The 72,089-nt window shown below is 45.8% G+C and overlaps 3 protein-coding genes across 3 annotated transcripts; 1 reads left to right on the forward strand and 2 right to left on the reverse strand.

Moving 5' to 3' along the window:
* Positions 1-5,678: 5,678 nt before the first annotated feature.
* LOC306919710 (farnesyl pyrophosphate synthase-like) lies at positions 5,679-6,821 on the reverse strand (the record flags this gene model as incomplete). The annotated part of the gene is made up of 1 exon (XM_079496264.1): positions 5,679-6,821. One exon carries the CDS (start codon positions 6,819-6,821, stop codon positions 5,679-5,681), a length of 1,143 nt encoding a protein of 380 aa, XP_079352390.1.
* A 12,760-nt stretch (positions 6,822-19,581) lies between these two features.
* Positions 19,582-24,954, forward strand: LOC306919711 (tyrosine-protein phosphatase non-receptor type 23-like; the record flags this gene model as incomplete). Its single annotated transcript, XM_079496265.1, has 4 exons — positions 19,582-21,874; positions 22,106-22,309; positions 22,457-22,512; positions 23,026-24,954. 4 exons carry the CDS (start codon positions 19,582-19,584, stop codon positions 24,952-24,954), a joined length of 4,482 nt encoding a protein of 1,493 aa, XP_079352391.1.
* A 6,090-nt stretch (positions 24,955-31,044) lies between these two features.
* Positions 31,045-36,544, reverse strand: LOC306919712 (adenylyl cyclase-associated protein 1-like; the record flags this gene model as incomplete). Its single annotated transcript, XM_079496266.1, has 2 exons — positions 31,045-32,630; positions 35,824-36,544. The coding sequence occupies 2 exons, from the start codon at positions 36,542-36,544 to the stop codon at positions 31,045-31,047; spliced, it is 2,307 nt and encodes a 768-aa protein (XP_079352392.1).
* Positions 36,545-72,089: the final 35,545 nt, after the last annotated feature.

Genomic DNA, 72,089 nt, shown 5'->3' on the forward strand with positions numbered 1-72,089 from the left:
TATGCTTCCAGCATCAATCTTGATCCACAAGGCTTTTTTTCCCCCCACTCTTTGCCATCCCTGTTGTCTGTGAAGTGGACATTAGCAATAATTCAGCATCAACTGTGTGCGTGCGTGCGTGCGTGTGTGCGTGCGTGCGTGTGTGTATTTACGGCAAAGAGAATTTAGTGTAAAAGACTGAGATGGCCGAATATACAGACCCCTGGGAGACCCCTGGGAGTCCCCAGTCAACAAAGTATTGGATTTAAGTGCTTAACAATGTGAACTGAAGATAAAGGGCTCACACCACCACTGTATACACACATGCAGACTTGGACATTTGGAACCGTGCACAGCTCACCAAAGCTTTCCTCTACCGCCTCAAACAGCCTCTGGCGCTGCAGCTCAGCTATGGTTCCTTCCATGGCTCCGTCATCCTTTAATTTACCCCTCATCCTTTAATTCAGTCAAAAACTGGATATCATTATGCAACACTTATGTTTTGCATAAGGTTAGACAGATGTGCACTGTGCAGATACTTAGTGAACTTCTGACACAGATTTTTTTTGTCCTCGTATATCGGAGCTAAAAAAAAAGCATTTTGGAACTGCAACTTACTTTGTAGATTTTTATTATTATTACAATAATATTATAGGCCCACTTTGGCAATTTGAGCTTGTCGATCGGCTGAATGAATGAATGAATGAATGAATGAATGAATGAAATGGGGGTGTAGGTTCCGGGGGATCGCCGATCCTGGAGTCTTTGTGGAGTGAGGTCGTATTATGGCGGTCGTCTTGCGGCGCACATGGACAATCACCCCCAGCAGGAACCAGAGAAATGGGAGAGAGAGAGAGAGAGTATAGGAGAGAAAAGAGAGTTTTGTTTAAATCGGTTTTCTAGTGCCGGTATAAGGCTCCTTTGAGGGGAGCAGGGGAAGGAGCTAATATGGGGGTGAATGGGGTGGAGGTGGGATGCAAGAAGTCTGTCGGAAAGAGTTAGAGTGTCCGCCCTGAGACTGGGAGGTCGGGGTTCAATCCCCGGCTGGGTCATACCAAAGACTCTAAAAATGGGACCCAGTGCCTCCCTGCTTGACACTCAGCATCAAGAGTTGGATTGGGGGTAAGTCCCTGCGACATACTAGCGTCATGTCCAGGGGGTGTACTTGTACATCAAGCTGCCTCACGCTACAGAAACAGGAGATAGGCTCCTGATGACGGTGGCGGACACTCTAACCACAAGGTCACTGAGCTGGTAGTAAAGACCCCTGGGGGACATCAATTAGTGTTCCCATACGTTTTGATTCAGACCTTAAAATAAAATACCTTAAAAATATTATAAACTGCACTATGTAACTTTCCACTTCTACCCCTGCCCTATGGGCAAGGCTACTTAGGGGTCTTTACTTGGTCCCCTCAGATCCCGATTGCGGCAGTATTGAGTTCACAAGTTCCCTCCTCATCTGGGCTCTCTCAAGCAGAAACAATGAACCGGAAGCAGCGGGACAAAAATGATGATATAGAATCATTTTGAGTTGTAGTCCTGTTAGGTTACATTTGCACTGTGGCAGCGCTTCAATACGTCATCAATATCGCGTTGATCCCGCCTCTAGCGGCCGCATACGGCCGCGTCTGTGTCCGGTCAGAACACACACACACACACACACACACACACACACACACACACACACACACACACACACACACACACACACACATGACGACACACACACCCCCACATGCGGAACCAACATGGATGAAGTAAAGCCAAACATATAGTGAGCGATGACTATATGAACGGGTAACCGGGCGGACAACAGGTCCATTAGTGCCACTTTAGTATCTGCCAATGTTTTAGGTGGTTATAGCTGATGCAACCACAGATTAATAGTCAGTTCCTACTACCATAACATTACAGGCAAACTAATGAGTTGTATAACTTCATTATACCATAATATATCTTTCTCGGTCTTCAATATTTCATGTAAGACCATGAATAATGGCCACACAGTAAAATGAAGATATTAGGATTCCAGTGGAGAAGGCTGGAAGAAAAACATACTGGATGCTGTTAATTAAGAGTTACTTCCAGCTGATATTTTTAATTAGATGTCCATATAATTCTAAACTTGCACCCGGCTCTCGGCAGGAATCTTTCACATGTCAAATGAGGTGATGTAGGGGGTTGTGTGACTGTGTGTGTGTCTACATATGAGGGGTAGGGGGTAATTAGAAACATCATCCAGTCCCCAAAGTAAGATGCAGGTTGCATGGTGATGATTATATTAGATTTATGAACATTAATGTTCAGGGGAGGAAGAAAAAAAAGAAAGAAAATTTAAAAAAATGTTTGCCTATAACCTGGGAAGGCATCTGTTTCATTTTATAACGATCAGAACCATAAAATAGCATGTCTGAGTAAATTAGTCCCCACAGGAATCCGCAGAGAAAAAGTCTTGATTCAGCAGAGAACATTCCTAATTCAGCGGAGAACAATCCTTGATTCTGCGGCTGAGTTAATATTCCACGGACATTAACTTATTTAACCTAAAATGACCAGTTATCAAGCTATTTTTTTAATAATAATTAAAATCTTTCATAATAATCAATTATTCCAATAATCGTTTTTGGGCATTGATTATTATTATTCATGTTTCAGCGCATCACTTTGTTTTGCACTGCAAGCTTGTACATCTGCTTCATTTTTTACATTTTTAGAAGAATCGTGAATAAATCTTGAATATATATTATATATACTTATTACTAGGGGTGTAGTGATACGATACGTATCACGATACATGGTTGTAGTATTGATACAATCGATTAATTGCATAGCAAAACGATTCGATACCGATTATTTGCATTGCAAAACGATCTTCGCTGCCGAATTGGCATGGCAGCCAATACCTTTTTTGGGAAACACAACATTATATACATAATGCAACCTAGACTAGAGCACGCAACCCTATCCGGCTTTATCAGACTACAACTGCTTTCTACTAACGCATCGAGTAAAGGCTCATTCATAGTCTGGATTTTCGGTGGTGAGGTGACCACCGCTCCGGTGGTGAGGTGACCACCGGAGCTGAAATAACGTGGTGAGTAAAAACAGAGAGAAGGGCGGTGGTTTGCTCTTCACCGCGGCTCATGACGTCATGTTGTAGTTCGGTGGTCAGCTAACCACCGAAAATCCAGACTATGAATAACGCTTTACAAACAGGCTGACAGGCAGCCGCATGCAGAGGCATGCAGGCGCGCCACGTGATGGTTATATCTTATACATATATAGGCTACATGAACGCATGCTGCCGCCTACCACAAGGCTTTTTATTTACACCATGGTTTTACATTCACCATCGCTGATGAATCTATGCTCACAGTGTTGTTGAAGACTGCCCATAAGAACCATACGCCCACTCGCTAAGCATGGTCCCTTTGGGAAACCTATGTCTATGGCATCTCACACACATGCTATGTGTCACATGCTTAGAGTATATATTAATAGAGACGGCACCCGGAAGAAACCCTGAGGCGAAATGGACATAGTGGCTGAATGTGTCATTGCAGCTCGAGCCAGCGCTGGTCCGTTGACTATCATTGCGCACGTTCATGTTATTGGGCCCATGACACGTCGTGGACGCTGTTTCATACGTGAACGCGCGCAAATGGCGCAATGATGAAAACGGCACAGCGCGTTCATGTGTTTGAGTGAAATCGCCTCATGCGCTTTTGAGCAACTTAATGCAAGTGGATGGGAGGAGAAATCCAGTGCCGTCTCTATTAATATATACTCTAAGCCTAAGGTCACATGTCACATGTTGATGGAGGATCAAGACGCATTTGGTGCCGATCTACGATTAGTCTGCAACAACAACAAAATCAGCAGTTGAGAAAATGATGCATAAATTAACTGAATCTGAATGTGATGACATGAACAAAAGGAAGAATCTACACATTTCCTATCTCGCCGTTATGATAATTAGAACTGCTATAATGCAACAGCCTAACCAGCTCTGGTTCTGACTTTAAAAGGATGACTGTGACAATGCCCTAAGGCACTGTTCTATGCCAATTAAGGGCCTAGCCTGCCACCAAATTACCATCAGGCACTCAAAAACATGATTCTAAGATAAATGAAGACCTCTCCATGCATGCTAATGCCTTTACATGATTATATGGATCAAGGACATCATTGTTCTTTCTACTTTTATGGTAGTAGTAGAGAGCATATCCTTGTACTGATGCTCTCTAGCAGTGGTGGAAAAAGTACTCAATGGTTTTACTTAAGTAAAAGTACCAATACTGCAATTTAGAACTACCTTAATTGTTACAAGTAAAAGTACGGAATTGAAAATGTACTTGAGTAAAAGTACAAAAGTATCGGCATCAAATGTAAAAGTACTCATTGTGCAGAATGTGCCATTTCAAAAGTTCAAAATGTGTACAAAATCGATTGAAAATAGCAGATCTACAAGCTCACAATGCGTTGCGACTGGAAATTGGAAATACTCAAGTAAAGTACAAATACCTCAAAATTGTACTTAAGTACAGTAGCCTACTTAAGTAGAAGTACGTAAGTTACGTTCCACCACTGCTCTCTAGTGGCGGGAGTCTCAAAGTGAGAGCCTTGACGCAAAGACACAAGTCCACAGGTGCCTCAGAATACTTTTAATAATGTTCTAAACTTGACTTTGATGTGAAAAAGGAAATTCAGTTCCGTTTCTACAAGCTCACAACGTGACGCATTGTGAGCTTGTGGATTGTCTATTTTTGAATAGGAATGCTTCATGGGTTTTAACCCATTCGATGAGAACCCCTTTTGGTGTTTTAAGCATTATATTATACTTTAGCTATTGAAAAATAGCCATTGACAATGAAGGGAAAATGTACGTCATAATGTGTCATTTACATCATATTGTCTCTTTATTGTTAATGGCATTTAAGGTTTTTGTTAGTACCGTTTGTTTTACATCACCATTACGTCACCTAATCAACATGAGTTAGACTTTAATATATCAGCGCCCCTCACTTCACATGGGTGTGATTTTTTGAGGGGGTAAAGACTTACATATTTCGTACCGTTATATGACAAAGATGCTATAAAGTAACAATGTAATTCAGGGGTGCCTTGAATGAAAAGGTTATTTATAGGCGTGACCCGAGCCAAAAATGTTTGAGAACACGTATTGCTGCAGTCCATGGGTCTCAGGGGTCCGGGACCTCTACTATAGCGGGGCTGCCCCAAATGTTAGTATGATTAGTTTAGACTTGAGGCCGATTCTACAAAAATGTCTTTTTCAGTTTTCAGAAAGTTTCTATGTCAGTGGTGCTCATTGCTCAACCATTTTCATGTCAAGAACCCCCAGAAATATCTGTATTTGGCCGCGGCCCCCCCATCTGAAAATATGTTGTTCCAAGGACCCCCCAGAAACAAAGATTTGAGTTAAAAACGTTCGAAAGAATATATATTCAATGATTTGCGGCCACATTTTCACAAATTATTCAAAATCTACAAGCCACTTCTGCAATACCCTTCGGAACCGCATGCATGCGTGCATTAATGATGATAATGAACTCCCTCTCGTGTAATATTGCTTAAGTATTTCCTACAGCTCCAAGCTTTAAGTCCAAAAATCTGAGTATGGGTTCAGATGGAAGCTATTGTAAAATATATGGTACTGTATATCCACAATCTTCAAATCACTTGTTCCTCTTGTAGATTTTCTTGGCAAAGTCGAGGAAGACGTCATGAGGAAGATTATGGGCGTGTTGGGCGATAAGCTTCTGCAGCCGTCGGTAACTCTGCTCCTCGTGTTCGCGGTAGAGAGACGACATCTGCAACTCGCCGTACAGACGCTTCACCCTCGCCACGCTGGCGTCGTCGCGGCGGCCGTAGCACGCCTCCAGCTCCACTCTCTGCTCCGGGGTCGTCATCGCCCCCTGCAGGGCCGTGGCCACCAGCCAGCTGCATTTGTTATCCTGGATGTCCGTCCCGACCTTCCCGGTGACGGTCGGGTCTCCGTAGCAGTCCAGGTAGTCGTCCTGTATCTGGAAGAACTCACCCATCTCCAGCAGGATGCGCTTGGCGTCGCCGTGCTCCTCTTCGCTCTCGATTCCCGCCATGTGCATGGCTGCGGCCACCGGCAGGTAGAAGGAGTAGAAGGCGGTCTTGTATTTGGCGATGGCCTTGTACCTCTCCATGGTGAACCTGCCGAGGTCTGTCTGACCGGGAGGAGCCGCCGTCATCAGGTCCAACGATTGGCCCAACGCCGTCTTGAAGGAGGTCTCCGTGAACAGCTCCAGGAGGTGGACGTAGTAGCGCTGCTCCCGGCAGTGTCTCCTCAGCAGCCTGTAGATGGCGTGCTCCAGCAGGAACAGGTCGTTGATGGCGTCCAGACCGACGCCGTCCTTCTCGTGCCAGCAGGGCTGTCCCCGGCGGGTCACGGACCTGTCCATGATGTCGTCGGCCACCAGGAAGAACGCCTGCAGGAGCTCTATGCACCAGCCGACCAGCAGCGCTCGCCGCACGGCATCCTGGGTGAGCTGGGCGGGCGGGACGAGCTTCCTCAGCGAGCCGATCACGGACAGGCCTCGGTTCCTCTTGCCCCCGGGGGCGTTGTACACCAGCACATCTCTCAGTCGGCTCAGGGCGTCGGCCAGCGCGGGGTCGGTCATGTCTCTCTCCGTGAGCTCCGTGACCACCTCGTCGAACTGATCCTGGAACAGTTGGGGGTCCGACGGCAGAGCCTTTTCACCGAGGGTCCCGTCAGAGGCGCTGTCCCCCTGCAGCGAATAGGCACACGAGGAGGAGGCCTTAGTCCCGTTTGAGACGCTGTTTCCCATGAGCACTGGAGAAGAATGGAACAACACAGTGTTACCAGAGGTGTCGACGGATCGGCTCTCTGAATCAAAGTGAGAACAGGTTGATAAATGACGAGATCTGGCACATATGGCTGAGTAAAGTGAGGGGGCGCAGTGACCGGTGTGGAGTCATTCGTATATATAAATCAACTAATGCCCATATATGGAAATCCCTGATGTCATCATTATGGTATCAGGGATTTCCAACACTAGAATTGCATTGTATATAGTCATAGCACTTCATAGTACAGTACATATGTATAGCATAGTATAGTATATATGTATAGTTTATAACTTTATATGTATAGTTTCATTATATAGATATTCCACTGTTACGTTCTTAGCTTAGGCATGTTTCATGAACTACTTTTTATGTATGTAATGTATTGCCATGCTTTTTGTTCTTGCTTAATGTAAGTCGCTCTGGATTATGAGCGTCTGCTAAATGCCTAAATTGCATAACATATTTGTGAAATATCTCTGCACGCGTGTGTGTGTGTGTGTGTGTGTGTGTGTGTGTGTGTGTGTGTGTGTGTGTGTGTGTGTGTGTGTGTGTGTGTGTGTGTGTGTGTGTGTGTGTGTGTGTGTGTGTGTGTGTGTGTGTGTGTGTGTGTTTTGCACATCTCTCTGCTAACACACCAGATGTTGTTATGGTCAATGAACAGTTCAGTTTTCATTCTTGAAGTGGCCTGCACCTTTGATTCTAGCTTAGAGGAAGCCTTTATGACCAAAGTCATTAAATACCAGCCGCTCCTCCAGACCATCGTAGAGCTAGGCTATAGGTGCAATCTACTTGTGTTCATCTTCGGCAGCCTAGGACACGTACACAGTTTTGGTTGTAAGAGGCTTGGGATGCCAAAAAAGCAGCTAAACGGCTTGCGAAATTCTGTGCAATCTCTTCCACTATCGGTAGCCGCCAAATATGGCGAAGACGCTGTTACTTGTACCCCTGAAGGGTGTGTGGGTATTTGTCCGGGATTTGCTGATTGCACTCTGTACAGCACCTTGTAAATATTTGTGTCCTTGTATTGTATCTCTTATGGGGACATAAATAAATGATTAAAATGTGTGTGTGTGTGTGTGTGTGTGTGTGTGTGTGTGTGTGTGTGTGTGTGTGTGTGTGTGTGTGTGTGTGTGTGTGTGTGTGTGTGTGTGTGTGTGTGTGTGTGTGTGTGTGTGTGTTTGTCTGTCCACAACCAATCAAATTCCCCGAGGGACCCCAGTGTGAAGTCCACCATGCTCACCACCAGTGTTGAAATGAACACGAAAAATTGTTAACCCAAGAAATTACTTATTTCCTATCAATTACATGAAGCCTTGAATTCATAGCGATTGTTTTGTTTTTGTCATAAGTCAATAATTTGATGGCCGGCGGAGTCTATTTGGTACGGGACTCAAAGACACTCAAAGAGTCATCTACTGCCCGATCTGGCAGTCTTTAATGTGAACAATCAATCAATTAGCCCTTCGCTAAGTCCCTCCCCAACCCGTCCTTGTCCAATAGGCACATTAGCAGCGAGGAGACGCTGTCTTTCTCCCCCATAGAGCGTCGCAGTCCCGCCCCCTACCATGGCCCAGGAAATGATTCTCCGTTAATTTTCCTCATAGACATTTCAGAAAGTATTTATTTAAAGACGTTTACGCCACGGACAAAGCCAACTCTTGTCGTGACAAATCATGACAACAAACACAATTTTTCGGGCCAAACAAAGAATTAGAAAGTAGAAAAAAACACATTTTTTTTGTTTTTTTCTATGTAATTATTTGTTTGGTCCAAAATATTGTGTGTGTTGTCATGACTTGTCATGACTCGAGTTGGCTTCGTACGACGCTTAAAAGGTCTTTAAATAAATACTTTTTGAAATGTCTATGGGAAAAATGCATTGTGATTCATTTCCTGGGCCTGGCGTCGTCATGAAAGGGGGCGGTACTGCGACGCTCTATAGAGATGCATGTTAAAATTATGGGATTTCTCCATATAAATAATCCATAATTTCAGTAGCAAAGGCTTCAAAATGTCTTCTAAATCAAGTCAACCAGGCCTGAAGTAGGCTACACACTGGGCAAATGTGCATGACATTATTTCAATAAACTACAAATACGAGGAAATGACAGAGGGAGAAATCAACTTTTAACGACTACTGACATGAGTTTTCATGTTGCACGGAAAGACTACGGTCATTAGTATTATTGCCATCACCTGGGTGGGTCAGTCGTTAACTTTCTCGACGTTAAGCCACGTATATGTTCAACAACACATGAGCCATGCAAAATAACATTGACAGCTATGAGATGGCGAAAGCTTGACCTGCATATAGCAACAGTTGCTAAACTATTTGGATTGGCATTGGACAATCGCTTTTTGGGGTGGGATTTAGCAAAGGGCTAATATTGTCCTCAATACATGAGCTGATCAATCAAAATGCCTTAAATGTGAATCTGCCCTTTCACTCACTTATTATAGGCTCTGTGCATTCCTGTGGTTCCCTTTTCCATGAAGGTTTGCATGAACATGTCATAAACTACAGGTATGGACGGAGTTTGGCTGTCGCATAACCTTTTTTAATATTAATTTCAACAGGATCATGCAAACCTATCATTGGATTTCCTCACTGGTGAAGTGAATGTGCCAGTTAAAACAAACTTAAACTTAAATTTAAAAGTTTGGCAAAAATGCTGGTGCTTCAGCACAATCTCATCAAAATGTTGTCAGTTATCATTAATCGTCAAACCTCATCACAGGTATGTTCCACTTTGTTCCAGCGTCTCGACAAACTCAGAAAGAATGGCTTCGCCAGCGTTCTGTTTGGTGGCAACAGTGACAGCTCCATCTCTGGAACCTGGAAAAACAAGTGTGTGTGCTCTGTGTGTAGTTCATTGATGTGGCCTATAGTGGTATTTTTCAAGTGAGTAGAATCATAATAGCTACTTACAGCTAACCTACTTCTGTCTCCATTTTAACAGAGACGTACGTCGTTAACCCATTTGCTATCAGCGACTATACTCTAACCCACTTACGTCCTGTGTAGCGTAGAAACCATACCAGCTGTCCTTGCAGTGGAGAACACGTGGCACAACCCATTTCTGTCGTGCCTATTGATGTATGTTTAGTTCCTGAAGGACACACGCACACACACATGTGCATGCATGCACGCACGCACGCACGCACGCACGCACGCACGCACGCATGCACGCACAGAGAGAGAGGAAGAGAGAGACACAGACACACACGCTCTTACAAGCTACCAAATATCATAATGATTCTACCCACCATCTTCGCCCTGAATTTGACTTGTTACCATCAGACAGGAGGCTTAGAGTGAAATTAGCAAAAAAAGGGTTTAATTCAAAACTTTGTTTGTGCCAACTGCTGTGGACATTTTAAATAAGACAAAATAGTTCCACCACCTAATTAACCTGACTCGGCCAGATGGGGCAGCAGAGAGTACACTCCTCCTGCTCCCATCTGGGAACTCTCAGGCAGGCTTGATGCCCAGCCACAAAACGGCCTGGCCAATCAGCAGCAGCTAGAAGCTAGAAGCTGCTGCTAGAAGCTGCTAGAGTTCCCAGATGGGAGCAGGAGGAGTGTACTCTCTGCTGCCCCATCTGGCGGAGTCAGGTTACCACCTAATCCCCACAGCCCATGATCACTGTTGCTGCGTTATGGGAATGCATTTTATATAATATTTTAATGCATTGTGAATTTTATGTAATGTTTTTATTGTTGTAAACTGACTGCCGGTGTGCCATGCAAAGACACATTTCCATTTTATGTCAAATGTATTGGACAATAAAGTTTTCTTTATCTTTATCTTATATTTATATTTTAACCATATTAATAGTATGATGATGAATAATCATAAGACACTTTAATGGTTATATTAGTTAGCTAATACTATGTAGTAGCAGGGATTTCATTACACCAAATCAGTCCGAGACTAAGTGAAAGAAAAGGCTTATCACACAATGGCATAGAGCAGTGGTTTTCAACCCGTCTCATATCAAGGTCCATTATTCATTCAGCATTGGAGCCACGGACCACCATTTGATGAGATTTAACCTCACAGACCCAAAACGTACAATATTATATTTTCGTTGGATAAGATTTTGTCCACAATTCCATGCTGTATTCAATATTCATGTGATACCATTAGGGGAGACAACAGGCAAATGTTAATCAAAATAACAATTCTCTAATTGTGTAGACTTCTTGTAAATGAACAGATGCAGATGTTTAACAATAATGTAACTATTGACAGCATAAAATGAAAATGAATTGCGTGTTCCATCATGTACAGTATGTGGTACCAACCTGACACACGCCCTAGCCTCAAAGAAGAGTGCTAGGCCAGAACAGAATATCATTATCATGAGCCCATTCACCCCCCCAGTGGGCATGTGTATGAGACAGGCATGACCATTCACCCCCCAGTGGGCATGTGTATGAGACAGGCATGACCATTCACCCCCCCAGTGGGCATGTGTATGAGACAGGCATGACCATTCACCCCCCAGTGGGCATGTGTATGAGACAGGCATGACCGCGACACATGGGACCTGCTCGCCTTTCGTTAACAATGAATTACTAGGGGCCCGTTGAAAAAAAAACCTTAATGTCAGCTGTCAGCATCCAGCTAACCATGCCTAATGTATGGAAAACATGACTGTTCCTTATGTTGGTTGCAAAACTGCAGCTCTGCAGTCTGGAAGTTTTTATTTGTATCCTTTTTGAGGGGCACCAGCCCTAGCCTGGCTAATAAGCCAGACCGAATCAGCCGTTGGCAAAAAAAAAATTGCCTGCCGGCGGATTACGGTCTGGAGAGGCTCAATTGTACACCCATTTCCTACACCAGAGAACTGGTGTGGCCAATCGGGACACGGTATGCAATATGGGCGGGCTTTGGTACAGTGACGTTCAACGCTTGAGACCTTTGACTGACAGTAGCTCTGACCAATTGCGTCAAAGAGAAAATGTTTGAACCCGCCCCCCGGGAAACAAGATACACAGCATCTCCAGACTCAAATACCACACGACAGTGTGATTTGAGTCTGGCTTATTAGCCAGGCTACACCAGCCCCGGCCCTCCTATGTCCAGCTTTGAGGGTTTGTGTAAACACAAACATTGCGTAAACACAAACATTGAAGACAAAAGTGTGGATGCACTTTTGGTGTTTTAAGCATTATGTTATATAGCTGTGGCAGTTCACTGTGCCACTGACACTGAATTGAACTTTATATATATATTATTTGATGCTTGATTCAAGTTGATTGATAATTGGTTGACTCCATTGCAGGGAGCAACTATCAGCTGTGGGGTGTGGGGAACATACCAACAGTATGAGGGTTTGTTTAGCGTTTATCATTTTGTATATAATGTGTGGAATATTATGTAACACTTTAAATGTGTGTATATGAAATGTGATGTCTCTGGACATTGAGTAACTGGGGAAATTGTGGAATCAATTTAGGGTTGGTATGGTCCGTGGGAGGGGCTTAGCCTATATAAGTAGGGAGACTTCCCACTGCCAGTTAGTCAATGCAGGACTGCAGAGGTGTGAGGACCTAGGGCCAACCTGCCCAGTTGCTATGTACTGAACTGAACCTTTGTTCAGTTTTGATCTGTGAAAAGGTGAATAAAGAACTTTTGGCTGTTCTTCCTACATGTGCTTTATATTTTCGGCAAACACTACCCACACTATAGGGCAAAGTGTGACAATAGCTATTGAAAAATAGCAGATCTACAAGCTCATAGCGTGGCACCGAGTACCACGCTACGAAAAATCGTGAAAATGTGGCTCAAATCTTTGAATATATATTCTTTCAGAGCAGCATTCGTTTAACTCAAATCTTTGCTACTGGGGGGGGTCCATGGAACTATTGTCAGATGGGTGTCCACAGCCAAATACAGATAATTCCGGGGGTCCTTGACATGGAAAAGGTTGAGCACTACTGACATAGGAACATAGGTTTGCTGCTTAGAAGCCTTTTTTTTAAAAATCGGCCTCAGGTCTAAATGGGTTAAGATTTTACAGCCACAGTGCATGTCATGGCCACATTCTTTCCCAGCGTGGCTGTGGATGTTCGAGAGGTGTAGTGTACTAATAATGTTGGGGCGAACTCTGTTCTCACCTAGGATTTAGTTGAATTTTGCAAGATGTTTCTTTTCTTGATCCCACCCATAACATTCTGTCCAGCATTGACTTCTCTTCACTGTCTCGAGGGGGGTGGAAGCACACTATAACCCCCCCAAACTCACCAACTCCTCTGAATGTCAAATGTTGCCGAATTATCGATAGAATTGGCATTTTGCAATAGGATAGCACACGTGCACGCACGCACAAACACAAGCACAAACACAAACACACAAACACACACACGTGCGCAGACACATTCCCCATGAGAAATGTGGAGGTAGGCTATGAACAAATTGACATTAAAACATGAAATATTCCAATGCTCTTCCTCATTAAACACTAAACAGACTAGATGGTACATAAGAAAAACAGTCAAGTTGATTTTCTTAGGTCTGCACTTGTTTCTACAGGACAATGAAGAATGGCAGTGAGTGCATGCGGATGTCATTTATTAGAGTGGCCAAGAAAAAAAGGAAACACCAAACAATCCAGTCTGGCAGTTCAGGCCACAACAATATGTAGGACTCTAGATTAATAATGTCAAATAAAAGAGGAGCAATGAGAAAGTCAAGGACATCACTGTCCTTGTATTGTGTACAACATGGTGGGGTAGGAAACTGATGGAACTGATGACAACACAAGAGACGAGAAGCAAAGCTTACGGTACAATCTATCATTCTGTTCTTACTACCTGTACAGTTGTAGTAATTAAGCATGGAGATGATTAAGATACATTATTCCACATCTTTCTGTCTCCTTTAAAATAGTTAGATTTGTCATTCCACCCTCCCACCCAAAAAACAATAGTCTCTGCTCTGCAACACTGTTTGTGTGAGTTATAATTTCAGTCAGTTTTCTAAGCACACAATATACAGTATGGTGTCATTGAGTTATAGTTTTCCTGTAAAACCTAGTTTGTGCGTGTGCGTGCGTCGGTGTGCGCGAACGCGTATGTGGGCGTTATTGTTATTGCTGCCGTTATTGTGCCGATGAATGATCGTGTTCAGGTTGCGGGGGAGTAACTATAATGTTGTTTCCAATGTTTATTATTATTAGTGTGGTTGTCCAAAGGGAAACCACACTAATAAAGACATAAATTCCCTTGCAGGGGCAGAAGACCAAACTATTCAAGCGTTGAATTTTCAAATTACTTTTCAAGAGAGTCAAGGAGAATTGGACAGAGGTTGTAGCAAAGGGTCAAAAGACCAATAATTATTCAAGCGTTAAAGTGTGACAATAACTGCGGCAACCACACTTTGCAAAATAAAAATTGCGACTTTTCTAGTTACTATTTATTATTGATGATGTTCTCCCCAGACTCTCTTCCAGACCCTCCCCTCCGTATGACACCAGTGGGGAGATCTCACATGTCATCGGCAGATCCGTTCCGTCATCCTCCGGGCCGGGCACGACGGTCACACGGGTGCCGTTCTCGTCGATGAAGTGCCCCCCAGCGCCGAGAACCCAGCGGCGTGTCTGGCTGTCGTGGGCGTGTCCTCGCCATCCGGACCTCCGTCTGCATTCTTGAGGGGAGATAACTCATCTTCCCTCAGCACCTCGTACACCGCAAACGTCTCGGCGAACTGGAAGCTGTCGAAGACAAACTTCTCCATCTTGATCCCGTTTGGCTCGTCCGGCACGACCATCCGCCCCCCGCACATCCATTGAGGGGACCTTCTTGTGGGCGACGTGGTGCACGACGTGCTTCCGCACGACGTCCCTGAGGGAGGGCAGGGTAAAGACGTGGTTGGCCGTGTTGCCGGCGTTGAATGCGAGTCGCCCGTCGTGGGCGCGGCGCCTCTCTGCGGTCGCCGGGGCGATCTCGCCGTACTCCGTAAAGACAGACCGATTAATCGGACCGATTAATTAATCGGTCTGATTGATTAATCGAACCGATGCTGATTAATCTAAAAACAACTAGAATCGGGCCGATACCGATGTGTTTGCTGATTCATCTCCCATCACTAGTTACAATGTTAAGGATTATATTCATTCTGCATTGTTTTCTCTGCTCTGAACAAGTTATGTGTTTAGCTTGTCTCGAACGTCTGGAAGTACTGTATGTTACTGTCCTGTGAACTTGAAGACCAGCTTCATAAGAACATTTTGAACATTGCTGTTTGCCAGACTGTGGATGGCTGTGGATACTGGATAGTGCTCACGTCCACCTCTTACTAAGATGGAAAGCCCACAGTGACACCACTGTGGTTTTTTAAATCATGCACGTCTCTATGAAGGGGACATTCACCGCAGGAGACAAAGAGTCTATTGTGATTGATGCTTTTCTACTAAAACACATTTAGACAAACTGGCAGCAGAGTCTTAGTCATTAGTCTCTATTCCTGCCTCCGACTGCAGAGATCCACTTGATATTCAGAGTTAGAAGTGAAGCTCAGAGTAATGGATGCATGCATTAGAAGAGATATTTGATAACAGCATGGCTAGGGGGTGCTGGGCCCCGTAGGATAGACCTAGGGGTCTATCTAAATATATAAAGCTGCGTAAGTTGAGATTGAGTGTTGAGCAGGGCCCAAACAATGGTTAACGTTGTTGCTATCCCAGAGGCCGCAATGGCCACAGGCGAGGTATGTCTTCGCTCCTGGGAGTGAGTGAGTGAGTGAGTGAGTGAGTGAGTGAGTCAGTCAGTCAGTCAGTCAGTCAGTCAGTCAGTCAGTCAGTCAGTCAGTCAGTCAGTCAGTCAGTCAGTCAGTCAGTCAGTCAGTCAGTCAGTCAGTCAGTCAGTCAGTCAGTCAGTCAGTCAGTCAGTCAGTCAGTCAGTCAGTCAGTCAGTCAGTCAGTCAGTCAGTCAGTCAGTCTGTCTCTGTCTCTGTGTCTGTCTGTCTGTCTGTGAGCAGCTAATCTCAGGCACAGCTGGACCGATGGGCGTGAAAACCGAGGAAGAAGATCCACCACAATTATTTTCAAAGTGGCCTGTTATAGTGCAGCCATTAGACGGATTTTTGCAATATACATTTCATGCTAATATTCTTACAGGTTATTTGTCCAACCCACATCGCTATACGTCTTATTGCTGTAGTCATGTGATCATGTATCTGAGGCTCTAACCTCTCTCTCTCTCTCTCTCTCTCTCTCTCACTCTCTCTGTACAGCTTGAGAGATGGGGAGAGACAGACGTATAAGCGACAAAGAGAAACAGTGTGTATGTATGCTACATTTCAAGTTGTAAAATTGGATTATTGGCTGATCAATGATAACAACTGGCACAAGGCATGGATAATCAGACTGTGAAAATGACAGAGAGAGAGAGTTTGAATGACATAATTGTGTGCGATATAAGACCGGGTATCATGCATTCTGCACAGTGCACACATTACAAAGCATTTTTAACCATCCCCTGTCTTCTCTCTTCTCTCTGGCTCTGTACAGTTTGAGAGACGGGGAGAGAGAGACGGAGAGTAACAAAGAGAAACTGTGTGCGTGTGTGTCGCTTCCGCACGTTGTCGCCAAACAGGCCGACATAGAGCATAAACAGTGTCGTTGCTGTCCAGAGGAAACCTCATAACTCCATATTTGAGGTTTTTGATTTTATTCCATAAATCAGTGCTATTGAACACCCTTTACGTCTGTGTGTTGTTTCGAAAATATTGAACCAATGGAAAGTAATAAAAAAAACGCATTGGACAAAACCTCTTAACTCCATTGGACCCTCATACTGTCTGCTAAAACTCCATCACCTCTCTCCTTCTCATTATTGACAATATCTAAAGTCACAACACCAACTTTGATGAGGCAGTATTGCATCGTTTAATTTTTTTTTATTAATTTCCTTAAAAACGTATAATCATATTGAGATTCAGGTATAGTGGGTTGATTGTTTTCCCCGTTGGAACAGCGTGACTGTCCATGTCCTGACCAGCTCCATAGGCCGTAAGGCCGATGTCGATTTAGGGAACAACGGGCAGCGATGAATGCACATGTTGTTGCCTGGATCAAGGACAGGTCTGCATGGGGTGCAACAACACAAGCGTAACAAAAACTAAACTAAACAGAATTGCGGGCGTGTGCACGAAACAAGCACGCACGCAACAAATTCACACGCATCATCGCGTTTTGGCATTTCTAGCGATGAAAAACCTGCATGGTCTATGCTATAGTATGATACTATGATACTATAGTATGGTCCATACTATAGTATGGACCATACTATAGTATCATACTACAGTATACTATAGTATGATACTATAGTATGATACTATAGTATGGTCCATACTATGATACTATAGTATGGTCCATACTATAGTATGGTCCATACTATGGCATTTCTAGCGATGAAAAACGTGCACCATCGCGTTTTGGCATTTCTAGCGATGAAAAACGCGCACCATCGCGTTTTGGCATTTCTAGCGATGAAAAAAGCGCACCATCGCGTTTTGGCATTTCTAGCAATGAAAAACGCGCACCATCGCGTTTTGGCGCAATTTTTTTCTACTCGGTCTGTGTCTCATAGGAGGGCTGTGGGCAGTTCAAAAACCGTCTTCCAGTGACATCATCGATGGGGAATACAAGCTAATAAAAACTGCAGGCTTTCTAGTCCTGAAAAGTTGCAATGCGAAAATGGAAGCCATCGTTCTCACGATAATGAAAATCTAAACATTTTTGTAAAACAATCTTGTTTAAAAAATAATGTGCCTAATGATGATGTCACTGGAAGACGGTTTCTAAACTGCCCACAGCCCTCCTATGAGACACAGACTGAGTAGAAAAAAATCGTGCCATGTTATCATGATTATTAGTGAGGACCTATTAAATGAAGATAGGTTAAAAAGTGGTGAAGTGGTCCTTTAAGGCTGGGGCCGAAGGCTACTCTGTCTGTGTGTCCAGTGAAAAGGGGGAGGAGCTGTTGAAAACATGAGGAAAAACAGATCCTAAAGTAACAACCTGTCGAATAGCAAGGCGTTGTTAGCTTGGAGATATGTTTTGCTAAATGGTGATGTATATTTCATCAGACCACTTGCGGAGGTAGTCTGCCAAAGAGTTATTTGGCATGCGTATGCAGCATGCGTGTGCCGTGAGAGCCTATAGTGAACGCTGACTCTTATCTGGACTGATTGAATACTTTATTGTCAGAAATGTAGGTCCGTTTTTGTACGCTCTCAGAGTTACAGACCCATAAGGGCCCATTTTGGTTCCAAACTATCATTTAGCTGGGGACCCCCTGGAACCCCCTGAAGTACCACTGGGGGTCCCCGGACCCCACTTTGGGAACCACTGCCCTATAGCATTCCTATTCTGGGGCGAGCTTTCAACGAAAATAGCAAACCCACAAGCTCACCACAAGTCATGACACATCAGCTGGGGTGTTTCCAAAATCAGACCCATCTGAACTGAGTGGTGTGGTGTATTGTACTTGTAGGCTACTGTACTTGTAGGCTACTGTACTTGTACTGTACTGTACGTGTGTGCGTGTGTGTGTGTTTGTGTGTGACGGTACTTCCGTGCTTACATAGATACAGACACAGAGACAGACATACACACATTGCTGCATGTAGAAGAAGATGGATTTCTATGCAATGCCCTGTGTTTGACTCTTCTCCTCTCATGTCCTCCCCTCCCCTCCTCCCCTCGCCTATACACTCATTCCACTCCCCGCGAGCCCTGTAACCATCCCACTCTCCTCTCCTCTCCTCTTCTCTTAAAGAATGATACAACAATGGTTCCAGAGAGGGAAGACATTATAAAGATGGGCAGAGAGCTATAGGGTATTTCCAAGCATGGAGCCGTTGTACCTCACAGCAGATCCACTCAGAGCCATGGTATTCTGTTCTTTCCATCACATATTCCTGTTTATTTTATGGATTTTTTGGAGTGAGAGAGAGAATTTAGCTGAGCAAGGATTAAGGCACGGTGTTTCTTAAAGATGAGGTTTCAGTGAACATATTGTACTCTGTGTCCCGAAGGGCTTTAAGAACAAAACTCACCGGGAGGGTTTTCATTGTACTGCAAATCCATCCTCAGCAACGGGCTGACACCACATACAAAATAGGATAAAAGCATGCATGAACGCACGAATGCAGTCAACGCACGCACGCACACACACAGGAACTAAAAGGAACTAAAACGTAACAATAACTAAAATAGGCTAAAATGTCAAATTTATTTTCTATTCATTAAAGATCTGGAGAGAGAGAGAGAGAGAGAGAGAGAGAGAGAGAGAGAGAGAGAGAGAGAGATGTGGAGATCCCTGTTACTGAATAAACACTCTACATTGCTCATTAATTTCAGAAAATGTTATCTCTCTACTTTTTAATTTATTATTATTATTATTATTATTATTATTATTATTATTATTATTATTATTATTATTATTATTATTATTATTATTGTTATTATTATTTCTTTCTTTTTTTGCAAAAACATCCCTTACCTTTAACTTATATACTTTATAATGGAAGTGTATGGTAATCAGATCAGGCTGAATACCAAATATAGAGTCACAATTTATAGATATGTCATAAATGACTGATGTCTGTCGACGTATAAATTGGAACACACACACAATAGCTTGAAGATTTTTTGGGAAAAGCAACCAAGCCTATGCGGATGCCGGTCCGTTATCAATATTGACACACCGTGTAAATCAGCCGAAATGGAGACGGTTTCCCGCATGCCGATGTTCCATTTTAATCTGAAAGAGGCCGGGGAGTTCCAGTTTAGCCCGTCTGTCCATCAGTTTATCCTAAAGAACTACGGTGAGAATCCAGACAATTATACTGAGCAGCTGAATGAGCTGAAAGCACTACGACAGAGTGCAGTGAACGTGACCAGGGATTCTAAGGGATGCAACACACTGAGGAAGTACTTTGGTCAACTGCATTTCCTCCAAAGCCGCGTGCCTCTGGAACCGGGCCAGGAGGCTGCTGTGCCGGTTTCATGGAAAGAGACCTCTGGAAAGACAGTCACCCATGATGACATCCGCTATGAGCAAGCCTGTGTGCTGTACAACATAGGTGCCCTGCATTCCATGTTGGGAGCTATGGATAGTAGGGTGTCTGAGGAGGGGATGAAAGTTTCATGCACACACTTCCAATGCTCAGCTGGGGCTTTCACTTACCTAAGCGACCACTTTAGCCACAACTTCAGCGTGGACATGAGTGTCCATATCCTCAAGCTAAACATCAGTCTCATGCTGGGCCAGGCCCAGGAGTGTCTCCTGGAGAAGTCCATGTTGGGCAACACAAATAGCCTCCTGGTGGCACGCATCAGTGCGCAGGTGATGGATTTCTATAAGGAAGCCTGCAGGATCCTGGAAAACTCGGAGACTGCCTCCATGCTGGGCAAAAGCCAGAACGTCTGGAGGAAATTGCTCCACGTGAAGGTATATTACTTTGCTGCTATAGCACATCTCCACATGGGGAAACAAGCTGAGGAACAGCAGAACCATGGAGAGCGGTTGTCCTACCTGAAAAGCTCTTTAAACAAACTCCATGAAGCCATCAAGCTGGCTAAGGGTCAACCAGACATTGTTCATGAGGCATTGAGAGTTTCCATGGATGATATTGAGGGCAAGTTCAACTCTGCTAAGAAAGACAACGAATTCATCTATCATGAGACGGTTCCTTCTTTGGAGACACTGGGGTCAGTCAAACGTGCCTGCCTGGTGAAGGCCCTGCCAGTCAACCCTACTGATCCCAGTGTCACAGGACCCGACCTGTTCGCTAAGCTAGTGCCGATGGTAGTCCACGAGGCTTCGTCTCTTTACAGCGAGGAGAAGGCGAAGCTGCTACGTGACATCATAGCCAAGATAGAAAGCAATAATGACAGCTTAGAGCAATTTATGGACTCACTGGGGCTCGAGCCAGCATCAGAGGACAACCTGGACATGTACAACCAAATACCTACCGTTTTGATGGAAAAGTGCGCTGCTCTCAGTGTCAGGCCAGACATCAGCAAGAGCCTGGTCCAGTCCATGAAAGACCTCTCGAGTCTCTCCGTCAACGTGGAGGCCGTCCTGAAGGAGATCCAGGATGTGCTGGCGGAAGGTGAGGCTAATAGGCAAGCAGAATTGCACCCGCCAGCCAAGGCTCAAGCTCTGGCTGAGATCCACAGGGACCTGGAGAAGTACACAGAGGTTCACAACAAGGCCAGCCTCACCAATACAGAGCTCCACCGTGCCATGAACCTACACATCAGCAACCTGCGTCTGCTGCGAGGACCACTGGATGGCCTGAGTGATGCCCTCCCCAAGCCCCAGCTCACTGAAGCGGATGTAGCAGTGATCCAAGGCATGAAGCGGATCCTTGGGAAGGTGCAGGAGATGCGAGATCAGAGGTGTTCACTGGAGAAACAGCTCCGTGAACTAATCCAGCAGGATGACATCACTTCTACACTGGTCACGACTGAACGAGCGGACATGAAGCATGTGTTTGAGGAGCAGCTGAAAAAGTATGACCAAGTGAAGCTGTACATCGACCAAAATCTGGCAGCCCAGGTGAACATCCTGAAGGCCCTAACTGAGACAAATGTCCAATTTGCGTCAGTCCGCAAAGGCCTGTGTCAGACAAAGCAGCAGTGGAACACCACCGTCCAAACACTGGTGGCCTCTTATGAATCCTACGATGACCTGATAAAAATATCGCAGGAAGGTAAGGAGTTCTATGAAGACCTAGAGGCCAAGGCAGTGTGCCTGTTGCAGAAGGTCAAAACACCCTGTACAGCCAGAACAGAGAAACGGAAAGCCATCCTGGAAATGGATGCGCCGAAAAAGCCTTCACCAAGGCCCATCAGGCCCAAGCCCTCACTGCAGCCCAAAGTTTTCGTTTTCAGCCAGGACGACCCAGAGTCGGCACAGCTCAACACAGCCATCCAGACACTGGAGGAGGGACACCTTCCAGAGGAGCTTCACAGCCTCCCCCCTGAACCCCCCTCCCTTCCAACCACTGGTGCTCGTATAGCCAACCCACAGACCTTCCTATCCCCAGGTGTCGGCCACGTCTACACATCTCAACACATCACACATCCCTGGCCTAGTGCACCAGGGAATAGTGTCCATGGTCATTGTTTTCCTTCAGTGGCCCCTGCTCTTATCCGACCCTCCACCACTGCAGTTGATCCCATCCAGGCCTTTAATTCCAGTTACACTCAATCTTCTCTCCTCCCTGTGCCACCTACAGCCTCCTCCGGCTACACTGTACCACCACCATCAATGCCAGTATATCCCCCATTCATGCAGCAGGAAGAGGTGTTCATACAGTACCCCCAACGCGCAGAACGACAGCCACCCCAGGGATACCAAGCTGCCCCCTCTGTACCTCAAACCCCTGTCCAGGCCCAACAGGGCTCCACACTTCATCGCATGACTCCTCAACAAAGACCAGGTATGCTTCCCCAGTATCAGCAAGCATTCCCAAGCATTCAACCTCAGCCATATCCTCAACATGGTTACCAGCTACAGTCTCAAATACTCAGAGGCTATCAGTCACAACACCTCCCCCTGCAACATCCCCACATGTTGATGATGCCAGGCTCCATGCCAAGGCCACATCAGGGCAAGGTGCTATCACACATTGTCATCCCTCAGGTACCTCCCACTTCTCAGGTCATGCCACCTGTATCTCAACCATACATGCACTCTGCAAGCCAGAAGTTACCACACATGGTTCAAATGATTCCAGGAGAGCAAATGGCATCCGGTCCCATACAGCCAATGCCACCCACAGGTCAGGTGTTCCCCCCACTCTCACAGAATTCTTACATAACATCTAATAAGCCATTGCTGCCTAGATGGGGGAAAAGCCTTCCACAAAATACTCGTATTGGCCCTAGCAGTCAGGGGCACCTGCCATGGAGTTCCATGCTCCTGCCATCCAACTCACTGTCATCACATCACCCCCAACCTGGTCAATTGACCAGGTCTGTAGTCATACAACCCATGCCCCAACAGCCCATGCAAATGTTCAGTCAACCCCAGCTTCTACAGCCAGCAGCAATGAACTACCCACAGGGGCGTCTTTTGATTCCTCAGCAGCCACTAGCTCCTCGGGTTATGGCCCAACTGCATCATCAGGCTCCCCTACCCATGACATATTCACAGCAACCCCAAGCCTCCACTATGAACCATGCTGCTGCACCAGGTGCCCTGCAGCAACCTACCACCATGGGCACTTATGGTTCACAGGTCTCTCACACCACACAACACATCATCCGGTGCTCTCCTGGAGATCCCCCAGTGACCCAACTGCCCAACACCACACCACCCTCACCCTCCCATTCTCTGTCTCCTGCCCTCACCTCTCTGGGACTGACCTCTCGGCAGAGACTATGTCCAGCTCCCACCCCAGGAGGTGCAGCTTCACTTCCATTGACTTCTGCTTCTGCTTTCTCTCCTTCCGTCTCCCAATTCCTGCACCACAACTCCAGTAAAGATGACATCCTCTCTAGTCCTGAAAGCCAACCCAGAGGTGCCAGGGCCTCCACCAATGTCCTCCAACCCATCAAAGCCGACCCTCAGGATAGGGAGCAGCGCAAGAAGAGCGCTAAAGGCATCTTATCATCAATCCAGAGTGACCCCTACGAAGGCCCAAAGAGCGTTTCCCAACTCCATGATGAACTAGAATGTTACAGGGCCCAGGTAGAATCCCTTGAACACCCCTCGGAAAATGAGAGAGGTCTGTCCGTGCTGGACGCCCATTGGAAAGAGCTCCATGACCAGCAGGAGAAAGATGCCCAGCAGCTGTCCATCGCAATCGCCCGCTGCTACACCACAAAGAACCGTCACCAAGACATCATGCCCTATGACATCAACCGCGTGGTGCTGCGCTCGGGCAAAGATGACTACATCAACGCCAGCTATGTGGAGGAGCTGTCGCCGTACTGCCCGCGGCTCATCACCTCACAGGCTCCTCTCGCTAACACGGCAGCCGACTTCTGGCTGATGGTATACGAACAGAAGGTGTCACTGGTGGTCATGCTGGTGTCAGAACAGGAACTGAGCAACGGAAAAGTTCCGCACTACTTTCCGACAGAGTGCGGTCAGCAGCTCTCTCAGGGACCGATCACACTCACGCTGACAACACAGAAGACTGCACCCGCCCACGTGGAGCGCATGTTCAGCCTCCAGTGTGATGACCAGAGCCTGAGACGCACTGTCGTCCACCTCCAGTTCACCTCTTGGCCTGAACTGGGTCTACCGGACAGTTCAGGTAACCTGCTACGTTTCATTCAGAATGTTCATGGACACTACCTCCCCCAGACGCCCTCACACATGCCCATTGTGGTGCACTGCAGCTCGGGTGTGGGACGCACTGGGGCCTTCTGCCTACTCTATGCAGCCTTGCAGGAGCTGGAGGCTGGGCATGGAATGCCAGACCTGCCTTTTCTGGTGACAAAGATGAGACGGCAAAGGAAGAACATGCTGCAAGAAAAGCTCCACCTAAAGTTCTGCTATGAGGCCGTTCTGAAGCACGCAGAGCAGGTCCTCCAGCGGCACGGTGTCACTAACGTCCCCTGCGGCAAGACCGCCAACTCTGTAGCCACGAAGCCTTACTCCAGTCGGGAGTCACAGCAGGATATTGTCCTCGGAGGAGACATGCCTATCAGCAGCATCCCTGGTGCTACAGATCTTTCCATAGATGCTGGTGCCCCTTGTGCCTTGGAAGAACAGGTCTCCACCATGCTTCCTGTCCTGTCTCTGGTAAGGGGCATCCAGCCATCCCAGCTCCCCTCCTCCCCAACCAGTTCCCCAATGAAAGGGGAACTGGCCAGCCAGCAACCGATCCCAAAGCCATTGCCCAACTTCAATCCACCTCCTCTCTCTTCTGCCCCGGATCCTTCATCCCTGGAGCTGCTGGCCTCCATGACACCTGCAGCCTTCTCCATGGAGGAAAGGGGCAGGGAAAGACGGGTTAGTAAGCAGAGTTTCCTGCAACCGGCTGAAGGCCAAGGTCTACAGTGCCAGGATACAGGAGACGATCCACTCAGCAGTGGCATCCTGAACCCACTCTGGGGTCTCAACAAGAGCTGACAGTTTCCATTTCTCCCCTTATTGCCCAGCATCACTCTAGCCCTTAGCTATCAGCACTAGTAGGCCATTAGGCATGTGATGATACAAAGTAAGGATCTTAAACAAGACATTTGCACACCTCCAAAGCGAGGTGCGCAAGAGAAGACTAAAGTTCCGATCAATGTACACAACTTCTGCATATTGTCTTCAAATGCATTAATATAATTTGAATGGGTTTCCCATTATTTATTTTTTATTTAAATTTATTTTTGTTATTATTATTTTTGCATTTGAAGACTGTGTGCGAGTTTGAATTACTATAGTAAGTAATTTGAAAAGCATGAATCTAGGAAGTATGGAAAAGGAAGGAGGAATTTGAATGACAAAATGATTGCCCTAAGGTGATGGATACAGGATTCATTGCTACGGTAACACAGACCAGAACACAAATAAAAAATAAAAGGTTAACATGTCTGTCTGTTTTTTTGTTTTTTCTTCTTTCTATAAAACACTGTAAATATACCATACGCCTCATAAGTGTGTGCCCAGTTACGCAATTCTCATTATTCTTTAACATGGCAAACGTGGTGCTTTGCCATACTTACCCAGAAGCTCTGGTCACATTCTAAAATCTCCTAGAATAGCCAGGGCTTTTGGAATAAATGTTAGAATATTGATGCAACGGCCGCCATATCTGATGCATCAACCTGGGAGATTTCATGGATTCAGATTCAGTCCACATACAAGACTGATGTCATGTTTGATGAGGTCAGATTTCAGTCAGCTTGACTTAAAAGCTGATTACACAGAGTGTGAAGAGTATTAGTCAAAGAGAAGAGAGAGACAGACCATTAGATCACACATAGAAGATTAACCCTAAATTACATTAATATGCTGCTGTAATTACGTCAATTAATCATTATTTTATTGACAGACATCACTGGTTGAAGACACCCCATGACCACTAGTTAAGAAACCTATAAGAGACCAAACTTATCTATCAATAGTTTTGTTTCTGAAATGGTTCAGGTATCATGAGTGGAAAGAAGAATATGAAGCAACGGCAGAGGCTGAAATCCAGACGATGATCCATGAGAGACAAGTGAAGATTCAGGAGGTCAAACACTCAGTAGAAAAGATGCAGGAAAGATGCAGACACAGTGATGGCAGGCAGTGTGATCATCTGTCTTCAGAGAATCCAGACTGAGCTAATGAAAGCTCTATTGGCTTGTGTCTAATGTAAATCTCAAACTAGGATCATCAACTGTCATTTGACTCCAAGACATGTAGCGGGACAGAAATGTTGTTTGCAAATCGAGTCATTATAAAGCTATAGCGTGGTTATTGTTATTGTCTGTGGGATGTACACGACACGAAAATTACGGAAATATTGGGGTGGCAACGCCTAATGGAATAGGGGAATTATTACCACGAGTGACTGCAAACTGGCCATATATGGAGCGTGTCTTGAGTGTACAGGGTTTGATGAGGTCAGAACAACATAAGGAATGTCAGAACAGGTCAGCTCCATATATGGAGATCTAAGGCTGGCAGCCGGGGCAGTGTTGTGAGTGTACAGGGTTTGGTGAGGTCTGACCATATATTGAGCGTGTCTTGAGTGTACAGGGTTTGATGAGGGCCCTATAGGGCCCGTTGGGGCAGGCCCGTCTAGAGTTTGAATGGACAGGTGAGCTACACATGGCGTTTGAAGAAAGAAAGAAAGAAAGAAAGAAAGAAAGAAAGAAAGAAAGAAAGAAAGAAAGAAAGAAAGAGGTCAATCTGAAACACCCGACATTCACCGTCCTCGTATTAAGTTAACAAACACTCAGTGATGGAAGCAGTAATGAATAATGTTTGTGTTGTTCTGTATATTACAGTGCGTTTTAACAGTGGGAGAAACATCGGCGAGCGACACATGAATTTAATTGGCTATCGCCTAATCATCCACTATTGCTGGACGATGTCGTCCAAGAGATTAATTATTTTCATATTTTCGCGCAACGTTCCTCCACCCACCTTTCGACTATATCGCCTGTTCGCCTGCTATTGCCGCCGTTCGCCGGTAGTTGCCGGGTCCCATATAGACAAAATAATGCACTTCCGGAAAATTTGTCTGGCTTTTAAGACGCACTGTTAGTGTTGACTTGCCCAACACTGCTCCTGTTGTACTGAAGAGCCTGGCTGACCGGTGCAGCAGACATAAATCAGACGTGACTCTCACCGTCGTACATTGGTACAGCGTGTCTTGACCCCCCCACCAACACCGTCACCACCTCCTCCACTGACCATGAATCATATTAGGATAATATTGAGGATAATGAGGCATTTAATGGCCTATGTGTTGATTTATCAGACACGCTAGGCCAATTTAAAGAGATAACACCATAAGTCAGCCCACTGACCCAACTGCTTCTGGGCTGACTGCCCTGTGTGTGTGTGTGTGTGTGTGTGTGTGTGTGTGCGTGCGGGCGTGCGTGCGTGCGTGCATCGTTCTCTCCGCTGTTAAGCAGATTGTCGTTAGGGAATGACAGCTTCGTCATGGCAGCGGCCGGCTTCAAAATCTCTCCCAAAATAGTACGACAGAAGACGACGTGGGGGCAGGACAGATGGCCGTTTTAAGGTAGGCTATTCTATTTTCAGACTTCACTGCTGTGATGTTAAAACAGTTCAACTCTATGCACTTTCTTGGCCGGTGTGGTGTCGCCCATGCAGGCTTATATTCGTACTAGTTTGCTCCTTCTGTCCCTATGAGAAATCTCTCCACCAAAAATAGCTGATCTTCAAGCTCACAACACATCGTGTTACGATGTGGTAAGCTTTATAGTGCGTGCGTGCGTGCGTGCGTGGGTGTGTAATGATTTATTTTCCCTCTTCCTTTCCAATTGGCTGCATGCGACCCCAACTGCATGCGACCCCACAGTGGGTGAGGCGAGAGTAGCTAGGTGACAGCTAGAGTTAAAGGTCCTTGTATAGGCTGTAGCGTTTTTATGGAAAACCGGCGGGGAAAAAAAGCTGCTAAAAATCCGAAAAACGCAGCAGTGGGCAGGGACCTTTAATCTGCTCTTGGCCGGCCCACTGTCTCCTTCCAGCATTGTCACTATTCATGCTCACACACCGAGGTGACTGCAATTCAATCATGCCAGCCCTTTTCTTGAACAAAGTGAAAAGCAAACTCCAAACGCAAGTCGCCGGCTCAGGTAAGAAGTCAGTGCTGCTAAATGCACAGTGTGACACTACTGTGCTTTCCTATGACACGGCGAAGACCAGCGCATCTTCACTGAACAAACACTTTATCCAACCCTTTCTTTTTCTCTCCGCTGTGTCCGACAGTCGGAGACTATGAGGCGGGGATGACGCTCCTAGTATGAGCCTCAGTACAGTACACATACTTTTTTTACTCTGGTAGTGTGTGTGTCTACGATGTGTGGCCATCCGTTACTACATGATGTGAAGGGCACAATACTGGGTTTAAAAACAGCTGAAACATGAAGATGGAGGCTGTCAAATCCCACGATTTCCTTCTTCCAATTGCGCTGCAAACGTAACTAGGATGAGCCGACCAAAGGGCGGCGAAATTCCAGTGTTTATAAATTTGTGTCAATAAAGTAACTAACTAACTAACTAACTAAACAAACTGATTCACTAAGCTTGTCGTAAATAACGTGTAAATAAAGTTAAGGAGGGTGTGTATTATACTTTTACTTCTACTCCACTACATCTCAGAGGCAAATATTGTACTTTTACTCCACTACATTTATTTGAAAACTTTAGTTACTAGTCACTTTGTAGATTTGACCATTTGAAAATAGCCGATCTAAAAGCTCAGAATGCGTCGCATCACAACGCATTGTGAGCTTGTAGATTGGCTATTTTCAAAAGATTTTTGAGTGGTGCAACCCACTCCAACAACCAGCTTTGTCTGTATCTATGTTTGTGTACCTGTACCCAAAAAAAAGAGTATGGTTACTATGGTCACTGACATTACGTCAGACCACAGCTGATCAGGCTGTATAAGACCTTGCACCACTCAGTTCACACGGGTGTGATTTTTAATTATACATTTGGAAAACTTCAAATGGGACATTCTGCACAATGAATGCTTTTACTATTGGTACATTAATTACATTTGGACGCCAATACTTTTGTACTTTTACTCAAGTACATTTTGAATTCTGGACTTTTACTTGGAACGGAGTAGTTCTACGTTGTAGTATTGATACTTTTACTTTTGTTCTTGCTTAATTAAATCACTCAGGATTAAGAGCAAATGCCTAAATTGTAAATTGAAAAGAACTCGAATCCTCTTTTGAAGTCAGCCAGTCAGTCAACTGACGGTACCAGACACAGTGCCGACTGTTCTATAGATCTTTTATATCTTAAATCCTGTATTTATCTATACATCTATAAATCTAGCCTTGGTTCCAGCCTTGGTTCCAGCCTGAATCGCTGCGTCCCGTGAACCCCATGACAAATCAGATTAACGGAACACAGCGATTGAGGCTGGATGGAACCCAGGTCGGAGTTTTACTATCATTGGTATACAAACATCTACAGTATAGGTGGTGCCACTCACTGGGTGTGATTGAAATGATTCACAATGAACTGAACCTGCTTCCCAATGGCTCAAATATAATCCAATATACTTCAAATTATAATACATTCCAATCACTCCTGCAACAGATCTCCATATTTCCAATTTTCACTTCCGTTTCCTCAGTAAAAAATATTTCAATACGAGAGCAGGTGAAGGATTCATTGCCTATTTCAGTGTGTGTGTGTGTGTGTGTGTGTGTGTGTGTGTGTGTGTGTGTGTGTGTGTGTGTGTGTGTGTGTGTGTGTGTGTGTGTGTGTGTGTGTGTGTGTGTGTGTGTGTGTGTGTGCGTGCGTGCGTGCGTGCGTGAGTGCGTGCACCTCTGTGCACAGTCTGCACACGTGCATGCATCTCTGTGCATTGTTGATAAATATGAGGGATTACAACACTATAGCCATTCCAATCTATCACCTCCGACTGTAAGCCTGGAAGAGATGGAATAGAACAGGCTGCATTACTCAGCTCAGGTGTTCTAAGAGCATGGGTTAAGATCGTCCGAGAAGTGATTCTCATGGAGGGATTGTACTGGGTTTTACATGTATGCCTGTATAATGTCTGTAATGTAAGTGTATGCATCATGCATGGGATATCTTTATTGATCATGAATTAAACTTATGTCACAATAACGTACATCCGAACCACCATGGGTAACAAAAAAAGCATACAGCTTGTTTTTGTGTATTGGCATGATATTTTCCTAAATAGGCAAGTAATAAGTAAGTTATTATTCAGAGAAAATAATAAATGACAAAAAAGAAGAAAAAAAAACATGCTATCTACCTCCTTTGCTTTCTTTTCCTGTCTTTTTTCTTTCTTCATCTCTCTGGATTCCATATCTAACATTCAAAGGAATGTCCTATGTGTGGCTCTGAGGTCAGTCATGCATGGAATGAATAGTGGATTTAATTAATAATGGTTTATATTTATTTAGATACAGTGTTCTGTTGTCATGGAAAAGAAAATGAAGCCCTCCTCACAGGTTTCTCTGGATAGGTGAGGAAAACAAAACTTAATCCTGGGGAATGTTGAGACAAACAGAAACGGCAAGGCTCTGATGTCAGGGGAAAAAAGGAGGAGATATGTCTGTGCCCTACTGGCAGCGTGCATACAAAGTTTGGCGCCGCTCGGTTCAGCAGTTTGCAAGATTATAGCTCTGTACTGACGGACAGACAGATTATAGCTCTGTACTGACGGACAGACAGGCCGACACAAACACCCTGTCATAGATGGCTAGCCTTTTGTAAGAGCCATGCCTGTACACAGTGATCACTGAACATGCCAGTCATTTGGCAAAACTTCATAAAAGCTTTTGAAGATGACTCACTGGCTAATTCAAATGACAAACGGCTGCCTGTGATTGGCTGAAGGAATGCTCAAGACCAAGCAAGTAGTGATCTCATTGGTTGATTACATCTTATGGCCTCTAAACCATCAATTCTAATCACTTTAAATAAAACAATGCGCAACAGCAGAACTTTTACAAAAAGTGTCGACAGGGGCTATTTCACATGCTTTGTGTCTCAAATAATCTCTGCTGGTGTGGTGACAAGCTTTTTGCCATCCAATACCGTCTTGAACAGCTCAGGGACAGGGATCTCTGTAAATTCCCCATTATTGTCGGGTACCAAGATGTTCAACTCGGAGCTCTTGCCGCTGATGATCTCGCACTCCAGTGAGTCCTTGCTCAGGTACACCTGGCAGCCGTCCGTCTTGTTGATGTTGATGGTGGGGCTCTTGCCCAACACCTGGACCTTGACGTCCTTGCAGTTGATGACATCTACGACGCTCACCACATTGTCAAATACCAGGCCCATTTTCTTGCAGTTGTCCATGGTGATGGACGTGATTTTGCCCTTGACCTGCAGCGTGCTGTTGTTGCACTTGAAGGCATAGACCGCCTGCTTCAACTCCGTGTCGCTGATCACCAAACCCTCGGCTCCCACCTGGTTCTCCACTTTCCACCTCTGTCCTTCCAGCTCCAGAATTGGAGGGGGCACGGCGGCCTTGGAGCTCGGGGGAGCGTTAGGGGGTTTGAATCCGCCGCGGCCCGGCGCACCGTGGGCCCTCATGCTGCCCCTCCCTGGGTTATGTTTGGTCTTCTGGTCCTCCGTCACATGCTTCAAACCCTTGGTGAGGGAGCCGACGCCCTTGTTGATGGCGACGAACAGAGCATCGCGAGACTCGGAGCCGCCACCACTTCCGCCATCTGATAACGCGCTGTGGGTCGTAGGTGGAAGAGAGGTAGGCCCGTGCGGAGGGGGGAATCTGCCAGCAGTAGGAGCCATAGAAGCTGAAGCCACGGGACCACTCTTGCTCCAGGACAATCCGGTAGTGTGGTGCTCTTTGATGTAGTCCTGAAGTTGCGTCCAGGTGGAAAGATAGGCCCTCACCCACCTCACGTGTGTTTCGTTGTCCTTGTAGTCCTTCAGCACGCGGTTGGTGGAGAACATTGCGGCTTCCTGCATCTCTTTCACGTGCGGGCCCGGCATAGTAGGAGGAACTGTGACGACCCAGCCAAGCGCGGATGCGCTATCGCTGACAGCGCAGAGGTGGTTGTAGAATGTCGAGGCGCGGTTCTGGCGGAACTTCTCCACGTTGCAGACGAGCTCAAACATTGGCCGCAGGAGGGCGTTCAGCACATCGTCGGAAGGCTTCTGAAATCCGGACGCTGTGACGAGGACTTGTCGCTGACCGGAGAATGCCTGCTTCATGGCTTCCGCTTGTTTCAGGACATCGCCGCCGATCAGCTGGCTGAGCGACATGTACTGAGCAACGGGACCGTTGATGAAGTCGTCAAACGCCTGCACATATGCGCATACAGATGGACCCGATGCAGGAAACCCGGGAGACTGCGCTGGTGCAGACCCAGCTGGTGCAGACCCAGCTGGTACAGACGCTGCCGCGGGCACAGCCCCACAGGAAGACCGCACTGCAGAGCGCGATGCTACAGTCCCACCGGCAGAGCATGTTGATATAGACCCACCAGAGGAGCACACTGATACGGATCCCCCAGCAGTGCACACAGATATGGGTCCTCCGGCGGAGCACACAGACTTTCCACTATGGCCGGCCATGCCCATGGTCTCCAGACGACTCACGGCACCTTCTAAACGCAACAGAATATTGAATAACTCGGACATGCGTACGTGCAAAATGAGTTTTGTGTCCAATCACCCTGTTATCAGCAGGCACGCTGTGAATATCATGTCATATCGATGACGCCATGTGAACGTCTTGACCAAACATGGAAGGACAGACGGACAGAGGGGAAAAACACTTTGGGGACGCAAAACAGACAGACTAGACCCATAAACCTTTATTATGCGGGCAAAAATCCTTCATTTTGTGGGCAAAAATCCTTATTGTTTGCGATGGAAGTGGGGACTATTCTATTTCAAATCTATTCAACCACTTTAGCGGTGCCCGTTGGGCACTGGCCTACTTGGAACGATGCAAGTTGGAAATGAATTCCCCACCCAGTTATTACTTGCGCGAGTAGAGCGCAAACTGGCCCCTCGGCCAATTGGATTGGCTCCGTATGTTGGTGGCGTCGCTCATATGTATGTTTATGTATAAACGGTGGTTCCTGATTGGCCACCGACAGGAAACTTAGGGTGAGGGATAAGAGTTGTGCGCTCTGCTCGCGCACAAGTAGGCCATCCATGGCCAACTTGTTTGCAAAGCATTTCTAGTTATGTCCGTGTCCCTTTTATGCTCATATATGGAGTCCTTTGTCAGGCTTGCCCAAATATGGAGTATATGCAGATGTCAGAATGATGTCAGAACAGGCCAGCTCCATACAGTATGGAGATATAGGGGTGATCAGGTGCAGAGCCCGGGTAGAGGCCTTTTGTGGGGGTTCTGGACAACCATGGGTCCAACCGACTCGACACCGGGCACTGCACTCCCCGTGGGGGTGTGGAACGCGTGTGTCGTGGGGCGAACGGTTCTCGAGTTACGTGGATTACAGCCGTACAGACAGAGACATGGTGCATTTATAGATCTTAATTTCGTCTGCCTTTCATTATTTCCATGGCCAAAAAGAAAACCTCTGCCTTTCAATTACCTACCTCAATCGCAAAAAAAGGCTACCTCATGCCATTGCTTAGTGAAGTGCTATTGATTGATTGATTGAAAATTGTATTCATATATATTACAATTGTATAGACTTGTTTACATTAGAGTCCTCCATGTTCAATTCATCGTACAAATATACAGTAAAATATGAAAAACAGGAAATCATCATAAAGAAAGTAAAATAGGGAAGAGCAAGAGGGAAAAAATGGGTGGGGGGAACGCTTTGACTTTTTTTTTACAGGGGCCAGTTTCAAATTGCAGCCGTCCATAGGTGCTCTTTGAGAGCGGTTTTGAAGAAGTCTATAGGGATTTGCATGTCTTAATGACTGTTGGTAGGGTGTTCCACATTTTAGTGGCATATAGGAGCGGAATGAATTGAATCCCTTGTTTGAGGCGAATCTGGATCGCAGATGTGGTTGTACTCTCTCTAAAGGGATTTAAAATGTTATGTGTCCTATATCTGCTTCTGACTAGGAGCCTATACTACATTTATTTTTGTCTGAGGAGCTGGTTGGTTTGCTGGATACTTTATTGAACGTGGCAACGTTTCAAACTCAGTGGTCTCTCGCAATGTCAACTGACTGAACGTTTAAAAAGTATAGGCTACTCTCATAACGCAACTAGTTAATGTATTGATTTAAGTAAGGACCAGAGGTGCATTGATTAGGCCTAATGGGGGGGAAGACTGCCCTTTGGATCACTATATCTGAATCATGCCTGGGGAATTAATTTGTTCTGGACACGTAGCTATTTCATATGTAAAGAAGGGAAACGATATGCACATCACGGTTTTTAAATACGGTGCTGGACCCAAAAAGTGATCGAATGAAGAAAAAAGTAGAATGTCCGCTGCTCCCCGTCCTCTTTATTTCAACCTACAAAACAACTTGTTGTTTTATAGGTTGAAATAGTACGAGGAGCAGACATTCCACTTGTTTCTTCACGTAGCTATTTCAACCATCCTCGTCAGAGGTATTAAAGTTGGACTCATGAATGGTTGATAATTAATTTGATGATGTCGTCAATAATATTAAAATAATTTGCGGGACATTTGGCGTTAGTTGGCACTTGGCATAATGGCAGTTTGGTGCCTACAGCTACAGTTGCCTATTATAATTCATTAATAGCCTACCATACCACGAAACAATTCTGTGCATGCCCTGCAGCGGGGCAGCCGGCAGCGCAGCAACATTACAGCATGCATAACCTTACCTTTGGAGGAGAGCGCTGGAGAGGTGAGCTGGCTTAAAACCTTTACTGGCCGGCTTGCAAAGTGCAAACACGCTGATGCCATTCAATAATGTGGACTTCTATTTTTTATATAATTAGCTCTAGTGACTGTCAGTCTGCTGTCAGACCGTCATGTCAACCATAGATTGCATGCATATAGGCATACAAGTGCAAGCTGTGTGACACTATATCTATATCTTCTATATTAGAATATAGGCTATATAGGCTATAATTATTTTATGCGCTGACTGCTGACCAATGTTGTGGACATAGCCTACATGTTTTATTTGAGGTTTGGGGACTATTCATTGATTCAGCATGAAGACTAAAGCATTCTAAATAAGCATATGCATGCCTTGATCACTGGTACGGCACCCTCAGAGCTGGTGTGGTAATGAGCGGATTCTACGACCAACGTCCGCCAATGTCACGGCCAAGTTCAATTGATGAATTCCACACGTCGTAACGTGGGAATGCTCGGCCAAGTTCAGTTGATGAATTCCACATGTAACGTGGGAATGCTCGTAAATGTGAGAATGTGTTGACGTAAACGGCGTTGTGAATCTGGCCCATGGTCTGTAGAGGGACTGACCATGAGAGAGCTAAAAAAATGAACTTCTGAAGCGTGTTATTACTCCGTTGACCTTCGTTTGCATAGTTAAGTCTGTGTGAACTTTGTAATGGAAACTTGAGGTTCTATTTTCTCTTTTAAACGTGTTAGATATGATCCGACCCCAATCCAGATCGTTTGGAATGTGAGGGGTTTAAACGGTTATTTTGTTCTCATTTTGACTGTTCAAAAATAGCCGATCCACAAGCTCACGACATCACAATGCAGTGTGAGCTTGTAGACCATAATGTTGATCCAAATGTATCTTGACAAATGTGGCCAAAATCTTTTCAAATGGGGGTCCGCGGCCAAATTAATTCATATCAATTTAGGGGGTCATTGACATGACAATGTTGAACCACTGATTTATAGAACTCTTCACTGTCGCACTGCATGGGGGGTCTGGTAATGCGGGGGCCACCTCTTTGTCCCATGGGGCCTCTGGGTCTGGCAAAGCCCTCGTTGTGGGCGCCATGCTGCCCGGGACGGCCCTCATCGCTGCACAAATCGGGGGTCAGTTCTGTCTCGTTCCTGAAGCATTCAAGTGCATCCTCCGTGTCGCCACGCATCATGGGGAAGGGGACACGCTGTAGTAGTAGGGTCGGCTGCCTTTCCTTCACCTTCATCTGCCACAGTAGTTCTTCTGTGGCAGTAAGGGGCAACAGTGCAGCCCGAGAGGTCAGATGCTTCTTATACCCAACGAGAGACGCGTCATCCTTCGTGGTGGCAAAAATATCCTCCTTAATGTGACCAGAGCCAAACTCTCTCTTCAAAGCGGCTCTGGTAGCGGCGTATAGCGTTTTGTATCGTACAGAAGAAGGGTCCGGACACCAGGTCAGGAACACCCACTCATCGTAAGCCTGGTCATCGGTGGAGTCCAGCCGGTAGAGGATGTAGCACGGCACGTCGTCCTCCAGCAGAGGCAGCACAAGCAAATCGTACTCTTGGTCCCACACCTTTGATGTCGTTCGCCTGCTGTCGCCCAGCACCAACTGCTCGGCCTCGATCACTATCTTTAAGACTCGATACTGGTCTCCGCACTTGGCTCTGGCGAAGATGTCTTTCACATTTTCGCCCGCAAGAATGCCCGTTTGATGCGACATTGTACCTTTGATCCGACGAGGGACCGATGGAAGCCGATCGGTCAAACCACGAACTGCGAAGAAGCAGACTACAGTGGCTTGCCACACCCAATTGCCGGTGGTGTCGTGTCACCAACAAAGCAGTGGATACGCACAACGCTTGAGCTTCTCTGATACACTGGCCTACAATCGCATATTCGTGTCTTTGGGGACACAGCCATAGGTCAGTTTGTGTGATGTCACAGTGATCTCATCAGTTGCGATGAGACTCCTCCCCTTCCTATGCCCATGCAGCTGTCCAGGTTTGTGTAGACACAAACATTGGCTAACATTGGCAGCTATGGGGCTGATCACCCCATAGTGATGATTTGATTGGCTGAGCAAAGTACATATTGAAGATAAATGTGAGGGCAGAAAAGTGAAGACGGAAAATTGAGAGGACGCAAATTGTGATTGGCCAGAATGAGATCATGTATGATGATGTACGATGATAAGAGCGCCCCTCACTTCACACGGGTGTGATTCTTTTATATTTTGTACTGTGGTGATGGTGTTCTATGCCTCTGCATTTGATATCCTCTCTCCTCCAATGTTTTATTCCTGCTTCTGATCAGACTGAATTAAATACATGCATTTCCTTATTATTATTAGTTATTTGTACTTTACTTGAGTATTTCCAATACTACACAGTATCAGTGGCAGTTCACCCTGCCACTGAGACTGAGGTTCACAAACAGGGTTTGCATTATTTGTTGCAGAGAAATAGATTTATTTGACTAATATTGTGTGTTGATTTTATTGACTGCATTGTTGACCCCATTGTAGGGAACTACCAACTGGCTATGGTGGGGAACATGCCAACTTTGGATTTGTGTAACATGGGAAAGTGAATACTAATTATTATGTTTATTATATTATGTGGATATTTTTGATGAGTAATGCGTGACACTAAAATGTGTATTGAGAAATGTATTGTCTCTGGTCATGGTGAAATGAACTGGGGTGATTGTGGATTCAGTTAGGATTTGGTATGGTCCAGTGGGAGGGGCTTAGCCTAGGGAGACCTGCCCAAGCCCCCAGTGCAGCTCTCCAACGTTGAAGCACTGGGCCCTAGTAGTAAGAGGTAGGACTGCAGGCGGACCCTTGGAGTTATGACGAGGAAACCCCGTGCAGCTGGGGTATAACATTGAGTGCCCGTTTGCACTTCCACATTTTGGACACCAAATTTGGTGTCCAAATCGAAAAAAACGCGGCAGTAGACGGTTCTTCCGGGTGCCATCTTTTTCAATCATTTTCCAGTGTTTTTACTGTTTTCATCAGTGCTTAATTTCCGGCCTAACATACTACCCACACTAGGTAAAGTGTGACAGTATCCACTACATTTCAGAGGCCAAAAACGTACTTTTACTCCACTACATTTATTTGAAAACTAATGTGTCGAGCCTGTAGATTTTCAAAAGATTGTTACACATTTAAAAACTTGCAAAAGGACATTCTGCACAATGAGTAAAATGTATCTTTTGGCACTTTAAAGTACATTTTGATGCCAATACCTTTGTACTTTTACTCAAGTATACATTTTGAATTCCTGACTTTTACTTGTAATGGAGTACATCTATATTGCTGTATTGATACTTAAGCAATATTACACGAGAGGGGGTGGTTTAACGTCATTAATGCACGCCTGCGATGCGGCAGGAATGAGCCCGCAGGGCAAGTTCCGAAAGCAACGCAGAAGTATGACCACAAATGTCCCAAGAAACTAGCTAGCCTAGCCGCCGAGTTTGCTGCGCTCTGGGAGAACAGAGCAGCTGAATTCTTTGTTTTGATTAGGTGTGGAGTGGTGCTCGTTTGAACCACGGTTAGAAGGCTGTTTCAACCAATCAGATTGCTTCCTCGAAACGACCTGTTGTATAATAAAACTTAAGTAAAAAAATGTGAGTTCTTGCACATGTTGAAAAGGTGCCAAAGGTGCCAAAAAAGGGGACACGGTGGCACAGTTGGTAGTGTTGTCGCCTCACAGCTAAAAGATCCTGGGTTCGATTCCCGCTCGGGACGCTGTGGGTGCTGGCGGCGTATTTCCTCCTCCGCGTCATCAGTGCCCATACCCGAGGCGGGGTTGGCGAAAGGGCCTTTCTGTGTGGAGTTTGCAAGTTATCCCCGTGTCCCCTAGGGTAGGTACTAGGTACCCTCACAAAAAACATGCAGTAATCCTGGTCTCTAAACTGCCTCCCCCTGGCCAGCCGGGGCGCCTGATGGAGGGGAAAGGAACTGGTTGGAATAACGTGTTCCTTCCACGTGCTACGTCCAACCAGGGAAACTCCCCCCTGTCAGGTGTAAAAGGAGCAACTTGGACACTCAGGCATGAAGGAAGCATGAGTTCAAGTCCGTTGCTCTCCCCATGTCCCCCATATATGGGGACTAGGTTGGCGGAGGGTGTGTAGAGCCCAGGATCACATTGGATAATTGACACAGGGGTGAAAAATGGGTTACAAAATTGTGGGATAAAAATTATACAAAAAAAAGAAAGAAAAGGTGCCGAATAACGTTACCATGTGCTCTGGGAAATGGAAGCATTTGCATCGCTGTGGATATTTATGAGCATCCCCTTAATCTAATCAAAATGGAAAATGAATGGTTCCAAGCCTGGGTCATCCATTTTTATTACCAGGCTACTTTCAATAAATTACTTTCTCTGCATATGTTGTTTTATTCTTATTTCTCCTCCGTCAAACAAAATAAGAAAATAACGTGTCCGATTCTGGGTCTGAAATTAAATTCGATTCGGTGTATTTCAATTTCAAAACGAAAAAGTAATTTATTGATTGACTGCACTGAGAGAGCTTTGGGGAAGAACTGGTTTTTATTTTATTTTAAGTTTCATTCCTAAGTCATCCATTTGGGCTGCCAATGCCGACTTCTACATGCAGGGACATGCAGAGAGTAGTTAGAGGGGCAGGGGCTGAAGAGGGCACTTTTGGACAAAATAGCGAAAATAGCAGATCTACAAGCTCACAACTTGTCGCGCTGCGACGCATTGAGAGCTTGTAGATCAGCAATTTTCAGGGCGCAACCCAGCACTCTTTAGCTAGTGGATATGCGGTGTACGTCGACATTGGATTTCTATGCAAAATACTGTGCTCAAATTCAGGAGACTTCGGGAAAAAAAGCAATTCTCCTGAATGCTGCCTTCTGGTATGGCATGGAGTGGCATTTGTATTTATTTCACCATGTAGTAAACGCTGCATTCGTGGTCTGGAGAGGGCAGTTGTTTTACAGACGGGTAAAAGGGCAGGGGCTGAAGCCCCCTTTGATGTCTATGTGTGCACGTCCCTGTCTACAAGTATCCCCAGTGCAGAACAATGCTCTCTGCTTAATGCAAATGGAACGAGTAATTAATTTTAGCCGTGGGCTCAACTGACCCTTGTAAGTTTAAACACCTTTACAATTATAAACTGATTACCATAAACCACATCAGGGAATACAATCTCGCTGGGTTCTGTGTCTTTCATCAAGGTCACAGTCTGGAGACCAAGTTAGATTTTAAAAACGGTGTCTTGTAGCCAAAGACTTTAGGGCTCTATTTTCGTCCATGCTAAACCCCTTATCCCTAAACTATATTTTGTTTAATATTTCAACTAGCTGATCTACATCGACACGTAGAGCTTGTAGATTGGCTATTTTAAAATCAATTGTTTTAAAACAAAATTGTACTTTAATCACTTCTCTATAATTTAGATATGCAGGTCAAAACAACGTTAGACAATAAACCATGTATGTCTAGGATAAATAGTGAAGGAATATTTAGTCTTTTAGGGAGCTGCGGGTGAAATTCTAATGGTCAGATTTTGGTAGACTAGCTTTTGATAATGTCATTATAAGTACACCTGCTACTACAATAAACCATTGAGAGACCTGTTGTTGCAATTTGATTTAGGGTCAAGCCATGATCTGCAGCCGCCTATTTCTTATCGCAGCCATCGATCCGGGAATTATTCTCAGCTTTATGCAAATTACCATGAGTGACAGCTCTCTGATTAGAAAGGCTACATCCAGTATCACAGCCAATGGCTGCTTTTGACGCATGTGGTGAAGCTGCCGATGATGATGAGTCACTGTTGAGCCCTTTCTGACACAGTTGACCGTGGATCATGAATAAAGTAGCGGTATTTATAAGATGATTGAGATTGAGATCAGAGATGTCACACAGCATGCGGCTCGGTCCTAAATTTGAGATCATGTTGGAATTTGTTCAGGAAAACGTCGGAACATTTGCATGATGAGGGTCAAGACTGTCGATGTCTATAAGACAGTGGATTTCAACCTTTTTCATTTCAAGGCCCAATATTTGGCATTTGAGCCACAGACCACCATTTGATGAGATTTAGCCTCTCTTAGACCCGAGACTAAAGAATCTGTTGTTGTCGGTGAATAATTTTGTACACAATTCCATGCTGTATTGGAACATTGATCAAAATAAGAAAACACAGAGAAATGCCACATCATTTTTCATCGAACACATACAGTGAAGGCCTATAGTCACCATTCCAACAATAATATCGTTGCTGTTAAGGGGGAAACCAATTGTATGTCCAAAAGTGTTACTTTTCAGGTAATGTGCTGTTTTCGGTTTCATTGTCAGTTCTTTGTATGTTTAGGGAAGTTGTATTTATACAACGCAGTTTCGGGAGAAGAGGCCTCCTTCCGCTCGACCTTAACCACTCCCCCCTCCTTATCAAACTCACCTGCCTTCCATTATCACCTGGCCAATCCTGCCACAATCACCACAGTATAAATACACCTGTGCACCCGTTCTCACTGCCTACGTGGTCGAGAACAAACACAGTTTTTAAAACGAGTTTTCGTCTACCGATTTCATCAAGTCCTCAGCCATCCTCGCCGTGAGCGATCAGAACGTAAGCGTCACTCTTGACAGCCCGTCACTCAGACTCACTCTCATTTCCGACAGTTTACGTGTTTTGATAAAGCAATCGAGTAGCAGCCACAGCAGCAGCCACGCTCCGTCCTCCTCCTCTCGGTCCTCCCGCTCCTCCACCCCGGTCGCCGCCAGCCTCGGCTCGCTTCAGCTGTCCGTCGCAGACTGGACGGTGGCCGGCCTCCAGCGCCTCCTCACGGCCAGAGGCCAACGCACCGACCGAAAGGCGGCACTGTTTGCTGCCTGGCTGGCTGGCTACCTCCTCAGGCCGTTCTGGACGCGGTGCGGCCCCGCCCACCCGGGCCACGCCTCCCTCCAACTCCCCCCACCAGCCTCCTCCTGCTTCTCAGCAGCACCACCAGGCGCTGGTGGTGCTTCGTCTGCCGCAAACCCCCCTCCCTCCTCCTCCTCCCTCCCCCACCCCCCCCCCACAAGCACGCTGGCAGGTGTGGCAATGCGCCACGCTGGCGGTCGCGGCCACGCTCCACGCGGGTGGTCGCGGCGATGCACCTCGCCCACTTCCAACCTCCCACCCCCCCCCAGCATGCTGGCGGTCACGGCAACGCGTCCCGCCCACTTCCACCCCCCCCACCCCGCACTTAGACAGGCATCTTCCAAACACCCCCCTCCTCTCCCTACGAGCACGCTGGCAGGTGCGCCAACGCGCCACGCCGACGGTCGCGGCAACGTGCCACGTCGGCGGTCGCGGCAACGCACCTTGCCCTCTTCCAACCCCCCCCCCCCTCCCGTTCTTTTCCCACAGGTCAGCAAGTGCCTCCTTCCCCTCCCCCTCAATTCTGACGCCGCGCACCCCAGGACCACACTATCTCCCCTTACCCCCCGTCCCCGTCCCCCCGCCGTGGTCGATCTCGACAACTAGCCCGCAAACGCTCCCCTTCCTCCTCCCCATCTTCGTCCTCATCAGCGTCGCCAAGCGGGCGTTAGACCCCCACCTCCCCGTCTCCTCCCCCTGCCCGCCAGGCTCACAGAGACCGCCACACCCCCCTCCCCCCCTCACCCACCCAGGCTCGCCGCCGCCCGCCACATTCCCATCCGGAGCCCAGCCAGTGCCAGGCTCGTCGCCAGGCTCACCGCCACTCACCACCCTCTCCTCCCCCCACCGATCCGGAGCCCACCCGGCGTCAGGCTCGCCGCCGCTCACCACCCTCTCATCCCCCCGCCGATCCGGAGCCCACCCAGCGCCAGGCTCGGCGCCAGGCTCGACGCCGCTCGCCCCCCTCCTGCCCACCTGGAGCCCCCACAGCGCCAGGCTCGCTACCGCTCGCCCCTCCCCTCTCCGCCCGCCCACCCCGAGCGCACCCAGTGCCAGAGGGCTCGCGATTACTTTTTTTCCCACTCCACTCGCCGTTCAGCACGCCACCGTGCTCAGGGCGCCCCCCCGCCACCCCAGCATCCCCGGTCAGGCTCCGCCCCCTCCTGCATGGCCTGCTACGAGCAACACCCCAGCTCCTCAAGCCCTCCCCGCCACCACGGCGACTACCCAGGCCACGCCTCCTCCTGACCCAGCCCAAGTCTTCTCCATGCTTTCCTCCCTGCTCCTCGGAACCCCCCAGGCACCTCCCCCCACCCTCCCCCCGCCTTCCAGACGCCCACTGCCCTCAACTCCGTCCAGCCTCTGGCCCCCAACTTCACTCTCGCCTCAGCCACGCCGGCCGCCCTCCCGCAGTCTGCCGTCTCCAGGCCGTCCCCAGTTCCGACTCACCTCTGCACTGCACTAATCCTGAACGGTACGTACATAGATCTGGCCGAGCTCATCCAACCATCAATCACAGACCCCCTCCGTAACAGGGAACTCACCACCCCGCTTGGCTGCCTCGCGCAGCTCCGCCAACCCCTCCCCACACGGTCCCGGGACCTGACCCCCACAGAATTCGCCTTTGCGTTCTCCCTCTCTACCTCAACCTGGTCCTCGAGTTGGCAATTCGGTTCGGCGGCACGGGGTACTATACCTACCACGTCCTCTTCGCCACCCAGGCGGCCGCTTGCATCCAGCAGCTCAACCAAGCCTCATACTGGGGGATCCTGGACCACGAGCTCTACTGCAGGGTCTTCGCGTCCAGGGCCTCTCTCTCCTGCGAGGTCTGTGGAGCCCCCTCCCTCCCTGCCTCCACCTGCACCACGGCCGTCCAGAAGCCCCGCTCCAAACCTGCATCCGCCTCTGCCGCCCGCCCCCCAGCCCAACCCCCCCACTCCCGCTCCGCAGCCCCCCCCCCCCCCCCCCATAGTCCCCAAACAAGCCCCGGACAGCCTCATCTCTCCCTCCAGCGCCACAGACAAACAGGGCAGACCAATCTTCAGTCCGGCCGCATGATATGCAATAACTTCAATCATCTCGGCAGCGCCCAGTCTGCATGCAGGATGCTGCACGCCTGCTCATTTTGCGGAGGAGCGCACAGCCGCACCACCTGTCTACACAACCCCACATCCTGACTAGCCTGCCGCCACTTCAACACCCCCGTCAAAGTCCCAGCCCTCTCCCACGCCCTACGCAATCATCCTGACCGCCAGTTCGTCCATTTCCTCCTCAACGGCTTCACCAACGGATTTCAGCCCGGCTTGCTAGCCATCCCCACCACTTCCCACACCTCCCACAACCTCCTGTCAGCCACCCAAGAACCAGCAACGGTCGACACTCTCCTCGCCCGGTGTACCGCATCAGCCCGATCGGCATCGCCACCCGGAAATACTCAGGGAAGAAGCGCCTCGTCGTACACCTCTCCTCCCCCCACAACTCACACATCCCCAGCATCAACAGCCTCATCCCCAGTCACGACTTCTCCATGCAATACCACATCGTCAACCACGCCATCAACCTCATCCATCTCACAGGCCACGGATGCCTCCTTTCCAAGGCCGACATCACCAACGCATTCAAAGTCCTCCCCATCCACCCCCACTACTGGCACCTCTTCGGAGTCCAGTGGAAGGACTCCTTCTATTTCGCCATCCGCCTCACATTCGGATGCAAGAGCAGCCCAAAAATCTTCAATTCCCTTTCTGACGCCCTATGCTGGATCCTCATCAATAACCACCCCATAGCCCACCTCGTGCACCTCCTGGACGACTTCCTCATAGTGGAGCCCCCCCCCCTTTAATAAAGCCTCTCCATCCTCAGGTCGGTCTTCGCAGAGATCTGAGTCCCTCTCTCGGAGGAAAAGACCATCGGCCCCGCCACCTCCCTGGAATTACTCGGCATCACCCTGGACACCGTGGCATTCAAAGCCTCCCTCCCCCAGGAGAAACTCAACAGAATCACCCTCCTCCTGCAGAACTACCTGGTCACGCCCCGCAGCACCAGACGCCAACTCCTGTCCCTCCTCGGTCACCTCAATTTTGCCCTCCGCATCATCCCTCAAGGCCGCCCCTTCCAATCCCACGTCCTCACCACAGCATCCTCCGTACGCTCCCTGCACGACCTCATCACCATTTCCGATCCATGCCGCACCGACCTCCGCCTTTGGTACCACCTCCTCTCCAAATGGAACGGCATCACCCTCTTCTACGACACCCTCACCACCCACCCCGACGACATCCAGCTGTACACTGACGCAGCCCCCTCCACCGGCTTCGGTGGCTACTACCAAGGCCGTTGGTTCGCCTCGGCATGGCCACCCGAATTCACCACCCTATCTCACTCTGCCACCCACCCCTCCTCCGCCCTTCACGAACTCTACCCCGTCGTCATTGCCACGCTTCTTTGGGGCCACGAATGGTCCAGAAGGAGCATCCTCATCCACTCCGACAACACCGCCACCGTCGCCATAATTAACAAAGGTCGTTCCAACTCCCCCGGCATCTCGCCCCTTCTCCGCCGTCTCACCTGGACCTCCGTTTCACACCATTTCATCCTCCGTGCGGCACACGTCCCAGGTCACCACAACCTCATTGCTGACTCCCTCTCTCGTCTCTCCCTCCAGAGATTTCGGCAGCTCGCTCCGGAGGCGGACCCCCAACCCACGCCAGTTCCTCCCTTTTCTGCGACGATCTTCCTAAACCATCCAAGCCCAACATCACATCCTCAACGGATTCTCGCCGGCTACCCTCTCGACCTACCTCTCCACCTGGAACGCCTACAAGCGTTTCCACTCCATCTCACCTTCCCTTCCACCCACCTCTCAGTCATCGCAGCCTTCGTTACCTACGCCCACTCCCACCTCCGCCTTCGCACCTCCACCATGCAAGTCTACCTGAGCGGCCTCAATTTCTTCTTTAAACTCCTCCACGGGTCCCCTTGCCCGTCCGTCACTCACCCCCACATCATCCTGTTACTCCGTTACTTCCGCCGTGCCGAAGCCCCGGCCCCCTCTGGCCGTCAGCCTCTTGCCTCCGACTCACTCCTCAAGTGCCTGGCCACGCTCCGCTCTGGGTACCTTTCCCCACATTTCTACCTTTCTAGGGTTAGGTCGACCTAACCCTAGAAAGCATGTTCCTCCTCGCAGAGTTCACGTCTTCCTGCGCCCGTTGCGACCCTTCCCGTCATCCTAGCCTCTCCGACGTCACCTTCCACTCCTCCAACTCCCTCACTTTCACCCTCAAACACAGCAAGACAGACCAGCTTGGGCGTTCCTCAGCGATCCACCTCTTCCGAACCGATCCTCCTCTCATCCCCTACGAACCCATTCTCCACTACGTCTCCACGAGACCCTCCCTCAATGCCTCACCACACGACCCACTGTTCATCACAGAGACAGGTTCCATCGCCACCCGCTCCTGGTTCCACAAACACCTCCGCCAAATCCTCACGCTGTCCGGCCTCCCCTCCCAGCTCTACTCCGGCCACTCGTTTCGCATCGGCGCAGCCACCACCGCTTCTAGGCGAGGCCTCTCGGACCAGCTCATCCGAATCCTCGGCCGCTGGTCCTCCCGAGCCTACCAGTCCTACATCAGGACCAACATCACAGACGTCCAAAACGCCCATCTCCACCTAGGTCGCCTGTAAACCCTCTCCCCGTTCTCGAGGATCCTCACTCGCGTCCCTTCCTCCAGTCCCGCACTCGTCTCCCAGCCAGCTCTTTTGGGGGCAGTACCGGAGCAGAGACGTCCGCTCTCCGAGCGTGCATACACGGCGTCCTCTCCCGAGACTAATCCCCCACCCTGAGTCTCACCCATCCCGGGTTCCCCTCCTCCCCCCATTTATCATTCATTAAACTGTTAAACTTGAGCGAAGGTGTGGTCTCTTACTAAGTGAATAGTCACCTAGCTGTGTTGTAGGCTGTATAGCCTAGTGTTTTCCAAGTGTATTTAGCTACTGCTGGATTCCTTGTTCAGTTCCACATGGACTTTCGCTTTACTCTGGACTGGTAAAAGAGGCCCTTTGGCCAAATATACATCAATGGCAGGGGGAGGGGGGGTTATACTTTTTTTTTTACTGTGCTCCTTTGGATGCTGAACAGCTCTCTAGTTTGGACAGACTATACCACTGATGATGATGAATGTCTTCGCCATCAAAGTTTTGATATGGGTGAGCTCACATTCTCCCATTTAATGACTGGAAGCAGTTCTGGTCGAACTGCTTCTTGCTGTAGGAAGCACAATATAGAATAATAACGATGCCAAGTGCTGGATGCAAGGCCCACAACAAAAACCCACAGATACACACAACTTTCACTTTTTTGATTTTGTACTTTTTCAAGTACAGGCCTATAGCTCCCTACAAGCTCACACCCCCCAACACAAGCTCGCAGCCCCCAAATTGGGGGAAAAAAACATAACACAAAGTTGAAATATGCCTGACAGCAACAATATGTTATCTCACAGATTACAGTGATTGGGAACAGGGGGAACAATGAGGGGGTTTTATCTTATCCATGTGTTTGTGGGGAGGAGCCTAAATCTAACAGTAACCACGGACTCACACACACACACACACACACACACACAGAGAGAGCGAGAGAGAGAGAGTATACATGTTACATACACCTACTCTACTGTTAGCTGCAAACATGCATGTTGACACTGAGAAATGACAAAAGAAGACAATCAATACTAATGATTGTTGCCTTCAAGCTCTACTGAGTGATTCACATGAATGTACCACTTTTTATTATCTCACATGCAAAGGTGCAGTTGCCCTTCAATCTACTGAAGCTCTCTATAAATTATTTCAAATGCAGACACATTTTGTATTTCTTGAGAAAAAGATAAGAACACAAACATCAGCCACTATCAAAGCTTGTACATTTCACTCCAGTTGTAAGAACTGTTTTAAATGACACATGATTGATGTCATGTAATCCACTATGGATTCTGTTAAATGATAAGAGGTTTTTTTGTGTGTGATAATGGAATCTAACCACCTGAGCTCAGCTTATAGCCACATGAAAACAGTCATGCAAATTGCTTGTCACTGTTAACACTCCCAACGCGGATCGCGTATCAATACGTTATCAATTAATCAAACGTCGGGTGCGGATCACGTATCAATACGTTTCAATCACTTTTTTATAGCATACTTTCATTCATCTTTTTACCCACCCGGACAATGAAGAACCATCGCCCTATCATTGCTGCTTAGTCCAGCTCACGTGATCAGAAAAAAAAAAAAAAAAAAAAAAAACCCCTCCCCTCCTGAAAACAGGAGGGCGGGCCGCTTTACGTGTAGAAGCCAGTGTAATGGCTGCGCCCATGGCATGCCGATCTAGTCTGTGTTTGAAAAGAATCACATTTCACCTAACCTCGCCTCACCAGGCTTTCCACCTCGGACATTTGATTCCCCCCTCCCCTCCTGTTTCTCCAGGAGGAGGATCTTGCGAGGGGGTACATGCTCTCCTCTGTTTCTCGGAAAAAAACATGACGAACGCTGAACGGAACGCTGCCTGAACACATATGCACCAGATCGGCATTGCAATGCAACGTCTGCAACACACATGGACAGAAGCATGTTTCCTTCTTCATACTGTAGCGACCAAACGATCCCCGAGCCTACAATACTACGAACTAACCACAGTATCGAGAGGGGCCGCCACGACAAGACAGTGTTCCGTTGGTGGATCACGTATCGCCATGCAGAGCCGTCATAATCGGAGATCGCTCAGACGTGTGATTGTAACGCTTTTTTATTCATTATAATTGTAGTGATAAGACCGCAATGAACGCGTCGGGGACGTAATCGACCCGGGTGTAATGTATAACGAACTTTTCCGCGACCTAAACCGTGGTGTTGTCATCTGTGGAAGTCATTTTTTCCTTCTCGTCGACATCACAGCCGGGTGACGCTTTTTTTCCCCTCCATCGCCCCCAAGCTGCATGCCCATAGCCTGGCTTGGCCAGCCTCATAGCGGGGATTCACTGAAGATTCTTCCCCGGAGGAAACATCAGTGAACCCTCGCTATGAGTCTGGCCGTGCCAGGCTAGCATGCCCAGGCATGTTCCCCTACACTAGCTTGAAAAACAAAATCAGCTGATGACAACGCGTCTCGCCGTTATACTATAGTTCTGAACCGAACGGTGGAATGGGACTTTTTATAGCCGTACGGATCAAGACTTTTGCTGCCCAATGTGCCCATGACCCCCCCCCCCCCAATGTTACTGCGATCAAAACAATGAAAGCAGTGAGATAGATTAGGCGAGGCGGCAATCATCATCATCATCAAAAAGAAAGCATAGTTATGAAGGTTTATAGTCAGACATTGACAGGCAGATATAACAATAAACACAATAAATATGCTATACATCCTATACATCGAATGAAAGCCCTGAATGTGTACTTTTACGAGGAAAAGATTAAACATTGATCCCATGTACAGTTTGTCATAAATTGGATACTGGGTGGATGCACATTGCGCCCACCAGATATAACTGCAGAGAAGACATGGACCCGAACTCAATATTCACAAAATAAGGCCTATAGCGACATATAAATACTATATACCGTATGAAACAGAAGACTCTCTGCTTTCATAAGGAAAAAAATTGTACTGTAATAATAAAAAAATCACACCCCTGTGAAGTGAGCAGTGCAACTCTACTTCTCTACTTATTCACTACAGCTCGCTATATACGGACTGAGACAGAAAGTCATGTAAAGCTTTTATTTACAGTTTGGTCTGTAAACTTCTACTGTAATAATAAAAATCACACCCCTGTGAAGTGAGCGGTCAAACTCTGTTCTCTACAGCTCGCTATATACGGACTGAGGCAGAAAGTCATGTAAACCTTTTATTTACAGTTTGGTCTGTAAACTTCTACTGTAATAATAAAAATCACACCCCTGTGAAGTGAGCGGTGCAACTGTTCTCTACAGTTGCGCGGTGCAATGGTAGAGAACAGTTGCACCGCTCACTTCACAGGGGTGTGATTTTTATTATTACAGTAGAAGTTTACAGACCAAACTGTAAATAAAAGGTTTACATGACTTTCTGCCTCAGTCCGTATATAGCGAGCTGTAGAGAACAGAGTTTGACCGCTCACTTCACAGGGGTGTGATTTTTATTATTACAGTAGAAGTTTACAGACCAAACTGTAAATAAAAGCTTTACATGACTTTCTGTCTCAGTCCGTATATAGCGAGCTGTAGTGAATAAGTAGAGAAGTAGAGTTGCACTGCTCACTTCACAGGGGTGTGATTTTTTTATTATTACAGTACAATTTTTTTCCTTATGAAAGCAGAGAGTCTTCTGTTTCATACGGTATATAGTATTTATATGTCGCTATAGGCCTTATTTTGTGAATATTGAGGAGTTCACGTCCATGTCTTCTCTGAAGTTATCTGGTGGGCACAAGCTGCATTCAATAACCAATTACTGTCTAACTGTAGATGGGATCAATGTTTACTGTTTTCCTCGTAAAAGTACACATTCAGGGCTTTCATTCGGTGTATAGGATGTATAGGATATTTATTGGGTTCAATTTTATATCTGCCTGTCAATGTCTCTGACTTTAAACCATCCATAACTCTGCTCGCTGTTCAAGATAACCACTTCCAGGCAAATGCAGGTGTTGCAAAAAGGTCAATATCTCCAGAATGGAACATGGTAAAATCAAAATGTATTTTTTTAATTGAAGTGGACAAGTTCAGCTTTCTTTTGATGTAGGCGTGTGATTCTCGCTATAAGAGAACATTTTACTGTGGGCCCCCGAACAAGGCCTTTGTGCAATGTTAAATGGCAGCAACATCCAAATAGGCCTGTTGAGATCTTCCAGCAATCAAAGTGTTAAAAGAAATTGGGCTAGCATGCCAAGTCAATATTCTGTCCATTTAAACATCATTATTGTCGCTATTATCTTACAATAAATGCACCACGTCTCTGCACGTGTGTATGTACGTACTGTACATGTGTATGTACAGTATGTCTGTAATCCATGTACAGTAGCACCCACTGCCCAGGCTTGAGTCGGTCGGATACACGGTTGTCCAGAACCGCCAGAAAAGGCTCTGGCCAGGCTCTGCCAGTGGACCTAATGAGCCTAAGTCCCCACACCTGTCCAATTTCCAGGCTCTGCCATTGATTGCCATGGAAACCCCCACACTAGCCATTTGATTACTTAGTCAGGACAGTTTGCACTCTTCAGACATTCTCCACATATTTTCCATAGACGTTTACAACCACCTGCCCATATATGGCCAGGTTCATACAGTATATGCCCATATGCTGATAACATCAGGGATCTATGGGCATTTTACGGGTCAAGGAAAGACAGATCTAGAGAGCTCCATGTATATGGCCATAAAAAGGATACAGGCAGAAAAACAAATAGACAGAGACCTCCGTACTGTATCTGGGCACAACAGGGACACAGCCAAACTTACATCGTTCCCAAGTAGGCCGGTGCCCACCGGGCACATGTCTGGTTATGTATGAAGAGCAGAAGTGGTCTGCGTAGAGCATCTGCCCTATCGGCAGAGGGCGCTGTTCCCAGGGTTCGTGCACCTTTTTTATTTGTATTATAATCCCCATAGCATAGGGGGATCTTAGATCGCCTCATATAAGAACAGTTCTTATATGAGGCGATCTAAGATCCATTATAATACAAATAAAACACAGTGTTTTAGTTGTATTATAAAACCCAAAGGGGGATCTTAGATCGCCTCATATAAGAACTGTGTTTGAAAAATAAACAAATCATCCCGGCGGTTTCACTCATATGGATATGAGGAATCAACTGACTGCGAGAAAACGCTAATGTTACTGCTGCCGAATTAGTTACATTTTCGCTAGAAACGGACTAATATTATGAGTGGCTGACTGTCGTAAACTATACAGAGACACTGCCCCGACAATATCGCCGAGACAGTTTGTTTAGAACCACAGTTCTTATATGAGACGATTTTTAAGATGACCCAATGTTATTCTCCATGGAGAAAAACTTCTGCGAACAGTCAGGGGATGAGAGAGTGACGTCAGGACTATGGCGCCCTACTATGCATGGAAATTATACTTAACTATGAACAACTGAACAACTATGAATACAGCAGACTTGTGTGTACAGCATGAGTGCTGCACGTACCGTCCAGTAAGAAGAATCACACCGTTTGCTGCTGTAGCTACAGAAAGAGGCTGCCGTGTGCTGTGGATTTATCACCGGTTCATTTCATTCTGGCCTTTTATTGCCATCGATCAAATGAGAGAGAGAGAGAGAGAGAGAGAGAGAGAGAGAGAGAGAGAGAGAGAGAGAGAGAGAGAGAGAGAGAGAGAGAAGCTAACTATTGATCATGACGGCCCATTTGGGACAGAATCACAGAACTTAAAAGGTCACTTTTCGTGACTCTTGCTGCTTCCAATATCTACCTGTTGACAGGCAGACAAATGAATAGGATTTAGAAGATAGTGATGTCCATTTATTTTTCTTGGCAGGAAAGGAAACTAGCTCTGCCGTGAAAGTAAAGGGCAAGTCACTTATAGAACAAGGCACAGCAAATACACCCACTATACCAAAATATATAAATACACCCACTATACCAAAATATAATACACCCACTATACCAACATATTCAGGGACAACATATGAGCATATTATGCTTATTCTAGTTAGGGGTCAAGCCGAAGGGGTGAAGGCCCCTTATTGTTTTCGTACACGTTGCGCCATTTCTTGCAGTTTTGGCAGTTCTGTGCTGTCATTTTCCACAGAATTCAGCAATATGGTAGAGGGTTGTGGTAATCGCTCAAGAACTGAAGGCCTCTGAACTTTAGATCTCCAAATGAATTAATTATATGATCTACTCTATCCACAAACAAACCCCGACGTATTCGTATTGTATCGCTGTTAAAATGTATCGTTACACCCCTATTGCTTATATGGAAAATTGTCCCGACCCCGAGCGGCAAGAACAGAGTTCTCCGTCCTATCAATTAGTAACGCTCGTCGCTCAGGACGAAGTTAATAAAAGGACGGAGATTTATTGATATCAAAACCGACCGCATCACTCCACAGGCTGGGAGCGTCTGTTGCGCAACATTCAATGTTATTTCCGGTTGGGACGTCATCGAAAATGTCCATTTTAGCGGATGAGATCGAAAATCCTAAAACGTGAATAACTCTTGATCTAAATCATTCTGTCCAATTCTAAGCAAAGGTTATGTTTTAGACGGCCCATCGTGGTCCCGTCGCTAGTCACGTTAGAATTAATCATACCTCCCGTTGTTGTCGATCGCCTCGGGAGTGTTTTGGCTACATCAAGCTACTTCAGCTACATCCGGGATAGCGCCTGGTGCGTCGCTAAATGTGCTCCGTTGCTGTAAATCGCTGGGCGCTCTGATTTAATGGTCTTAAATACCCCCGGGCGATTAACGTGTTAATCTGTGAAATTTGTTTAGGTTTCCGACCCGTTCCGAAAATATTTTCAAATAAGACAACCAAACCCAAATGGACCTGTGACAATTTCGGGAAAAACTGGGTAGTGTGAGACTCTGTTCAAAGAGTGCGTTTCATTATCATATTGAGCCCAGGTGTGGTTTTAATTTAGTCTGTAATTTATGAATTCATTATACACAGTGTTCATTTAATTCAAATGAGTGTACTAATGGAACCAATCATGATTGGTTCCAGTCGTGATGTGTACACTATACAGTACACTTTTCAGAGTTAAATAAACAATGAGGATTTTACAATGTAGGCATGCAAATGCAAAGTATTGAGACTTTGCATTTTCAACATTTTTCTTTTCACGTTTTCAAATAGATTACTGTTGGCGAGAACCATAAGTAATAAGTAAAGTAACTAGTTACTTTTGGCAGGGAGTAATAAGTAAAGTAATAATATTACTTTTTGAATGTAACTAGTAATAAGTAATAATACTACCGTTTTAGAGTAACCTTGACAACACTGGACGCTTCCTTGAAAAACATGACGCGGCTGACTAAACAAGCGATTTAAACGGTTCAACCCTTTTTCTTGTCCGCTAATGAAGTAAAATTAGTTTAGCTCATAATCGGACCTTTACCTTTTGTATACGATGTGCAGAAAAGGGTAAGCAATGTTCCTAGTGGAAACCATGCTGTACTATGTTAAATGTAGCATGAAAGCTGTGTCAATAAAGGCCTGTGCCTCTCTCCTCTCTCGCTCTGTAAAGTGAACGATATCACTGCTCTCATGCAATGTCGGCCGTTGATTGATCGTCATTTCAGAGACAGGAGTGTCTCTTCGACACATCGGTCTCACGGCGTTGTCCGCCCAACGCTGACAGCTAGTGAGAAAGATGGAAACACTCTTGACAGCCATTGGATAGATGGAGTATATGACACCATGACAGTTTAGCCGGCCGTAAACTGTGACAACGTTGACGTCTCTTGCAGGGCTGCGACCACATTACCGCAGCTAGCACCCGCTGCACCGCCCATACCTCTCTCTGCCTTATCAGGTTTGACAGATGCTTGTTTTCTTGGTTTTGCTTTTGCACATGACCTGTGTTTGCTTCTAAAATCTGACATAAACCAGTGCATCAAGGTTCTATTTAAAGGACATGACTCATGAGTGATTTAGTATAACCCCGCTGAGGGTAATGGTGCCTCACATGTGTCGCATGCACACCACATACTGTAAGTAACACAACAGTGTTGATGTATTGGCTTTAAAGCTGGGTTCATGAGCTGTGGCATCTCCGGTGTCTCTCCACGCTTCTGACTGATGAAGGAAAACGTTGGCTCAGGAACCAAGACTGTTTCAGGAGGACCAGGTGGGATGTTTCTTGCCTTCTGGACCGTCAACCACGCACGCACGCACGCATGCATGCATGCACGCATACACTGTAACACATACTGTATGTACATTATTCCTGTCCTTGTGTTCACAAGTAGGAATGAGAAAGGCACTGACCGAGCTTCATTTTGTGCTGAGAGGATGAACAGAGGAGAGGACATACGACGGGTTGAAGAAACCAGAAGTTCAACGTCACAGAGTGGGAAAATCGCACAGCCCAAATAGATCTTTCCAATTGCTATTACCATTCACACAAAGGAAAGTGGTTTTCAGCTAATTACTTGGTCTATTGTCGTGGAATTGTCCACGTCATTCCCCTGAGATATAATAAGGAAAGAAAAGGATTCATGTTTTCCAAGATGCAGAGAGAGAGAATGAATTAACTTCTCCTCCACCCACTCTGAGAGACATATCTTCTGCATGTCAGTAAAGATCAAAATGGAATCAGTCTACCCATTATATGCGTTAATGTGGTACACATTCAAAATGCTCAGTGTTCAATCATGTAACTGTGGGAGTGTACATTTAATGTAACCAAACATTTATGCAAATTGATCATTTAAGTATTTTACAGCGTGCGTACAAGTTTTTTGTATAGATTTTTTCTTAGCTAAACTGGATCAATGCCCAAATACTGTATGTGTGCATGTGTTACAATTAATGCCAAAATAAATGCTAAATAGCCTATAGCATTAGGAAATCAGTAATAATTTGAGCTTGGGAGTATTCCTACAGAATACAGTACTGTGTGTGTGTGTGTGTGTGTGTGTGTGTGTGTGTGCGCGCGCGCGCACGCACGCACGCACGCACGCACGCACGCACGCACGCACGCACGCACGCACGCACGCACGCACGCACGCACACACACACACACACAGTAGTTCCCGTTATACAGCAGAGACTGTGGCACGTGAGAACAAAGGCATAATTGCCCGTTAACTCCTCTTTTCACACAGTGAAAATATAAAATTACAGCTAGTCCCAATAATGTCTACTTACACATGAATCTTCTATAACAAAATGCCCCAGTCCTTACAAACGCAAATTGCTAGACAGATTACATCCACTTGATATGTATGACGATTACATTTACGGAAGACTAGACAGACCCACACAATTGTTCGTTTAGTTTGACTGGTTCTCTTCACACTTAGAGTGCCCTTGGAGAGTGAGTTGGCAAACAGAAACTGAAGCTGTGCTTCAATTGGCTGACAAATGGAGGCTGCCTTTGACAGTAGTGTGGAGACAGAGTGAAGCAAACTCCCCCAATTCATTTAAATTCAATTCAATTATATTTTATTATAGCGCCAGACAGTCTGCCAGATCAAGTTGTCTCAAGACACTTTATATCAGGACCTGATGTTCCCCTGCCCGAGCTGAACCACACTCTTCTAGAGTGGATGTCCAACTGCCTCTGCAGACAGACAGACAGACATGTACTTACTGTACTTAAGGGTTAGGGTTAGGGTTATTACTGGACTATTGTCTACTTTTACTTTTGATTATTATTACAAAATTCATGAACCACTTCAGCCCTATACTTTGGCTATTTGAAAATAGCAGATGTACAAGCTCGCAATACAGAGGACTTATACGTGACTGCAATTGTATGACAATTGGCTTCTTTTGCAATATAGGCCCACTGCAACTGCAACGCAAATCTTTCACATGAAAAAGTAAAATGATCGTTTCAAATGTATTATCTGCATGAGAGGCCTTTTGAGCGTGTGCTGCATTGTATTATATTCAAACACAATCTTCCGAGCAACGACGTACAGCGGAGAAGGAAGGAATGTCCTGCAGCAATCACCACTAAATAAACCCTGGGAGACGTTTCCTAATAAGAGGCATTCATTTCCCACCAGCAGAGTAGAATCAAATGGAAATGACATGAAAGCCCGGGGGACACAAATCCCTGTTGTAAATGAGAAAATGAAATAAGAGTCACAGTGCATGCCTTCACATACTGTACAGGCACCAACTCACTGTCACTGCAGCAAGATAGGAGGCAGGGTTAAGGGCCACACCAAGGACTATATCTAACTATATCGTTCCCCACTGATAATGAAAACTATAGATATAGTGATATAAATAATCTCTCTCTCTCTCTCTCTCTCTCTCTCTCTCTCTCTCTCTCTCTCTCTCTCTCTCTCTCTCTCTCTCTCTCTCTCTCTCTCTCTCTCTCTCTCTATCCAGAATATACACAGATTACACACACACTGGCGTGGCTGGCGTAACCGTCTGGGCACCTTGGCTGGTAATCCAGTCTGGCAGTGTGCCACGGGTTCGACTCCCGATCCCGACGGCCTTTACTGCATGTACCCACCCCCCCATCTCTCTCCCCATTTCCTGTCAGCCTACTGTCACCCTATCCCTCTATAAAAAAATTAAATGAAGGCGAAAGCCAAAAGTAATATCTTTAAAACAGGAAATGATGGTCAGGTGAAAGAAGCGCTGTCTCCGTTGTGTTCCCCCCCCACCCCCATATTTGTATGATTATTATTTTAGTAACGTGTATGTTTGTGTGTCACAACCTCGCGCCTCGCGGCTGTTGCTTGCGTTCATTTCCGACGTTCTGTGCGTGGTTCAATAAAATGTGTTTTATTGTGGCTTCACATTGGCTGCGCTGTGCTGTTTCACCCGTGTTTGGTTTCATCAAGTTATATCGAGTGACATTCGTACATTGCAAACGTGTCTTCCCCGTCAACCCGTGAGTGTGACTGCAGGCTGCGTGCCCTGCCTGCCTGCCAGGGATATTAGCCTCTCCCCTTCCCATGGCCCAGAGGCCGCTTTGCCGTCCCATTGGCTAGAAGCAGCCAATCACGACTAGGTGGCGATCTGTCGTCTACATTTCATGAGTAGCCAGATGTATGTCAGGTTTCACCTGACAAATAAAGAATATACACACACAGTCTCCGAAGGTCAAGGATCAAAGGATCATTCTATGAGTGAACACAGCCACCCAGTTAACATTCCATGCAGTGATATTCCAATTAACCCTATAGAATCCTATTCTGGAGGGGATCATTCAGCAAATTAGCAGATCCACTGAGCTTGTAGATCAGCTATTTTTAGCTGAGCTTCGGTGTAGAGGGAACAAAATGTGAGGAAAAAAGTGGTTAAAAGTAACAGTGGTACAATTTGGGCACAGAAGCAGCATCATCAGAGCTGGTCGGTGTGAAATGTTTCATTCCCTCCTGAACTTCAGTTGTACCAGCTCCATTTATTCACATTATACACATTATAGTGGCAGCGGTGGCCGAACGGATTGCGGAGCGGTCTTCATACCGGAAGGTCACCAGTTCGAATCAGCGGTCCGACACGTTAAAATTACCACCGCTGAAGTGCCCTTGAACAAGGCATTGAACCACTACGATGAAATGTTCTATGAGCAGGGCCTGGCTGGAAACAAGTTCTTGAGCTTAGCCCAGATACCCTGGGTAAATATAGTAATCACACAATTATATTTGAACAGTGCTTATTGCTTAAAATTGTTAGTTACAGGCTTGTTCTTTTAAGCCTTAAAAGAACAAGCTACTGTAACTTACATAACACTTTAACATTTAACACAAATCAACATAATTTATGTTAATACTGATCCCATGAATCCAATACCATCACACACACCTACATGTCTGTGGCTTCCTGGACCTGGGTTCTTCGAAATTGGGTTTGGCGTTCTGTCCAAATCTACTCTGTGGCTTATGTAAGAACTTGAACATCAAAGATCATTATTATTAATGTTTATAACACAATTCATCTCTTCTGGGGGTCCATGGCACAAACCATTTTTAGATGGGGGTCCGTGGGCATATCTATATGATATATATATACACACACATTTGGGGGAGCGTGGCACTAAAACGTTTCAGAACTCATTTGATCTCATTATATGGGCACTAAAAGGGATACAGACAAACCAGTACAATGGATGCATTGGGTACAGAGGTGCAACAATGGGTACACCACGTCAGATATTGCGTTTAGGGCATGCATTCCCAATGTGTATCATTCTCGAGTAGACCTTCTATAACTTATGCAAATCTCTACATGTTTGCTTGTGAGTAGACAAATCCACAAGGCTCTGTGGATTTGTCTATGCAAAGTGTGTCCTTTGATCACTTCCCTGATTGGCCAACCTGACTCGTCGGCTTCACCCATTGGCTGAGCTTTGCGTCACTTAAAATGGAGATGATTGACGACATACAGTAGCTGCAGCGGGTGGGGTATTCACGGCTTAATTGCATTGTTCCTGACCTGCCTGACCCCGAGTCTCCCAATTATGGAGATGACCGACAACATGTTTCACCCAAATAATGGAGATGGGTAACGCCATACCCTAACCCAAGGATTAGCCCAGATATGGAGAAGACTGACCATTGGACTCAGCGGGAGAATGCGGTGAAGTTGGTCAGCAGGTGGTTGTCCAGTATATGGGCCCATATATGTGCATATAGTGATGACATCAGCGATCTCCATGGGTATAAAAGGGACGTGGACAGACGGACAGAGATCTCCATATATGGGCATATGGAGATATGAAGAAGACTGATGACATGGGTCTGACATCACAGATTCCATGGGCACAGCTGACCTCAAACTCCATATTTGGGCATGGATGACTCATCGTGACCTCATTTTGGGCATGGATGACTCATCTTGACCTCATCATGATGACAAGAACAACAGTATAAAAGACCCGTCAGTGACATGCACTCTTCACATAACATACCCTACTCTGAGTACCTTTTACAATTAAACTTTGCGATGGCATCACCACTGGAAATGACCGAAATGTACGACAACGCCTTATTTGGCATCTTGCAGAATGTGGGAAACGACTTTCTACAGATCTACTTTGGGTTTCTGTATCGCAAGACAGACTTCTACCGTCTGTCATCAGGTCCTCACGACCGAGTGGGGTTCCGCCCTGGTGTGGCAGAGAAAATGCTCCTGAAGACATACAGGCTATTTGAACGGATGGCGGAGCAGAACAGAGCTAGGCAGCTGAGAGAGGAAAACACCAGAGCTGTTCCTCCGGCAGCAATAGAAGAGCTCAAGGTAGAGTGTGCTCTTCAGCAGGAGGCATTGGAACAGAATGCCATGGATGTCCAGACAGAGACCACCTCTACCTCAGGTGCCATGGAGTATCCAGCCTGCGGCCCCCTGCTCCAGTCTCCCCAGGGAGAACAGACAACGGCAACCAAGACCAACTCAACACAGGAGCAATTTCAGTCCAACCCAGACAGTTACAATGGTGCCGTGAGAGACAAGTACAGCTGGTCTCAAGACTATGCAGAATGGGAGTTTCTTGTAAATGATGATGGAGGGAGAGTTCACTCACAAGATTGACACGGAAGACTCAATGTGGAGCCTTGAACCTGGACGATGCGTTCTTCTGTCTCTCAGTAAGTGTGGAGAGATCTGGTGGAAGGCATTACTGAAAGGAGAACCGGAGCTTGATATCAGCAAGATTCAATGTGAGCGCCCCCTGGAGACAATTGTTGATGAAGAGGAGTGCGCTACTCTGGACAAACTTCGATTTGACAACCATCAGAAGATGCAGGGAAAGCCACAGAGCCATGAGATGAGCGTGCATGAGATGCTGAAGAAGGGCTGGGATGCTGAAGGTTCACCCTACAAAGGGCAGCAGTTTGACCCATCCATGTTTAACATCCAGGATACAAAGACAATGGTTTAGTTCAGTGGCTGTCAATGGCTGCAGCCCCCGAAGGGGAAGGAAAGGAGAAAATTAAACAAACAAAACAAAACATTGGACAAAGACGTATAAGTCTTTCTAGGTTTCCAAAAAACAAAACAGCAATTACAATACCCTACATTTGTTTTGTATGTTCATTGTGTCATCTATTCCCTAATAAAATGTATATTCATGAATAAAGCCCAGCAATTATATGATTGTCATTCATATCAATACACGCCATGAAATGGCATTCAGTAATCGGTACATATAATTGGATGATGTCCTTTTTCACATTCACCAGGTTGTATATCAATGCTTAGGCTCATAATTTTATTTTTATATACACTGAGGAATAAATAAACAAATTACTAAATAAACAAACAAACAAATAAGCTATGCATTAATGCATCATTATAATTAAAATTCTGGCAACACTGAATGACTATATTGTTACCCTGACTGACACAATGCTGCAGCAATAACAATTATGGCTAATTATTACTAAAAACACTATCCTTTTTATTTTACCTATTTTTCAATTATGAGAACTATGCATAATAACAAGACAAGATGTTCAAAATGTACATGCTTAATTTGCACAGATGTATTACTTAAAAATAGCTAAAGCTAAATAATGTAAATATTGCTGCTAGTAATCTATCCAACTATAAATGTACGTACGTACGTACGTAATCCACGTAACTCGAGAACCGTTCGCCCCACCGACTTCACACGAGTTCCACCCCACCACAGGGAGTGCAGTGCCCGGTGTCGAGCCTGTCGGATAGCCGGTTGTCCAGAACCAGCACAAAAGCCTCTGCCCGGGCTCTGGACCTGATCACCCCTATATCTCCATATATGGAGCTGGCCTGTTCTGACATCACAACACTTCATATTTGGGCATTCCTGACACAGAACTCCATATTATAGGAATAAAGGGACACAGAGAGACAGATACAGAAATCTCCATATATGGGCATAAAAGGGACACAGACAGATGGGTGGAATGGGTACTCTGACATGGGTATCGCATAGCCGCGTGTGGCATGGATCTCCAACTTCCATCGTTACAGATTTGGTGCTCTACAGCCGGACACCGGTCTAGTAATAGATAATGGACTCATTATTGTTCTTTCTGAATAAATCACATTTAATCAACATCTGTGGGCTTTAGTGATACGTCATTCAGTGTAACACCAGTAAAACACACCAGTATTTTATTTTAGCGAGACATGGCCAAAGCATTTCCAGGGGTCCCCAGCCAAAAGCGTTGAGAACCCCTATATAGGTCACCAAGCCAAAACAAATACAACTCACTGACAGATCATCTTACTGTACATTATCGAGGTTCAAGGTTTGAGTTTTTTGTAGGTCACACAATGTACTGTATATGGAGATCCATGATGTCGTCAGTATATGCTCATATATGGGCATTCTGATATGTCCATAAATGAAGATCTCTATCCATAAGTCCATGTCCCTTTTATGCCCACATATGGGCATATTATCTGTAAGTTCTTGTCCCCTTTATGTCCATATATGGAGATGTCTTTATCTGTAAGTTCTTGTCCCCTTTATGTCCATATATGGAGATGTCTTTATCTGTAAGTTCTTGTCCCCTTTATGTCCATATATGGAGATGTCTTTATCTGTAAGTTCTTGTCCCCTTTATGTCCATATATGGAGATGTCTTTATCTGTAAGTTCTTGTCCCCTTTATGTCCATATATGGAGATGTCTTTATCTGTAAGTTCTTGTCCCCTTTATGTCCATATATGGAGATGTCTTTATCTGTAAGTTCTTGTCCCCTTTATGTCCATATATGGAGATGTCTTTATCTGTAAGTTCTTGTCCCCTTTATGTCCATATATGGAGATGTCTTTATCTGTAAGTTCTTGTCCCCTTTATGTCCATATATTGAGATCCCTGATGTCATCAGTATATGCTCATAGTCATACCATATATGTATTATGTGCGCATGCCCCTTTTGTGCACAAAGTGACACTGTGAGCTTGAGCTGTTTCACTCGGAAACGGAGAAACAGGAAGCGAAAACTTGCTTGTCCTGTTATTTAATTCACCCAAAACATACATTTTATAACGGGCGATCATATCGTTTATAGAAATGAGCCGCAAATCAAGCTTGTTTTGATCAAAATCACAGCCTGGAAGAAGAATCTGAGATATTAGGATTCTAAAGAAATCTGTTCCCATAGACAGAAGCCAGCAGACTTTAAAGCGATCTCGGTGACGAGGGCGAAATGACCTTCGGCCTGGTGGAGACAATAAGTGGATGAACTATTTATATTGTGTGCTGTGCGTAAATGTGAAAAGAGACACTTGACATCACCAGGAATTAGCATTTTGCATTTAAAGCATACATTACATAATATGCCATCTCCCTTGAGAATGTTGAGCCCCTTGGAGCTTTATAACTTCTTAAAAGTTTTCTATAAAGTTTTGAGAATTTGAGCCTGGGGCCAATTTGGGGGATCAGGTTACGGATGGTTTCCGAGCTCGTCTAAAAGATGAAATGCATCCTCATCAATGTCTTGAGCTGGAAGACAGAAAACACAGACATCTTAGAATTTTTACAGTAGCAACATTTCCAACACTTGTCATTCAGGGTGCTGATTAGGGTGTGATCTGGTCAGGGTGCCGATATTGTGCATGTTGGCTCACTGGAAACACTCTGCTAAAGAAGTGGGGTCCAGGGACCCTCATGGTTCCTTGTGGCATTGGCCGCAGCATGCAGGGATTTGTAACCCGCAGCACGGGTGATTTCCGCAGCACGGGTGATTTGTAACCCGCAGCACAGGTGATTTGTAACCCGCAGCACGGGTGATTTGTAACCCGCAGCACGGGTGATTTGTAACCCGCAGCACGGGTGATTTGTAACCCGCAGCACAGCTAGGTCAGACTAACGGGGGTCTAATTTAACTTACTTATCGCAGACATCACCTTTGGTCGCCTTTTTTAATATCAATTGATTGCTTGTACAGTTTGTGATAAAAGCTTAAACACACGCATGCACGCACGCACGCACGCACGCACGCACGCACGCACGCACGCACGCACGCACGCACGCACGCACGCACACACACACACACACACACACACACACACACACACACACACACACACACACACACACACACACACACATACAATTTTGTAGCAAAAGCTTGTCAATCTGATGTGGGAAAGCACTTGGGGACCCATACAGGGGAAGCCCTTTACTTGTACAGTTTGTGGTAAAGGCTTTGCTCAAACTTTTTTTTGTTGCCAGTTTTGAGTGTTTTTGTAAACACAAACATTGAAGACAAAAGTGAGGACGCAAATTGTGATTGGCCGGAATGAGATGATGTATGATGTACGATGATAAGAGTGCCCCGGCCTCACTTCACACAGGTGTGATTTTTTTCTAGGAAAAACGACACGAACTATGCACAAAAACTAATTTCACCTACTTTAGATTAGACTACTTATAAATGTATTAAATTCTATCCATCAACTAGCCTGGAAACCACAATGAAGCTAGAGCTGATTTAGAGCTAAATCAATGTCAAATATAAATGTATATTCCATTTGTTGCAATAAAGAAATAAATCTATTCATCACATGAGTGGTCCTCACTAAAGATCGCACACCCACACATGCGTCACATGCGTGCTGCATGTGCATGCAAGCACAAAATGTACCTTGTATTTTATATTAGAAAACTTAAGGGAGAGTGAGGAATAGCTGGGGAGTAAATGTACTGCATTAGATACCGGTGAATCATGTTCTCTGTAATGTCAAGAGTAGTTGTTTCAAAATGGGGAGACTGAACAGTCAGTGCATCTTGTGGAAGTCTGCAAGACTCTGGCTCATCTAGGCCTATGTTGATGCTGATGTTGTCAGCTACTAGTTCACAGTAGCTGACAACATCAGTTAAATTACATCAGTTAAATTGCCAAAATGTAAACAGGTACAAATTCTTATAAATTGAGGTGAATGGCTGCTTCTGGTATCCACTGCATCATGATAATAAATCACCACACAGTGGACAGAATGCAAACTGTTAAAGTTGCTATAAGCAATAATATGTCAACATTGACCTTTTTTTGCGATTCAGACAGCCAGCAATGAGTAGAACGCTCCCAAAAAATTTAGTCTCTAAGACACATCTAGGGGCCGCAATCTGCATTCAAAGTTGTTTTTTTTGTGATCAAGTTTTTATTTTATTTTTTGTTAAACAGGTTGAACAGCGAAACAGATACAAAATTACAATACATCAAAAACAATCATAATAATAATAATAAATAAAGCAAGACAGGTACTTTACCATTGGAAAAATAAAATTAAAAGAAAAGAAAATAAGTCATCAGAGATGTTGGCATGATTTAAGTTTTTCTAATGCTGTGGATAAGATGTCAAGTGTGTTTTCTTGTGCCCCATTGGATCGAGCTATAGAGAGTACCAGAGCGATCATGTCCATTAATGAGAGGATCCATTGTGAGACCTCAAGTTTATGGGGAGGTTTCCATCTTAGGACAAGCAGTTTTTTTGCAGCTGTCAGCCCTAAGAGCAGGAGTCTTCTACGTGGCATTGTCAATGTCAACCCAATCGCTGAATCATCATTCAACAAGAAAATATTAGGCAAGAGGGGAATTCTAGTTCCCATTACCTCAGATAGCACTTCTGAAACTCTAGACCAAAAACGATTGACATCTGGACACTCCCACATCATGTGCATGTACGTCCCCAGTTTGTTATTGTTGCATAGGGTGCAAATGGGTGTCGTACAGAGCCGGAGTTGAAAACGTTTCCTTGGAGTCAAATAGAATCTCTGGATAAATTTGAAATTCAACATTTGATAGTTATAATTTCGTGATGAGAGAGAAATATTTTCCCATTAACTTCTTATACAAATAAGATACAAAGCCTTCAGATTTGGGAATCTTAGTTATGTAATCAAAAAGTGGGTGAACAGGTAGAGCATTTCTCCACGGCACCTCATGTGCTCGAAGAACTGCTCTTAACTGTAAATAGAAGAAGAAAGAGGTTGTTGGTAAACCATAGCTGTTCTTAAGGTCTTCAAATGATCTTAAACCCTCATTATTGAATATGTCAGAGAAAGTATGGATGCCACAACTGGACCAGGATGGAAAGACCAAGGGTTTGCGCTCTAAGCACAATGACATGTTTTTACAAATTGGTGTATGTGTATGCCATTTAACATTCCATTTTCCAATTTTTTCAGCTTGTTGCCATATATGAATAGAATGAGATATGATGGGACCAAATTTTGTTTGGCAGTATTTGCTCGATATATGCCACTGAACAGAACTGAATTCAATTTGTAGGGTGTGACTATACTGCGTTCCATCACAAGCCATGGGATATTCTCTTCTTGGGAAAACCATTTCTCAAGTGAGCGGATGGCAAAAAAAATGTGATATAATTCTAAATTGGGCAATTCAAATGTGCATTCTGCAGTTGTTCCTAGAAGCTTTGTTATTGGTCGAAAAAGAATAATTTTAGTTACTCCACTGCGCCTTCTACCGATATTGCCCAGAGAATTGCCTCATAGAGAATATTTTTCCTCCGGTGAAAAAAAATCTCTTTCTGGCCAAAAAGTACCGTTTATACGTGTGGTGGGGGGCTCAGAGTGCTTCCACTAAGGAAAGTAGGCTTTCTATTGTCCCAACTCACCTTTGTTTTGGTGAGTAGCAAAAACGTTCTTTTTATTTACGCTAAAGACAAGAGGCTGGTGATGTGAGCGGCGGAAGTTGAGAGTAACATAGCTCGAAATGCAACACATGATTAGAGCTATTATGGACCAGAGCTAGTTAGACACCTGGTTTGTTTGTTTTGCAAAGTTTTTTTTTCTTTCCTTTGCTGGTTCTGCATTTTAGATATATTTTAGATATATTTATATAACTTGTGTGTTATTTCAAAAGCATTATAGATCTTTTTTAACACTTTAAATCAACTGATATGAGCATATTTATTTATCCTATATAAACTATATAAACTATGTTTTAATTCAGGGTGCTGATTTCAAGCCTGGGTTACAGTATGCTGGTGTAGATGAAGACCTTCGAAATGTTATGTAAAGTCAAATGTTTGCACCTTCCCGTTGGATCATATTGTGAATGTCCCTGCCTTCAGTCTTTGTTGTCTTCTTTGTTAAGTTTTCATAACTTTAATGAATAGAAGATAAAATCAAAACAATTAATTTTTTGATTAACCTCATCTGTATACCCTGTGTAGGGCCATATTCATCCTAATTTGTGCTGCCTGAGAGTATAAAGAAAATGAAATGCAAACAGCATGTGCTACAGTAAGACATTAAGGCTAAAAGGATAACACAAAAAAACATCCTGGGGACTGGGAATAATCTATCAGATAGATGACTGATGTCACAGGTGTCACAGATCTATGCGATTATCCACCAGCCAATGAGAAACCACTGTTCTTAGCCTGGGCCGTGGCTCAGCGGTGCAGGCACCTTGGCTTATAATCCAGTGTATGTCGGTGTACTCCACCGGGCAATGAGGGACCACTGACCACTGCTGTATTAACAGAGTGCATTTCTAGTCATTATTGTTTGTATATGTATGTATGTATGTATGTATGTATGTATGTATGTATGTATGTATGTATACATACATACATACATACATACATACATACATACATGCATGTATGTATGTACGTACGTACGTACGTACGTACGTACGTATGTATGTATGTATGTATGTGGGGGTAATAATGGTGGTCCCTTATTGGCTGTTGATGGTGACAAGGTACGTTTCAAGGTTGGTATAAGGTCAATAAAGGATTTAGAACAGCAGTATACTTGCACGCTCTGCTCTGTGTGCGCACAAGTAGGCCATGTATGGTCATATACATCTAAGGCAATCATCATTAGTAGCAGTGCAGTAGCAAGGGCCATCAGTAGCGATGAGCCAAGACCGGCTACACAACCATCTACCCTAGATTATAGCAGTGGTTCCCAGACCTTTTCATGTCAAGGACCCCCAAATTGACTAATTACCTCGCAGACCCCCATTTGAAGAGAAGATTTTTACAGCTCTAGCAGTGATTCTCAAAATGTTTAGTCTTAGACCCTCAGTTTGATATGCAATAGGCTACGGGCCCCCATTTAATGGCATTTCTATCTCTGGGACCCCCAATTTATATTGTAAAATCAATGTTAATTTAACTCTGAGAGTGTACAAAATGGAACCAAATGGACGCGTTAGGGTCCATTTCTTTCCATGTGTACACTTTCAGAGTTACAGACCCATAAGGGCCCATTTGGTTCCAAACTATCATTTAGCTGGGGACCCCCTGGAACTCCCTCAAGGACCCCTGGGGGTCCCCGGACCCCACTTTGGGAACCACTGGATTATAGAACTGCACATGTGTCCATAGGAAAACGGACACATAATGCACTACAATCAATGCTTATTTGGTTTGAAATTGCTTCCAAAAACATGTGCGCACGCACGCACGCATGCATGCACCCACACAGTAATACACATCTGCACGAGCACAGACACACACACACACACACACACACACACACACACACACACACACACACACACACACACACACACACACACACACACACACACACACACACACACACACACACACACACACACACACACACACAGTTCATCCCACCATGACAGATCCTTTGATAAAGTGACGGCGGCGAGGCACTTTCTTCAAACACAGTCTGTTTTCATTATACGGCTAATCTAAAATCAATCAAGCAAAACACAGAATTACTGCCTGCGACAGGGGACTGTACGTGCACAAGTGCATGTGGGCCTGTGTGTGGCCAAGCAGGAATATGTGTGCGTGCGTGCGTGCGTGCGTGCGTGCGTGCGTGCGTGCGTGCGTGCGTGCGTGCATGCATGTGCGTGTACGTGTATGTATACGTGTGCTTGTACGTGTGTGCGTGTGCGTGCGTGCGTGTGTGTGTGTGTGTGTGTGCGTGCGTGGAGTGTACTAATGGATATTGCCCAGCTACCTTTTGCATTAGGTTTCCTATCATGTGATATCACTGCCCACATGCATGGATGCTCTGCTGGTGAGTCTGGGTAATGCAGTGCACATTGCCTGCAGCAGGAAAGCTGTATCATCCACGGTGGTCTTGTGCTGTGACAGATGATCAGAGCAGACAGATCTCCACCTACCAATATGTCTGGAGCCGTGGAGGAAGGTAACTAAACGTTCATTAAGTGCAATTTTGAGGTACATTTACGTTCCCTTTTCTGATACTTGAAACTACTCCACTCCACAGCTTTTAGAGAATGCCAGACGACTCGCCCCTTTACCAACTCGCCCTGGGCGTACAGCCGGCGGAACTGCGCGGCCTGGTATTCCTAAAGTAACCTAAGTAAATTATGCTTAAATGGTTAAACGTAACCTTATTCCTAACATTAACCTCAGTAAAACTATGCCTAAACCTAACCCTATACCTAAACTTAACCCCAGTAAAACTATGCCTAATAACCCTTAACTTATTTCTAACCTTATTCTGCAGTAAAACAAAATTAAGAATACAAGAACCGTCGGACTGAGCGGTCAGCGTGAGATTGGCGGAAAAATCAAGGGGTGAGATGGTTTAGGGGTGACCGTACCGGATACCCTTTTAGATACTATAGTTACTTTGTCCCATATTTATCCAGACATACTTCTCAGACAACTTTAACTGTACAGAATAGATGTTAGCGGAAGCTTAGGCCCAAACTAGTACAGTTTACCTAGAGGACCCCCTCCCGACGATGTCAGCGGTCAACACAATAGTTAAATGATTAAATTACTATATTAGATGAATTAACTCTGCAGCCGTCCCAGGTTTATAAAATTGAGCAACCTATATATGTCTGAAAGACAGCGTTCAAATGAGTTGAATAATTATGCTCATTAATTCAGTTTTTAGCAAAGTAGGATGTACCTCGTAGATGTACTGTAAGTTTAACTTATTATTCAAACCTGTTGTCCAACAGGGTCCACTGTTTTCAATTCATCATAATATTTAGAGACGTACAAAATACACTACTATAGCCAAAAACATCATAAAGGAGGTAAACAAGGGGAAAAAACATATAGAGTGAGGGGAAAAGAGACAGATTTTACGGGGTCCAGTTTCGCAGCCGTCCGTAGGTGACCTTTGAGAGCGGTTTTGAAGGAGTCAAGAGATTTGCATGTCTTAATGACTGTTGTTAGGGCATTCCACATTGAGGACCCGCATGGGTCGGAGCTGTGTTTTATATAGTCAGTCGGGCTGGGTCAGGATCGGCCGTCTCCCCCGCAGAGCTCGGGTCCGAGTGCCGGAGGGATCGTATAGCACCACAGACATGATTTTTGTTGCCAGGAAAATACAGGAGAAATGCAGAGAGCACAAACAAGACTGATCTATCAAAGGCTTTCGATACAGTAGACAGAAAGCTACTCTGGGCCATACTTAGCCGGTTTGGGGTCCCATCCAAATTCCTCTCCATCCTCCAGCAGTTTCATGATGGCATGCAAGCCAGGGTTCGAATAGGTGGACAACAGTCTGACCCCTTCGATGTCAACATAGGAGTGAAGCAAGGATGCGTCTTAGCCCCGGTTATCTTCAATATTTTCCTCACAGCAGTTACACTCATTTCCCACAAACGTCTGAAGAACACGGATGGAGTTGGCATTAGTTTCCGCCTCCAGGCATCCACCAAGACTACTGCCCTCCAAATCTGTGAACTCCAGTATGCAGATGACTGAACACTGATTGTGCACTCCCCCGAGTCCCTTCAGCATGCCCTCAATGTGGTAGCTGCCACGTACAGAGCTGTCGGTCTTCAGATCAATATCAAGAAGACACAAATAGTCCACCAACCAAGCCCCACACACACTCCCACACCGGTCTTTCACATAGACAACACCCCTCTGGAAACGGTACCACATTTCAAGTACCTTGGCAGCATCCTCTCAGACAGTTGCAACGTTGACGCAGACATTCAATCGCGCATCAACTTAGCCTCCGCCGCGTTTGGTCGCCTAAGATCACAGGTCTTCACCAACAAGAACCTGAAGGCCTCAACCAAGGCAGCAGTATACCAGGCAGTATGTGTGTCCACACTACTGTATGGCTCTGAAGCTTGGACACCATACAGACGGCATATTAGATCTCTGGAGGCTTTCCACATCCGCTGTCTGCGAAGGATCCTGGGCATCACATGGGAGCACCACATGACCTACACAGAAATCTATGAACGCACCAACTCATCCAGCATGGAGATGTTTCTTACACGCAGACAGCTCCGCTGGTTAGGCCATGTGATCCGCATGCCTGCAGCTCATCTACCTCGACAGGTCCTTTACAGCCAACTACAATCCGGCCAGAGGTCTGCAGGAGGCCAACAGAAGTGCTACAAGGACCACATAAAGGTGCTACTTAAGAGCTGCAACATTCCACCCTGAAACCTGGAAAGGATAGCAGAAGACCGGGACACTTGGCGCTCCTCCTGCAACTCAGGTGTCTCCCGATTGGAGGCGAAGACATCCCTGAGACGCGCAGAGAAGCGTAGGCAGCGGCATGAACGCGCTGCAGGGACTATCCAACCAGGCTCAACACACCCCTGCCCCACGTGTGGAAAAGTGTGCGGATCAGTGTGTGTGTGTGTTTGTGTGTGTGTGCGCGTGCGTGCATACGTGCGTGCGTGCGACTGTGTGACTGTGTGACTGTGACTGAGAATGGCGCCTTGTTAAAATATAATTCAGCCAAGACAGGCACATTACATCTGCTAAACTCTGATTGTGTAAAAAACGAATGGTAAATTTTAATTTTAATTTTAAGTAAGTCCTCATTTACGTCTGACTGGGTCGGGTCTTTCGGAATGTCGGAAATAATCCGATCTCGTTCAGGCTCTGCTCCGCCATTTGAAAGACATCTCGGACCGGTCGGAATCGGACGTAATTGTCACGGGTCCATTCGGGTTTGGTCTTCTAATTTGAAAATGTTTTCGGAGCAATCGAAAAAATATATCACAGAATAATTTGGGGGTCGGGACTAGGCTATGCTTTTGGACCCGTGAAGAGTTCTAGCTGGCAGACCCCTGACAAACACCATGGCTTGGCCATTTCAATTATAAGATATGATGAACATAATAGCATTGCCGAGATCATTGTGCAGACGCACCACAACGCATCACAAAGCCGCACTTCAGCGCGGACACATTTGTCAACGATGAGTTTGTGCTTGAAATGTACTGTAATTCTGCAAACTGTTAATACAATTTTCAATCAATCAATCAATTCGTACCCAGAGCAGCAGCACTGGCCTAGTAGTACAGGAAATCTATGGAAAATACAGGATCAACCTCTAACTATTGTTCTATGAGCAGGGCCTGGCTGGAAACAAGTTCTTGAGCTTAGCCCAGATACCCTGGGTAAATATAGATTTCATTTCATTTCATTTCAACTAATTGCAAAAAAACCGAACTCAGCTGATTTTGCATCTTCAATATATCCTGAATAACAGAAATAAAGTTGCCTGGAATTGTCTGAGGGGAAAGTGTTGAAAATAGCCTGTACAGTGTGGCCACCATTGACATCCTATTATAAGGTAATATTTTCTAAATGTCCTTATGCTTTAAGTAGCATGTGACATATCAAACTAGGGGGTTTTCATGATGCTGAATCCATTCCAAGCATTAGTTTTGCATAAACAAACTCATTGGGCTAAATTTGGCCATAGCAACTTGCCCAAATGTGCTGACCTCATTAC

This window comes from Electrona antarctica (genome assembly GCF_951216825.1).
Source record: "Electrona antarctica genome assembly, chromosome: 3".
Classification (NCBI taxonomy): Eukaryota; Metazoa; Chordata; class Actinopteri; order Myctophiformes; family Myctophidae; genus Electrona; species Electrona antarctica.